This window comes from Pithys albifrons, chromosome 28 (assembly GCF_047495875.1).
Source record: "Pithys albifrons albifrons isolate INPA30051 chromosome 28, PitAlb_v1, whole genome shotgun sequence".
NCBI lineage: Eukaryota > Metazoa > Chordata > Aves > Passeriformes > Thamnophilidae > Pithys > Pithys albifrons.
The window spans coordinates 3006613-3075992 of NC_092485.1; the positions used below are offsets into that span (position 1 = coordinate 3006613).

The following is a 69380-nucleotide window of genomic DNA, read 5'->3' on the forward strand; positions in this document are numbered from 1 at the left end:
AACTGCTCTTGAGGCTGGAACAAAGGCAGTGAACTACTTTCAGTGAAACTAAGGGGCAGGAGAAGCCTAGCCTTGAGGGAGATAAAGCTGTGGTGTCTGAACAACCTTATCTTGGGTCCCACTTCAGCTTCACATTCTTGGAATTGCTGGAGTGCTTTCCTGGATGAATCCAGGGCCACAGCCCGCAGCACCTGAGGCACTGCCCACGCAACCTTTCATCTCCCCTGGGCGCTGCTGTAGGCAGAGGATCCTCTCCACAAACTGTCCTTGAGAGCTCTGTGCACAGCACTGGGCAAATCACAGGACTGCTTTGTCCCCTGTAGGATACAACCAGGAGTAAGGAAGTGTGTCACAAGTGGAACAAAGCTGAGGTAGGTGTTACAGTAAGAGGATGAGCAGAATAACCTTATCTGCTGTTTGTTTGCAGGGTGAGGTGCTTCGTTAGAGCTCTGTGCCTGTTCTTGTGATTTGGAAGTTCTCAGCCCTCCAGTTCCTGGTCTCTGTATCAGGGTGGGAGCATCTCCCATGGGTTTGAAGTGATACCACCCCTGCCTTAATAATGGAATTGTTAAGGTTGGAAAATACCTTTAAAATCAAGTCCAACCATCAACCCACCAATGTGTTCACCACCAAACCATGTCCTCAAGTGCCAATCCACACATTTTTGAGCACTTCCAGGGATGGTGACTCCACCACTTCCCAGCCTTCAAGCATCTGCCTTCACCAGGCACTAGCAGAAGTGAGACCACGAAAGAACAGACACAAATGGCTTTAAACAAAGACCAGTGTATTTGCACTAGACTAGTTGATACAGAGGATGCCTGAGGGACGAATGGTCAGTCTCAACAGCAAGTACAAATATATTTTATTTAGACAAAACTCACAAAGGATAGACACACTCATTTTGTGGTATTACTGTGCAAAACCTGAGGTGTAATGCACAGGCAGCCCCATCCCTTTTCCCAACCCCTTCCTTTGTGTATTTAAAAACAGGAAGACATGAACCAGTTTAAAAACCAGAACCTGCAAGGCGGCCCAGTGATAACAAGTGCAAACAAAAGCAAAGGGAGTTCACCAAAGGGGGTTCATTTTGCAGTGAATTCATGTTCTGAGCTCTGAGAAAGGCTGATGTCTCTTCAACCTCCCCTTCAGACAAACTGGTAGAACTGCTACTTTTGACGTTTTACAGGGAAAAGAAACACTAACATAGAGCAAGCATGTAGAAGAGATTCACACCAAAATCCCCTCTAAGTATGACAAGAAACTGGCCACAACTGAGACAAAAGGGAAAGGATTTTTTCTCTCACTTTGGTGCAAGTTTATTTATTTTGTACACTATCCATCCATACACCTGTGATACAAATCTATGAACCTGCCACAAAGCATTAAAGCACAACATACCTATTATTCTGTAGACATTTGCATTTTTAATCACTATGCAGCCCTGTGGATCAGAACTGAGTGAACACAGGAACCTGCAGCTCTGTAAAAATGCAAATGCCTGGTAACCGTACGTACATGAGGGAGGGGAGAGCAAAGATGTTCACTTTTAGGGAACACAGATCAAATATTCAGAGTAAAAAAGAAAACTTATGTCCCTGGAAGAGCTGGGTGAGTAGGGAGTTCTGTAAAGGATCCTGTAAACTCATTTTATACAGTAAAATCTAAGCCTGCAGGCTTTCTGCTTCATGGAGGTCAGGAATAGGGATAGAGGAGAACTCACTGTCTTGCCTTTACTGTGTCCTGCAGCGCCGGGAGCTGTTGGCAGGTTTGACAAACTCACTGGAGTACCTGGAGTGCTGTATACAGGTGAAGGGAACACTGCACCCTCCTCTGGGGTTACAATAGGGCTTTTCCAGCTAGGAAGTTTTCCAACCAGTGATTGAAAACAGCTATCCTTTGGAGCCATGACTGGCTGAATTAAAATGACCTATTCAATGCAGTCACAACAAGAAGTTTACGTGGCAGGAAACACAAAACACAAAGACAACGCTATTTGTTCCACACTTCCCTCTGAGGCTGGAAAACCTGTTAACTTTGAAAGCCCTAAAAAAATGCTGCTCTGGTTCAGAAACCATCTACTTGGCATAGGACCACATTTGTTTGTTTTGCACACCAACGCTCCCCCCCACCCTCGCTCCTGCATTAGGCATTCTGCATTTCTTTGCCAATCTTGTAGCTGAGGATTTTGTTCCAGTCGATCTTGGTGCGGGTGACGGGCAGCTGCCGGCGCAAGGCCTTGAACGTGGTGTCTGACATGGTCTGGTAGTTCTCACTGATTGCTGTCTGCAAGGGCAAGCACGTTTGGTCAGGGCAGTCATGAGATACTCTGAGAAAGCACAACGTGGTGTTAAAGCCACAAACCCCTTCCTAGAAGGTGAAGGCACACTATTAACTAAATTAATAATGCAGTGTGTGAAAGTGAAAGGGTTTCTAGTCATCCTCCCTGTGACTGTAGCAGCATCTCCTTAGGTGTGTGTTTCACTGACTTATCTTCATTGAGTCTCCTTGCACAAGCACTGGGACAATGGAAAAAGCTGTTGCATAAATTTCCTCTTCAGTATTTATAACTATCACATAGGAAAGTACTTTGACTCACCCACTCCCCTCCCATGCTTGTTCCAGGCATTGCTTGTAACCCTTTAAAATAACTCTAAAGCACATGTGATTCTTTAAACAAATACTATTGCCCTTTTCTAAGTAATTCTTAGTCAATACCAGATCCAGCCAGAAACAGATTTACAAGTTTGTTTTGCATTAACTGTAAATGGAGACTGATATTATTCTATGGTTTATTTCATTGATCTTACCTGGTACTCATTTTCTGCATTTTCTATTATCTTAATAAACTCCTTAGCAGTCTGGACATCACTCTGTAAAGGAGAAAAAAATATTTTTGTATGTTTAAGTGCAATCTACAAAAGCTACATAATAGATTTCTTCTCAAGTGATAGGCTGATAGACATGAAGTGGGTAACATCAGCAGCTTGTGCCTCTGTTTGTAGCTGAGTTTCTTTCACTCACTACCATACTGGGTAGAGCCTGTGCTCCAGACTGGAACAGGGCTGCACCCTAGTGAGCAAAAGGAAAGTGGATCTTCATGGTAAAATAGGGGATTTTGCAACTGTTGCTCCCTCTACTGTACTACAAAACTTTCTTAAATTTCTTTAGTTTGTCTCTTACTGTTCCTTTCCCTTTCACAGTGATAGAAAAGCATATTTTGTCTTCTTTAACCCAAACTCCTAAGAGAGCTTTCTAATATGGTCAAACTTCAACCAGTTGGGAATCTGGGATTCCCACGTGACTCTAAACACTACACTGACTACTCACTCTAAAATTACTTTCAAGTCATGAGAATGCAGTCACAGCAGTGTATGCTTTATGAGCTGTTTAAGGAATAAAATAGCTGCTTATCATAAAAAAAGAACTTTTAGCATACTTACTGACACCTGTACAGAGTCCTGGATGTCTTTATGACTAACCAGCTGGACGTTGCCATCTTCATAGTAATGGACCTGGACAAAGACACAGAATGCAGGTTATCATGACCACCCACTCCACAATCCCTGGAGCCCCAAATGCCACCAGCATGGCACAACAGAGTGGTGTGCCAGCCTTCTCTGCTTATGTGGACACTAAAAGCAGGATGGATTTTCTAAAAGGCTCATTCTTTGTCAAGACTGTTCAAGATTATGTTAATGCAGGAAACACACAGAGTTAAGAGCAAATATAAAAGATTCAAGGTAGAGGTTTTAGCCCTATAAAGTGAAGGCCTATGGGGTGATGCTACATAATAAACCACAGGCCAGACTGTAGAGTATGTGTGAAACATTAGATTTAAGAATTAATTTCTTTAATTGAATAGTTTCATAGCATTCTGACTTGAGAAGGACATCTCTGCTGCATTTCAGTGTCTCTTTCTGAGCTGAATGTATTTGTGTGAGATGAACACAATGCAGCTTCTCCTGTTACTGCCAGAAGAGCAGCTCACCTGGATTTTGAGCACTGCAGCCACCTGAGCTGTTGGTGGTGTGATGGTGAACTTCCATTCCGACCTCCAGCGCCCGTTCCTAAAAACAATCAAAGCATGAGAATTATCTCCACAAACCTCTAACAACAAAGAGAACCAAACTAACAAGAGCAAGTTGTTTCTGATGTTGTCTTATGACCAATATTACAGTGCTCTACATGGCACTGAGTTGGATTTGTGAAGGACAGCTGAACACAGAGCAGCTTCAGTACAGAGCAGCTCCAGCGTGCCCGTGCTCTGCAACATCTAAAGGGGTATCTATCCAGCTCTGCCAATGCTTCTCCCTCTGGATAGGTCACATAAAGGGTTTTGGGAAGTGCCAAGGAAAACAGACCACAGAAGAACTTCTCGGGAAGCCCAGGAATACCTGCCCTTCAGACTGTCAGCCCTAGGGGATGGGCTGGTTTGAGGACTAGCAAGGAAGAAAACACACTATGTTGAAATTGTCTTACCAGAAGTTTTTGGGCTGGAACTGGTGGCTCTCAATACAGGCAATAATTGTCTGCTGCCCATCTATAGATTTGCCATACACCTGTATTTAGAAAAAGAGTTAAAAAGGTCCAAGAGCTGAGGAAAGCCAGTGCTAACCTCTGTTCTTGGCAGTGTGGTGGAGGCTGCTGTTGTGGTACCTCCTACCACTAATTACACTGTCCAACACCTCCACTGGCAGGTATTTCATGACCTGCAGGTGTGAAGGTGCTTGGCAACCATGAGCATGAAAAAGCAGCTCTAACCCATCTTGACCACCCTGTGCACACCAAGATATTTGCACCCTCTTTGGAACTTGTCATTCCAAAGTCAGGGAGGATGGAGAATTCCAACAGCTCTGCCCAGCACAGAGTCCACCCAAGGACTGACTGACACAGAGAAAGAAACTTTGAGGGAAACAAGATGGATACTCAACAGTACAGAAGCCATTGGGGTAATGATCCTTCACGTAGGCTCTCAGTGCACTGTCACAGGCATCTCGCCACTGCTTCAGCCCCGACTCAGAGTCCTCAGGCTGGGGGTCACTTGCTTCTTTCCTTAAATGATCAAACTTAAAAGAAAGTTTGTTTCTTGGGTCTAAAAATCTGCCATTGCCCAGGTCACCATGTTCTGTGATTAGGACCTGTAAAATAAGAGAAATGAAGAGAAATTTAGGCTGCTATCAATGTGTTATTTTGTGTTTTCCCCTGACTATTCTGATAGCAATGTTTCAATATGATTTCACTAAACTGTAATATCTCATAAAGAAAGAGAGATTTTCAGTAATAATTGCAATTAACAGTAGTAGTGAGGCTGAAGGTAACTCTCTGCTCTGCACACTAACACAGCCAGTTCTGGAACAGAAGACTAAGTGCAGTATTATAATAATGAAAATATTTAGCTTAAAGTTGGGCATCCTTGCAATATAAGCAGGGTGGGGTTTTTGGTCTGTTTTTAGTTTTTTGCAGGTTGTACTCTAACTTTCTCTTGTCAAAGCTATTTCTGTGAACAGCCCTCTTAAAAATATCTGCTTCCCATGAATATCTGGGACAGCAGAAAAGCTGGGTCAGGGCTTGGCTCAGAGAACAGAACAGATGGCCAGGCAGTTTTCTGGCTCCTCCATGCCTTGCTGCTTCTTCCCAAAAAAAGATTAATGAAAGAAAATTGTTTTGCTGGTATAGATTGGATGGTATTAGATATAATCATTACACCAAATCAATGACTTGGTATTACCAAAGATACAGCTTGTTTTTCAGGGTAGCTGGAAATGGATTGAAAATGCAGAAAATGAAACAAACTATTAAGAATTTGCTATCAACTGTCAGTGGGAACTGCAAGTAGCAACACAAGGATCTGTAAGTTAAACAGACAGTAATCTTTAATCATTCATACTCTAAGTAGAATCTCAGTGACTTCAGCATGGAGCTTAAAGGAACAATGAGTTGCAGTTACTGAGTAGTATCAGACAGCACTTTAAGAGAACATTTCACTTATGCTTTGTTCTTACAGAAGAAAGTTTGGTAATATAATGATGTGTGTGGGAAGGAGGAGAGGTGGGAACTTGTGAGTCAGCTGCTGATGATGTTGACTTGTGAGTCAACCTCTTAATGAAACAACATTTTTATTGCTTTTGCTCAGTGCAGGAATAGAAACCTCAGGTGGACAAAGTTTTCCCTTACCTGATCTTCGTACCCTTCTATCTTCACAGGAGTGAACTGATCCATGTTGTACTGTGCAAATGCACTGTTGAGGGTTAAAAAACATGAACTTTAGCTGTACATGCAGTTATTTTGACTCAAGAACTTTGTGTGATTATGTAACAGAAAATTTCAGCTTAATTGGGCAAATAATACACACCAACACTCTTGAAGGATTTTCAACACCTTTTATTGTTGATGGCTATAAAAAAGCCCAGGTCTAAAGGCAGGTTTGTTTAGTGATGACCAGGAAAGTACAGAGTTCACAAGTAGAACAGCAGGCAGCCTGGGGGAATGTGAGCAAGCCAAGGCAAAACAGGAACACCCCAGCTACAATTCAGACAGCACCAAGGTAAACACACAAGGAGACTACTATTTACCACAATTTTCTTATGTAAAGACCTGCTGACTGACATGTCACCCAGCTTGAAGTAAAATCTTAGCATCTAAAAGCTGGATGTGTAATCTCTAAGCACCTTCTGATGAGGCTGTGGAAGTAAACATGGTCTTTTGAAAGCCTTTTATTGAGGGCAGCTCTTTCTCTAAATTTAGGCTACAGATTACTCAGTATTTCAGGCTTCACTTGCTTTACAAATCATTCTTCACCACAGGCAGACATTTCTGCTGCTGCAGAGTTAAACTTTTTGGCAGGGTGCCTTCCTGTCAGTTTTATCCAGCACAAACTCCAATTTAGGGCTTTTAAAAAGAATCACCCACACCTTTCATTAAGTATTTTGTTGGGGGGGATAAGGAATTCCAGAGGATTGCTCTCAGTACAGCAAATGACCTTTTTATGTCAGGGTGTAAGAAAACATCAGAATATCTGTAATTTGACTTGTGTTTGAAATTTTAGGACTTACTGTGCTGCTCCTTCCCTGAGAAGATTGTCATTGTTAAGCAATAACCGGACATCTGGAGGAGAGAGGGATCAGGTGGGTTATTGGATTTTTTGGTCAAATGTTTCTCTTTGTGCATGTCATTTTCAACTGTACAAACACAAACATTGCAATGATTAAATCATTTATTTCATTAAGCAGAGGTAGCCCAGAATGACACCATGCTTTTCCTAACCACTTCTTAGCCTTAAAAGTAGTGCCTGTGACACAGCCCCAGATTTTTATAATAGATAAAATGCAAAGAAAACACCACAGATATTTTTTCCTTCTTTACTTACCATTGAACACTTCATTGAACTCTCCAGGGGGTGCATGAGTGATGAATTTTGCAGCTATACGCACCTGCAATGGAGCAGAAAAGTAATTAAAGACAAGGTAATTTACTGAGTTCATACAGACTGAAGCAATTCACCAACAGAACCAGCTTTGACAGTGAGAAAAAGTGCCAGATTTAGGGAGAAATCTGGGCATGCACTGTCAAAATAGAAACAGTCCCATAAGACTATTCAAGGCCAGGCTGGACAGGGCTTGGAGCAACCTGGGCTGGTGGGAGGTGTCCCTGCCCAGGGCAGGGGGTGGCACTGGGTGATATTTAAGGTCCCTTCCAACCCAAACCATTCTGTGCCTCTGTGAAGATCAGATTTTTTAGTGTAACAATAATTCCAAATGTACTCAGGAAGTGCAAACTTCACAGGGGCACCTGTAAAAGTGTGAATTGTCCAACCTGCACAATCCTCACCTGTTTGAGGACTATAAATGCTGGCCAGCCACTCTTTCTGCTGACATTCCTAACCAATGTTTCTTCCTGACCTGCAATCAGACAGGTCAATACCAGGGCTTAAGAAACCACTGTACTAAAAGTGAAACTGTAACTCGGTGTGACTGCAGCACCACAGAGGAGTGTCTGACAGACTGCAGGTCATTGACACAACCTGGTTTTGCTGAGCCCTGCCTGAAGAAGCCACAGCTCCTCAGGGAGCAGAGTGTGAAGGAGGAGAAGATCCCTCTGGAAATGGAGCATCCTCTCATTTTATTGCAGTTCAGCCATGAAGTGCCAGGACTTGGGGAGAATTCAGGCCTGTGGAACTCTGAGGGATACAATAAATAACTGAAAAAGCCAACTTTGAATGTGTAGAAACTTTCAAGCTGGGAAGGAAAAACCCATTTTCTCCTAAAAAAGGTTTAAAACCTGCATTGTGTTTGGAAATCTGATCTACATGACTTGCACTGTCAGAATTTTGGTGGTCCTGGTATTGATTCTGTTGGAATTAGTAAGAGTTTATGGCTTTCATTACTAAATCTTTTATGGCTTTTACAGCACCAAAGGGAATAGAAACATCTTGGAAGAAATGAAACAGGAAATGTCACAAAATTAAACCTCCCCCTTAGAATAATAAAAATGTCACATTTCCTCTGATAAGCCCAGCTTACAAAGCTGAGCAATGAGCCTCTCCTACCCAGAGAGGAACGTTCTGAAAGTGACTGCAGAGCTGCTCCTTACCACTCAGATTACATCCTACTTCAGCAGCAAAACAAAGGATTCTCCCTGTACATCCAGTTGCTTCAGCTGAGTTATTGCTAGAGCTGGAAATAACTTCCCTCTCTCCACAGTCCTCCCTTGTTTTAATTAGAAATGGTTGTTTGTATTGTTTGTCACATAATGATCTACAGCAAGTTGTGGAGGGAAATAAACACCTTTCCAAACAAAGGGTAATTGCCTTATTCCAACAGATCAAGTAACAACTCTGCCTTAACTGGAGTGAGCTTCAGATAAAAATAGATCATCTTCCAAATCAGCATCTATTTCAAAAAATAAATATACATTCTTCGTGCCTGAAGTAATTAAGCAATACAAAGAAAAGATTAAAAAAACAGTAACTTGTGTAATTGATATAACAAGGAATGCCAAACCATTTTATCTTCATTTACTGCTTGTGGGTTGGTAAGCACAGAACAATCCTAAAAATGGAGCTCTTACTGTTTGAAAACTTGCACTATTTAAAGAGCTGTAAAGAGGACACGTTGCTGCCATAATATTGTCAAATTTCAGTCAGAAATTGGGGTGGTGGAGAATTGAGCCTGGCAGTAATTAAGAAGCTCCCACTGCTCTGTATCCTCTGTGGACTTTGCTCAGAGCCAGCCCCAAAAGGCTGCAAGATTTCTGAAATGACCCCCTGTGCTTTTCTGAGCAAGTGCAAGTGTAAGCACAGCACAGGGTCTGACTGTGCCCTGAACACACCTGCAAATTCACTCCCTGCATGCACAGATTCCCTTTTATAAGGGAACAGAAGGAAAAACGAGGCTTCTAAAAAGTAATAAAATTTAACATCTTATAAATCTGTGCAGTAATGCTGTGGTTGTAGAACAGGCACTCAACAATAGGACAAGGGGGCTCAAGGTCTGCCAGGGGAAATGGAAGTTGGAGATCAGAAGGGAATCCTTTGCAGAGAGAGTGCTCAGGGATTGGAATGGGCTGCCCAGAGAGGGGGTGGATTCCCCATCCCTGGAGGTTTTTCAACCGAGCTTGGCCGTGGCACTGAGTGCCATGATCTGGTAAAGGGATTGGAGTTGGCCCAAGGGTTGGACTTGATGATCTCTGAGGTCTTTTCCAACCCAATCCATTCTATGATTGACCTTAAAGAAAACCCCAAAACAGTCTCTTAATTTCTATCTGCATTAACTAAGTAGTTAATTACAAGACTAGCAAAACACAGCTGAAGCTGCTGGGTTGTTTAATTCAAAAGATCAGCAGTCTAAGATTTATATAAGTATTTTTACCTCTAAATGTCAGTAATGCCTGTACCTCTTATCTGCACTCTTTTGCTTCTCTATCATGTGTCCAAAATCAGGGAAATGTTCTGTAATGAAAGTCTTGATGTTTAAATATTACACATATTTTTTATCCTCTTCCAGGGGAAATTTAAGTTGGAGATCAGGCAGAAATTCTTTGCAGAGAGAGTGCTCAGGGATTGGAATGGGCTGCCCAGAGAGGGGGTGGATTCCCCATCCCTGGAGGTTTTTCAGCTGAGCTTGGCCGTGGCACTGAGTGCCATGATCTGGTAAAGGGACTGGAGTTGGCCCAAGGGTTGGACTTGATGATCTTGGAGGTCTTTTCCAACCCAATCCATTCTGTGGATGTGGCACTGAGTGAGAATCCACCACATCTTGATCCAACCCCACTGTGATCACCAGCCCAGGGCACTCCGTGCCCTGGGCTGGTGATCACAGTAGGGTTGGATCAAGGGTTGGACTTGCTGATCTCGGAGGTCTTTTCCCACCCAATCCATTCTATGATTCTATAAAACCCTTATAAAAGGGGTCATTGTTTTAACAGGTTGAATTTGATGTTAATGGTTCTCATAAGAAAATCCTTGTAGGTGAAAAAGAAACAACAAACAGAAAAAAACCCAAGTGTTACATGAGAGATTTTTACAGTCTTGGAAGGATGAACAAAATTAAGTCAACACAGAAAGGCCTCTGCACTTCAATCAGATGTAACAAACCTAGTTCTGAACAAAGCAAAGGTTGCAAATGTTCTCTTGGATAATTATCCCTTGCCCTGCCTCTCTCACAGAGCAAGAAAATGCAAATCATTTCAGTCCAGCTATTGAAATCAGGAGTGGGGTGCAAGAAACAGGCTGGGGAGTGATTAATTGGAGATGTCAAGCCCTTGCCTGGCTGTTGGTTTCCAGGGAGGTGTCAGGATCTTCCTCTGCAGAAACACCAAACTAAGACTTTCTGCAACCTGCCCCATTTCCTGCCCCAGGGCTGTGTCAGGTGCCATTTCAGTCTGAAACAGGAACTTCCTGCTTCTAAAATGGGGAAAGTGTCTGAGGGGAGGGGAGGGAAGTTGCTCTGCCATTAGTTCAAACTGTCAAAAGGGCAGTGGGGTGAACTCCAGCAGAGAGCAGGACCTTAAACTAAAATTATGGAATCCTGGAATGGTTTGAGTTGGAAGGAACCTCAAAGATCACCCAGTCCCACCCCCTGCCATGGGCAGGGACACCTCCCACCAGCCCAGGTTGCTCCAAGCCCTGTCCAACCTGGCCTTGGACACTCCCAGGGATGGAGCAGCCACAGCTTCTCTGGGAAATTCATTCCAGTGCCTTGGTATCCTCAAAGCCAAGAATTCCTTCCCAATATCCCATCTAATCCTCCCTCTGGCAGTGGGAAGCCATTCCCCTTGTCCTGTCACTCCATCCCTTATCCAAAGTCCCTCTCCAGCTCTCCTGGAGCCCCTTTGGCCCTGGAAGGGGCTTTCAGGTCTCCCTGGAGCTTCTCTTCTCCAAGCTGGACACCCCCAGCTCTCCCAGCCTGTCTGAAAAGTGAATCTCTTACCTAAAATACACCCACAGAGAATAAAGAAATAAGGCTTGAAGAACAAAACAAATTAATTCTGTTGCTGTACTGATTTTTTGTTTGTTTTGGTTTTGTCTGCAGGTAAGTGGAGTGTTACCCACAGAAAATGTGACCTCTTCGTTTGTTACACAAAGCTCAGCGCTGTTTGCAGGCTGTAATTTCCTCACATTTCTACACAAGAGGAACAATCTACTCATTTCCCCCTTTCCTAAAATAATTACTGCTCTCTTTGGTTCTGCTCAGCCCTTTCCATCCACCGTAATTTGCAGGATCTACATCAGAGTTCCTGTCGGCACTGGGGGAGCACAAAACACCCTCTGAGGGTGTTCAGGAAGGGAAGGGGTTTGCACAGCACCTCAGGCACAATGGGAACTTCGCTGATTTGGGAAATGAAACTCAGAAAAATGTATTTTCACACAATCACTGAGGTTGGAAAAGACCCTCAGGATCTCCGAGTCCAACCTGTGCCCAATGCCCACCTTGTCCCCCAGCCCAGAGTGCCACATCCAGGTGTTCCTTGGGTTCCCTGAGGGGTGGGGACTCCAAACCTCCTTCCAAGGCCTGACCACCTTTTCCACGAGGAAATTCCTCCTGATGTCCAACCTGCCCCTCCCCCGGCACAGCTGCGGCCGTGCCCGTTTCCAAGCACAAACCCGCGGCAATGAGGGCACGGCCAGCACAGCGCCGGGCCGGGCAATGAGGGCACGGCCAGCACAGCGCGGGGCCGGGCAATGAGGGCACGGCCAGCACAGCGCCGGGCCGGGCAATGAGGGCACGGCCAGCACAGCGCCGGGCCGGGCAATGAGGGCACGGCCAGCACAGCGCCGGGCCGGGCAATGAGGGCACGGCCAGCACAGCGCTGGGCCGGGCAATGAGGGCACGGCCAGCACAGCGCCGGGCCGGGCAATGAGGACACGGCCAGCACAGCGCCGGGCTGGGCAATGAGGGCACGGCCAGCACAGCGCCGGGCTGGGCACACACACCCACCCCGCGGCCGCTCCCTCAGCGGGACAGCGGCGGCCCGGCCGCCTCGGGGACCCGCCCCGCGGCCGCCACTGCGCGGCCTGCCGGCCCCGGGGGACCCTCCTCGGCACTGCCCACCCGCTGCCACCCCGCGGGCGGCAGTGCCGGCCCACAGCGCCCGCGATGTACCTTCTCCTCATCCGACACCCGCTCCTCCAGGTCCGCCATCTCGGCAGCTCGGCCCGGCCCGGCCCCGCGCGGTGCGTGCCGGGAGCGCCGGGGCGCGGCCCTGCCGCCATCTTGGCTGAGGGCAGACGCCGTAAGCCCGCCATCATAAGAGCGGGCAGGCTAGCCCATAACGGGGAGCGCCCAGCAGGGAGGCGCCATCTTGGCTGAGGGCAGACGCCGCGCGGCCGCCATGGTGGAAATGGGCGAGTTCACTCCGTACCGGCAGCTCGGCGGTGGCGGAGTTGCTCCATCACGGAGCCTCCAGAGCTCACGCTCCTCGTGTGGGGGATGCTCTGACAGAACAGTCTTGGCAAACAGGCTGGCGGAGCACTACTCGGTGATCCCGCTGGCGGCAGCGTCTGAGGGCGGTGGGGGGCGCCATCTTAGCTAAGGGCAGACGCCGCGCGACCGCCATGGTGGAAATGGGCGGGTTCACGCTGTACCGGCAGCGCGGCGGTGGCAGAGCCGCCGCATCCCGGAGCCTCCGAGGCTCCTGCTCGTAGTGTGTGGGATGCTCTGATGGCGCAGCGGGTGCGCTTTGCGGACAGGCTAGTGGAGCATCACCCAGTGATGCTGAGAGCGGTGAGCCGGAAGCGTGGGGCGGCGCCATCTTATGTGCGGGCAGACGCCGCGCGGCCGCCATCACGAGAACGGGCAGCCCGCCCCGTACCGGCAGCGCGGCCGTGGTGGAGCCGCCGCGTCCCGGAGCCTCGGGGCGCTGTCGCTGCCGTGCGGGGACAGTGCGGGGACAGCGCAGAGCATAGCCCGGGTGCTGCCGAGCTCTGCGGCCCCACAGCCTGGGCCGTAACCCCGCCCCGGAGCGCGCCCCGCCCCTGTCCCGGCGTGCCCGGCCGCCATGGCGGAGAGCGGCGGCCCCGGGCGCTGGGAGCTGGTGCGGCGGAGAGCGGCGGCGCCCTGGGCCCGAGCGCTGCTGGCCGTGGCCGCGGGGCTCGGGCTGCTCTACGCGGGGCTGCGGCTGCCGCTGCGGCTGCGGGACGGGCTGGCCGCCGGTGAGGGACCCCCGGGGGCCGCGGGTGACGGGGCGGTTGTGCCCCCAGGGCTGCGTGCGGGGATGGCCTCGGGCGGCGGGGACAGGGAGGGGCTGGAGCGTGTCCAAGGAAGGAATGGAGCTGGGAAGGGGCTGGAGCGTGCCCAGGGAAGGGAACAGAGCTGGGGAAGGGGCTGGAGCCTGTCCAGGGAAGGAAATGGAGCTGGGAAGGGGCTGGAGCAGCAGGAGCGGCCCAGGGAGCTGGCGGAGGGGCTCAACCTGGAGAAAAGAAGGCTCAGGGGGGACCTTCTCGCTCTCTGTAACTTCCTGACAGAAATGGTGAGACAAGTGGGGGTCGGACTCTGCTAACAAGGAATAAGGGATAGGATGAGAGGAGGTGGCCTTAGGCTGTGTTAAGGGAGGGTCAGGTTGGACATCAGGAGGAATTTCCTCATGGAGAGGGTGGTCAGGCTTTGGAAGGGGCTGCCCATGGAGGTTTGGAGTCCCCATCCCTGGAGGTGTCTAAGGAATTACTGGATGTGGCACTCAGTGCTCTGGGCTGGGGGACAAGGTGGGCACTGGGCACAGGTTGGATTTGGAGTTCCTGGGGATCTTTTCCAATCTCAGTGATTTTGTGAAAATGTATTTTCTGAGCTCCATTTCCCAAGTCAGCAAAGTTCTCAGCGTACCAGAGATCCTGTGCAACCCCTTTGCTTCCTTATCACCTCAAGGTGGGGATGGGGCACAGGGTGGACTTGGTGATCCTGGGGGTCTTTTCCAGCCTCAGTGATTCCGTGATTCTGTCCTGGCAGTGCCCACGGGCCAGTTGCACACCCTGACCTGCAGTGACACACTGGGCACATCACACACCCTGGGGACATGGTGGGATCTGGGAATGGGCAGCCCCAGGGCAGCTGGAATGAGCCAGGGCTCTGCCAGGCTGGAGCCCTGCCCTGGTCACCCCTGTCCTTCCCTCCTTCCCAGGGGGTGGTGGAGGTGACAAGGCTGATGTGCAGTTTGAGTCCAGAGCAGCACTAGATAATTGCATTCCCTGCCCTGTGCTGTCAATAGCAGGAGGGAGAGCTCTGTGGGAAATGCATATTTGTAGCACTGAATCAAAACAATATGATTTTGTCTTAGATTAAAGTGAAATAATACATTAAATTGGCTTGTTGTGCTCCACCACCATGATATGGGTGAGACCATGAGCTGCTTTGTCTAGAAATGTTCAATGATTTTTTTTTGGATTGGGTATAACACCTGATGGACTGGCAGAGCTGGTTACAAACAATATAATACATGGCAAGGATTCTCTTACAAAGTAGCATTATGAAGTTACTAGGGCTGTACTATGTTATATCTGTAATAAACAGCTATTCCTCATTTTCAGTTCTGCTTGATAAGTTGTTGCTTTTGTTTCTCTTCACAGTGACTGTGTTTTTAAGCACTTTGACTCCGAAATTCTACTTTGCTCTCACAGTGACTTCGTCTTTTATATCTGGACTGATATTTGTAAGTGGTTCTCTTTTTTTTTCAAAACACCTTCAGCACCTCTCAGATGATTTTGTGAGAGGTAAAAGGAATGAGGATCAGACTCTAGAGGGTGCCTTTGGGCTGGGAAGAAACTTGTTTAGTGTCTTCTTTGGTGTATTGTAACTATTCTTTGTGAATCTGAGGAAATAACTTGTATGGAATCGCAGGCTGGTTTGAGTTGGAAGGAACCTTAAAGCTCATCTCATTCCAACCCCTGCCTGTGGACAGGGACACCAGAATCATCTGACCCTCATGCAGACCATGACACTACATGTAAATCTTTCTGGTTAATCTTTATTTTCAGTATTAAAAGGCAAAGAAAATGTCATTTCTTGTCAATTAAACATATTTACCTGAATGTGCAAAGTCTGTTTTAATGGATTTCTGAGCAACCTGGTCTGGTGGAAGGTGTCCCTGCCTATGGCAGGGGGTTGGAATGAGGTGAGTTTAAGGTCCTTTCCAACACAACCATTCTGTGATTTATTCTTTGAGATTATTTTTGTCAAATTAAAAAACTCCACCTCTTGAGTACTACAAATTTGGTATTACAGGTGTGGCTGCAACTTGATAAATCCTCAGCAGACAGAGTATATAAAGTTTTTTGCTCTATTCCCAGTTTCCCTATGCAGGCACTGCTGAAAGGGTTTATGAGTTACCCTGATGACCTGGGGAGGGAGGAACATGATGTGTTTGACTCAAATTTGAATGTTTTTTTTCAATCTCTTTCCTGTTCTGTGGGTGATCCTGCATGCCAGGACAGGCCAAACCAGCTGCTTTGTGTGGAGACGAGTTCCATCTCCAGTCAATTTGCAAGGGGATTTACTCACTGTGAACACTCTTCACCTCTCATGTTTGCTGGAGGGGCATCCCCTGAGGAAATTTCTGGTGCTTTTGTCTCCTGTGACAGGTGTTTGAGTGGTGGCACTTCCGAAAATACGGCACGTCCTTCATCGAGCAGGTTTCTGTGAGCCATCTGAGGCCCCTCATTGGGGGGGCAGAGAACAGCCCCCCACCCCCAGCAGCCTTCTCAGCAGGGGACAGTGAGAGCAGCAGGCAGAACATGCCAGGTGATGATTCCTGATGGATCCCAGCAGCTTTCCTTAGGCTTCAAGGTGGCTGGTCACCTGAACTGGCTTTCAATGGCTTTGGCTCTGCATTGGTGTTGTAAGGAATGGAGGACACCTACAGTTCATAAAGTGTTTTATTAATGGTGGTAAAAATCCCCCTAAATAATAAAGTATCTTTGCTGTAAACCATTCATTGTTAAAAATATGATTTAGAAAATGTTACACATTTAGCTAAACCTGTTTTAGTAATAATTATTTACTGCTCTAAATACGTGTAAGGCAAACATTGCATGAGTGTACCTGGCAGTGTTTAATTTTCCTACCAGGTATTTGTGTACCCCAGCAATGTTGCTGGTCAAAAATATAGAGTATTTATATATAATTTGTATGTATATTTATATATTTAATAACAGAAGTTTATGAAGAAGATTCTATGATCATGCCTAACTTGTGTAACAATCACAGTAAAGCAGCTTTTGAAAGCAAAACTGCATTTGCTTCACTGCATTTCAAAGTCAAGATAATATTTCCTCTGTTCTTCATTTAAAAATGACTTTCTTTTTTCCCCTCTCCAGAGTGCAAAGTGTGGCGAAATCCTCTCAATCTTTTCCGAGGAGCAGAGTATAGCAGGTATTAATTATCTTACTTTCCATTGCATATTTTTAAAATTAATTGGGGCCATACTCATGACTTGTTCACAGAACTTGCACTGGTAATGTCAGGAGACAGCTGGAGACCTGCAGGATTGTAGGGGTGATTGATGCCAGTCCTGTGTTTAAAAGGCACCAAGCCAAGCTTAGGCAGTTTCAATGGTAAGAATGCAAATATTACTGTAACATTATTTTTCATGAGAGTAAAGTAGGAGAAAAGCTTTATTCTCAGGTTGAGATTCTGCTTCTCAATTCTCTTTTATTAAACTGGCATGGCTGTATTGTAAGCCTTTGTTATTTCATAGGGAAAGCTGCTTCCTGGGAATCCAGTTCCATAGTTACTTAGACCTTTACAACTTGTGCACCTTTACAATCTGCCTCTTACTGAAATCTCTCCTATTGAAGGTACATGTGGGTGACTGGGAAGGAGCCTCTTACTTACTATGACATGAATTTGTCTGCTCAAGATCATCAGAACTTTTTCACCTGTGACACAGACGCCCTTCGGCCCTCGGATACAGGTACCAATGTCGTGTGTGCTGGAGAGTGTAAAGAGGGTATTCTTAATGAGCTTGAATGTAGATCAAGCTGTCATGTCAAACACTTTGTGAAGCTGCAGCCCTTCTCAACTGTTAAGGAGCTTTAGTAGATGTATAGAATGGTTTAGGTTAGAAGGGAATTTAAAAGGTGATCAAGTTTCACCTCCTGCCAGGGCAGGGACACCTTCCACTAGATCAAATTGCTCCAAGCCCTGTCCAACCTGGCCTTGAAATTTAGTGAATTTAGTGAAATTTAGTGAAAAGAGGTCTTTCTACCCTGTGCAATCTGTGCAGCTTTAAGGCTGTCAGGATCCTGACATGTTTTAACATCTCACACATTTCAAATAATTAACACAAAACTGCAAACCTGGATTGTATTCTCAACAGCCAAAATATGGTCTCATTTAAACTTTAGTAACAAATAGTGCAGTCTCCAGGATTTTTTTTCCCTCGTGTTCCACATGTTTAGTGCAGCAAATGTTCTTTACCTGGTTATTGTCAGTGTGGGTGTGAATTATTGTCAATTTGTCACATTCCGGAAGTGTTCCTTGTCAGTTGGCTGTGACATGCCTGATATGAACGATGTGTTTTTATTTCACAAAAGGGAGTGGATTGTCTCGCTTGCTAAGCCAAGACTAATATTTTGTTTCCAAATGAAAACTCAAACATTTTTCCACGTTATTCTTGCTGGACAGCAGAAGGTTTTGTTCCAAAAGAAACATGTATAGATTCTTCAGTTTTCTTATCATCCTTGAGATAGGCCAGATATGGAACTCCATGAATATAAGATTTTGGAGGTTTTTCAGTGTGAAAATTATATAGTTCTGCATAGAAAAGGGTAGCTCTGAGAGTGTTGTTCTTCTTCTTCTAGAAGTTGGTTTTCAGTTTGTTTTCAATCTTTCCCAAATGGAAACATAGTGGGGAGGGGTTTAGAGTCATTGCATTGAAACAATTTTGAATTCAAGTTGTAAATCAAATTATACTTTTGAATAAATTTCAGCCTTTTTAATTGTTTCCTAGAATGCTTTCTAATGAGGTGATAAATTGTTATCGTTTCAATTGGCTTTGCTGTGGGATTCCACCCAAGTGTGCTTTGTAAATTTAAAAAGAAATTGTTTAACCCTTTATGATCTGACAGTTTGCTGAGTATAATCCCAATATAGTTGGGTTGGAAGGGACCTTAAAGCTCATCCAGTTCCACCCCCTGCCGTGGGCAGGGGCACCTTCCATAGCCCAGGTTGCTCCAAGCCCTGTCCAGCCTGGCCTGGGACACTTCCAGAGATGGAACCCATAACAGGCAGCCACAGCTTCTCTGGACAACTTAACATTTAAATATGAAGCCCTACCTGTGCAAGACACAACTTACTCCATCACTTGTTTTCTTTGAAGTTCTGTTTGAAAGCTTAAATTAAAATTCTGTGCAGGTCTGTGCAAGAACCTGTGTTTAACAATTGCTCCTGCCAAGCTTTCAACAAGCCTTGGGAAATGTTTCCAAAAATCTGTAGCAATTTAGAAATTGTACATCTGCCTGGTTATGTAAGCTGTCTTTGTGCTCTGTGTAGGAGTTCTGAAATGGTCAGTGCAGAATCTTCCTGGTGGTGTTGCTTTCTTAAACTAAATGTGGGGCGTAACGAGCTGTTGCAAGAGTTTGATGCTTGTGGTAGAAACAGGCTGGAATTAAACCACTTGTCTGCTTTTCCTTGTAACAATCATAGAGCAGATGATTGCAGAATGGAAGTGAATGTTAACTAGAGCTGCCTCTGAGCAGCCAGCATTGCCTCCACTGGCTCCCAGGTGTGTCTGTCCCTCACAGCCTTTCCATGTTTTTCCAACAGTTATGCAGAAAGCGTGGCGAGAGAGGAACCCTCAGGCCCGGATTAAAGCAGCATATCAAGCTCTGGAGCTGAACAATGAGTAAGTTTATAGGTTGAGTTGCTGTATTTCTAGTGGGAAAGACTAAGTGGAGGGATACTGAGCACATGATCAGCTCCTTCAGCTGAGGGACTGGGGTTGTTTAACGTGGAGAAGAGGAGGCTCAGGGGAGACCTTATCATTCCACAATTCCCTGAAAGGATGTTGTACCCAGGGGGGGATTGGTCTCTTCTCTCAGGCAACCAACAGTAGAACAAGAGGGCACAGCTTGAGCTCTGCCTGGGGAGGTTTAGGTTGGATATGAGAAAGAAATTCTTTGCAGAGAGAGTGCTCAGGCACTGGAATGGGCTGCCCAGAGAGGGGGTGGATTCCCCATCCCTGGAGACTTTTAAGATGAGACTGGACGTGGCACTGAGTGCCATGATCTGGTAATCACAGTGAGGTTGGACCAAGGGTTGGACTCGATGATCTTGGAGGTCTTTTCCATCCCAGCTGATTCTATGATTAATAACTCACTTTTAGCAAAGTTCTGGATACCTTAAGAGCAAGTCCTGTGCCTGAGAATTGCACAGGGACTGTCAGTTGCACTGAAGTATTGAACTGTTGTATTAAAAATAGCTTTTTGTGCTCCCTTGCTCTTGGGAAATATTTTTTAAAAATCTTTGTGTCAGTAGCAATATAAAGTGAGAAACTTTATTCAGATGTGGAACAGTCCAAATTAAAACATGTGATCTCATATTCAGAGATGGCACTGTGGTAGAACTGTGTTTGGAGTTCACAGATGCCACTCCTGCAAGGGATTTAGAATATTCTTGTAACACAAACCAGTTTCACCCAGTACTCTGATCCATTTTGTTATGTTGTCTTGTTGGTTTTGAAAAAGCAAACCAAATAAAAAACACATTTTCAGATAATTTCAGATAATTTTTATGATTTCAAGGAAAATAATTTAAGTTGCTTTTCTCCAGGTGTGTGTGATTTTTTTCTGTAAAATGGAAAAGGTTTCTGTTTTCCTGATGCCCAGCCTTTGAACTGAAGTCAGTATTTTGGTAATTCAATATTGTAAATACTTAGATCTTAAACATGAGTGAAACCTCCCCTTTTCTAATGCTTCTAACACTAAAAATACTAAACTTCATTCCTCATAATAATTAGTAGATTTTCTCTTATTTCAGTTGTGCTACTGCATACGTCCTCCTGGCTGAGGAAGAGGCCACAACTATTGTGGATGCTGAGAAGTATTTCAAGCAGGCTCTGAAAGCAGGAGAAATGATCTACAGAAAGTCCCAGAACTGCCATTCCCAGAGCCCCCAGCACGAAGCACAGCTGAGTAAGGACTTTGAATCACATAAACTCTTGAGTTTGTGTGAGCAGAAATGGAAAACTAAAGTAAAACTAGTAAGGATTGAAACTGATAGACTCATATTTTTTTTGTGTTTGTCATCAGGAAGAGACACCAATGTGCTGGTATATGTGAAGAGGAGACTAGCAATGTGTGCCAGGAAACTTGGGAGAATAAGAGAAGCAGTAAAAATGATGAGAGATGTAAGTAAAAGTAAAACAAAAAGAGAACAACTGTTGTTTTTAGTCACATTGTCCAAATTGATGGATTTAAGTTCCTTTCTTGGCATCATAATTAATCTAATTGAATTTTCCAGTGAGACTTTCACATCATGATTGGACGCAGCCTGGTCTAGTGAAAGGTGTCCCTTGGCAGGGGGTGGAACAAGATGAGCCTTAAGGTTCCTTCCAACCCAAACCATTCCATGATTCTATGAAGTGATGCAATTCTCTTCATGCTGCTTCCCTGCCAGTTTCCAGCACTGTGAAAGAGCAGAACACTGAAAAATCCTGCATTGTTGTACTGATTTCTATGAACTATTTCAGGGGCTCAACTGCAATTCTGTATGTAATTTATTTCTCTTTTCTGATTTGCAGTTGATGAAAGAGTTTCCACTTCTCAGCATGCTGAATATCCATGAAAACCTTCTGGAGGCACTGCTGGAGTTACAGGCTTATGCAGATGTCCAGGCAGTTCTAGCCAAGTATGATGGTAAGGGGAGGCTGTTGGGAAATGTGGGTGATTTTGAGTAAGAGTGTGAGTGAGGTGGGCAGATTGTGTCTGTCCAAGGGCAGCTGTTTGCTCATGATCTCAGCTGGGTGACCACCTTCCCTTCATCAGTAACAAACAGGTGCTTCCTCAGTGCAGGTCAAGTGTTTCATTTGACTGCTGGGGACAAATTTAAGCAAGCTAAATGACATATAAATTATTTTTCATGTTTTTTAAGTTCCTTTTAATCTGTAAAGAAACCTTTCCTTTGGTTCAAGGATTATTTTAATTAATCTCTTTTGCATCCCTGGTTATGCCTAAATTCCTCAGCCTTTTTCAGCCAGCACATAGGCCTGTAAGTAATTGATGTAAATAAGCTGGAAAAGATAGTTTTCCTTTCTGTAATCTTCCAGTCTTGGCCTCGTGCTGCTGTAACACTGAGGTTGCTCCTCAGAGATTAGCAGTGTGCAGATGTGCTGCTTGCCAGAGATTAGTGGTGGGCATTAAACAGTGCAGTTTGCTTTCACTTGCCATCTCAACTAATACATTTCAGTTGTTGTGCAAGTCTAGCTAAAGGTTAATAAAATATATACTTATTTTTTATTGTCTTCAGAGTTTGCCACCTAGAGAGTGCCCACATCATGAGGGTGCAAAGTGCTGCTGTCAAAGCTGCCCTTAGAATCATAGAATGGATTGGGTTGGAAAAGACCTCCGAGATCATCAAGTCCAACCCTTGGGCCAACTCCGGTCCCTTTACCAGATCATGGCACTCAGTGCCACGGCCAAGCTCAGCTGAAAAACCTCCAGGGATGGTGAATCCACCCCCTCTCTGGGCAGCCCATTCCAATGCCTGAGCACTCTCCCTGTAAAGAATTTCTACCTGATCTCCAACTTCAATTTCCCCTGGCAGAGCTTGAGCCCATTGTGCCCCCTTGTCCTATTGCTGAGTGCCTGGGAGAAAAGACCAACCCCCACCTGGCCAGAACTTCCCTTCAGGTAGTTCCTGACAGTGCTGAGGTCACCTCTGAGCCTCCTCTTCTCCAGGCTGAACAACCCCAGCTCCCTCAGCCTCTCCCCATAGGACTTGTGCTCCAGTCCCTTAAATCCCTTAAATCACCTTCAGAGTGGAGGGACACAGCAGCAGTGTTTTATGACAGCCATTCCCAGGAGTTGTTGTGTTGTGTTCTCTCTTGTGTCTGTTTTTTATTGCCTCAGGGGATCAAAAGTATTATGTTTTCCCCCAGTTCCTGTGCCCTTTCTGCTTAGCCAGACTAACACCCTGCTCCTGTTCCTGATCATCCACATTCTTCTGTGTGGATCCTCCTTAATTTATCAAAACCATTTGCACTTTTCCCCGTGCTTCTGTTAACATCAGGAATTGTGACACTTAAGGGTTGCTGATTTTTTTCTTTTTCCTAAGCATCTGGAAAAGTGAGTTTGAGCTTCAAACTCTGTGCAGCACCCCTGTGTTTTGCTTGACACGACAGCCAGACTTGTACTAAGTGATGGACAAGCCCAGGATGGGATTTACAAAAAAAGCAAGAGCCATCTGACTATACACAACATGGTACTTGGGAATTACACCCCAGACTTTGTCTGCTTTTAAAGTAAACTTGTACTGTGGAGTGCTTACCTTCTAATCTGTAATTGTCAGCTCAAACTTGGCTTCAGATATTCTACAAAGCTACAACTAATAGAATTTTTCCCCATGGAACTGGAAAAGAACGGAAATTGCATTTTTGTTAAAATTTGTCTACCTGTCTGTAATGTAATTTTTTTGGTCAGCTTCTAGTCAGTCTCTCTGTATTGTGTAAAACTCTGTGTTAATGTACACTTGCAAAATTAGGTGAAGGTTAGAAGCTTGTTTTAATTATTTGTGGGTTAATACAGGAAATATATCCTGGTTTTAGGTGTGTTTTTATGTATGTATTTCTCTTCTGATTGTTTCAGTATCTTGGTACATTTAGAAGGAAAAAAATCACTCTTTACCCCCTAAATATTGAGTTTTCAATCTGACACTGACTGTGCAAAGAAATTCAAAGTTTCTAATCACAGCTGAAATGTTCCAGATGTTACATGGCATTGTCTCATGTAGCTGAGTAAAAATCTTTAAGCTCAGAGGGTGTGGGTTTCAAATGTTTGTCTTCCTTTGGAATCTTGCAGCTTAATTATTTTTTTTTATCATAGATATCAGTCTTCCAAAATCAGCAGCAATATGTTACACAGCAGCCCTGCTAAAAGCCAGAGCTGTTTCAGAAAGGTAAGCAAGGACATGTGTAAAACCAGTGCTTTGTTGCTAATCTTCTGTAAAACAGAAAGTAAAAAGGTCTAAATCTTCTGTTTTAAAGTTACTTGTAATCTGCAAAGAAATCTTTGCTTCCATTCAAGGTTTATTTTTTTAATCTCTTCTACATCCCTGGTTAGGCCTAAATATGTAGCAGTTACATTTCTAAGAGGAGGTTCAGTGTATTTATATATACACATAGATGTGTGTGTAACTAAACATGATTTAAAGTTCCCTTCAAGCATCCACAAAGTTAAAACAAGTGAAGAACTTTCTCAAGAGCCCATGAATTGGCCAAGTACTTTTGTGTGAATTCTTTTCTCAGCACCTTTCTTGGGATTTTCCCCAGTTCTTTGTGGGTTTGGGGTGGGTGCAGGAGATTTTGCTGTTGGCACTTCTCTTTGGGGCTGCTCTGTGCAAATCTGGCTCCAGCTTTGCCTCCCAGCAGGTGATGCTGTAACAGTGAGGTGAAAATCTGGGCACTCACCTGCCAGGACTGACATCAAATTTCAAACATACCTGTGTCATCTGGGCATGGAGAACAGTCAGGAGACCTAAAGGAACATGAACATTTTTCTCCTAGAAGGATTTGTTTATCTTTCTTGATAAATCAGCCAATTTTTAACGAACTCCAAGCTCACTATGCAAATAAACACCTGGTTAGGGTTTATTATTTATTACTTTTGTTCAGTGTGGGGTTTTTCCCTTCAGGTTCTCCCCAGAAACTGCTTCCAAAAGAGGGCTTAGTACAGCAGAAATTAATGCTGTGGAAGCAATTCACAGAGCTGTGGAATTTAACCCTCATGTTCCAAAGGTGAGAGTATTTTATTTCCTATTGGACCACTTTTATTGTATTCTGAAAAGTACCATGTTATAATATCATTTTGGTATTGCAGCCTTTCTAGCCCCATGTTTTCTGGAAACTGATTACAGCTCCAGCCATGGAGTTGTTAAATGGTTTTATATCATAAGTACTTGGCCAGAATTAGGGGTTTGTGGGTTTTTTTGTTTGTTTGTTTTTGTTTGGTTGGAGGGGGGGGGTTGGAGGGTTTTTTTGTGTTTTTTTTTCTGATTTTTTGGGGTTTTTTTGCAGTAGATGATGTTCAGACAGGGATTTTTGCACAAAAATTTAACCTTGGAATTTCCTAACTTGTTGAAAAATCCAGTGAGATACTACTGAAGCCCTTTCATTCTGAGTAAGTGTAATCATTAATAAATGTAGATATTTAAAGTCATAGAATCACAGAGTGGTTTGGGTTGGAAGGAACCTTAAAGGTAATCTCATTCCAACCCCCTTCTTCAAATCCCTGAAGCCAAATTAAGTTCTCCAAACAATAACCACTGTAGTATTCCCAAAACCTTTATTCTTCTGTGCTTCCCATCATGGCTCCATGGATATTGAAAGATCTACAGTCACTGATTTTCTTCATCCACATGTAAACAAGATTAAGAGTCTACATCACCACAGGCTGTAATTTAATGTCTGACATTCCTCGAAGTGGCCAAAGCACAGATTGCAGGTGTGAAAGTAAAACCTTCCATGGCTTTTCACTGTCCCAGTGCTGGGGATGGATTCAGGGTAAGACCTTGAATGCAGGAGGTTGGTCAGTGCTGGGCCTAATCCCCTGCAAATGATGCTGGAGCCCCAGTGGCTGGAGCTGGGAGGGCTGGAATGATGGGACTGCTCCCTTCTGTCTGCCTGTCCAATCCAATAGAATGTGCACTGGCAGAGCTAATTGCTGGGAGAAATTGCTGCTTGTTTGCATGACTGATCAAGAGCAGAGCAAGTTCATTTCAGACAGTCTCAGACAGATTTTTCTTTAGCCTCTGCCTTTAGGGGCAGAAGATTATAACGCATTATCATTATCTAAAAGTCCTTTTATTTTGGGTGTCCTCCAGTTGTTTCAGGAGCCTCATGTACCTTTTTAAAGAAGTTAAGGATCATTTCAAACAGGCTGTTAACAAAATATGGTCTGGGTTCTGCAGACAATCATGGAAACTGATTCCAGGTTTCAGTAATTTGATATTCTCTAATTGTGTATCTACCCAGTCTTCTTTTTTTTAAAAAAATTGCAATATTGCCTTGAAAAACCAATTTATTAAATGGCAGAGCAGAATTTTATTGGTCCAGGCTGTCTGGAGCTCTGAAATGCTCATAGTCAAAGCAAACAAGTGAACAAGGGCACAGAAAATGAAGTAACTCCCCAACAGGTTACAGTGGGGAAGAAAATCTGATTTTTGAACTTGCACTCTGTTCTGTCCTGTGGACTAAAAAGAAATGAATGTGTAAAGTAGAAATCCCTTTGTTCTTGCATCTGATGGAAGGGGTTGTCTTTGCACATAACATCATTTTGCATGAGGAAAATAAAATAAGGTTTGTTTCTCTTTGTTCCCAGTTCTGCTTTTACAAGGCTGGGGTTTGTTTGGAAAGTTAGAACCAGCTAGAAAACTGGTCCTCTTAAGCCATTTCCAGTTAGAGATCTGAACCTACATTCTGGTACTGAATGAAACAACCTTTTCCAATCATATTTTGAATATCTTGGAGATTTTTATTACGTATAAAGCATTCAAACCCCCAGATATTCTCAGTACTGACACGTTGCCTGTTTTATGCTTAAACATCGACATGAAAACCTGCCAGACTCTGGAATTTCTCTGTTTATGTGGTGACACGGGCTCAGGGAGAGCCAAAGCCTGCAGCTGAGCATTGGTGTGTTGTGGCAATACTTGCACTGGGGCTTCCTCACCACTGGTGGGTTTATATTCCCAGTTAGCACAGTGGGAAAGTGGGCACTGTGGAGAGCATGAGGAGTCAGGTCAGGGGTCAGATATTTGAGACCATTTTCCCACAGCAGCCCTGTGTGAGTGATCCTTTACTGTGTTAAAAAAAAAAAATTAAAAAAAAAATTGAAGAGGATTAGAGGGGATTAGCAAGAATATTACCCTCCAGAGTGCAGGCCCAAGGCACTGAGAGAAGAACCTAGCCAGGCAGTAAATGTGCTTTATTTGGCTGGGGCACAACCCCTCCTACATTCCTTGAAGAATCTGAATGGGAAAAGTTAAGTCCTCAAACTGGATTAGTAAATAATCTCATAGTTTGTGGCATCTGCTGAAATAAATCGGTGAGTTTGCTGCATTCTTACTCTTTGGGGGACACCCCAAGGAATTGGCAGCTACATTGATCAAAGATGTGGATTAACTGTGGCTGTTATTGAATGAGACACTGTGTGGTAGGAGAGAACAACCCACAGGTAAATACTGGAGCTGAAACTGTCATTTCATTCTTGTAAAAATTACTCATCTGTTTTTCAAACCTTGGTTCAAATGAATACCTGTCTTTTTTTTAATGTACCATAAGAAAACATGCTGCATTAAAAAAATTGCATGTCCTGTGTTGCAAAGGAAATGGGAAATGATTAAACCTTGTGTTCTTTGACCCTTCTGAGCATCACATATTCTGCTGATGGAGGGAGAAGGCTGAAATTGAAAAAACCTGAATTCAGAGATACTTTGTGGTAGCCCAGTAAAACCACATTAAAAGAAATTTTTTTCCCCTGGTTTTGGTTTGTTGTTCTTCCTTTGGTTTAGCACACTGGCTCTTTGGGTTTGCTGCTCATACTTGAGGGCTAACAAATCCTCAGCCTCCTACACTGAAACTCTCAGTGGTGAAATGATGAGCAAAAATACCATTGGTTTGGGGGTTTTTATCAGTCTAAATTTGTCACTCATTGGCATTGCACCTGCAGCATTATCCTTATGTCTGTTCCACAAAAATGTGTTTTATTTTGCCTTACTGAAGATGTAGTTTTTTCTTGATTTTTTCAATGTGTGAAAGCCCTAATTTAAGAGTCTTGCAGACAGGAGTGTGTTTTGCTGCTTTTCCCTTCCCACACAGTGGCTGCTCGGGGTCAGGATTGGGCTGTTCCCTCCACAGGTGGCCCCTGTGATACTCTCAGTTGTGCCTCAAACAATCATTTAGATTTCACAATGAAAGGTTTTTGGAATATTCCATGTAACCAAGTGTGCTTTCCATTTGTCCTTGCAGTATTTACTAGAGATGAAAAGCTTAGTGCTGCCTCCAGAGCACATTCTGAAGAGAGGGGACAGCGAGGCTGTAGCTTATGCTTTTTTCCACCTCCAGCACTGGAAGAGGATAGAAGGAGCTCTAAATCTGCTGCACTGCACATGGGAAGGCAGTAAGCACCTCTCCTTTTATTTTTTTCTGTACAGTAGACTAATCTCTGTGTCTTTATTCCCCTCAAACATGATTGGTTCTCATTGTGAGAAGCTGGTTAGATACAGATCTAATGTCACCACTCTTTTTGCAGCATTTAGGATGATCCCATACCCATTAGAGAAAGGACATCTTTTCTATCCCTACCCGAGCTGCACAGAAACTGCAGACAGAGAACTGTTGCCAAGTAAGTGGTTTCTAAGCAGTAATGATAATAAAACACAAGCTAAGGACATGTTCAGTTTGTGGTATTCTGTATTTACCTTACTGTGATTTTTTTAGTTTGGGCTTCCTGGGAAGGGGATTCAGCTATTTGTTGATGTCCCTCCCAGAAGATCCTGAAGCACTTGATGTGTGTGTGTGTGGTAAATGTCAGCTTGATGCTGTAATGGCTGAAGTCCTTCAGAGATGAAATTTGTGTGGGGGACATTCAGCCTGAGACTGGCCAGTTTTGAGAACAACAAAATGGACTTTTTTTAAAAAATGTTTTTTTAAAAAAGTCATTAATTCAATTACTGTTGTAGCAAAGAATCCATCCACGGTTCCCATCCTGCTTTTGGGTATCCATCAGAACCTGTTTTTGCAGAGAATCCTTGGTTAATCTGTAATTTCATAGAACATGTGTTTCTTTCTGTCATTGATTCATTGGTCCATATTTGTCTGCTGGATGCCTCCACAGGAACTTTTTATCCATGTGGATTTACACTAAGCTTTGATGCTGAAAAGTGAGTCTTCTCCAGCTGCTCATTGCTGCAAGGTTACTTTGTGCAATTATGAGCCTACATGGTTTGGGTTTTTATTTGAGTAAGGAAAATAAACTAAATCACTACAGCCTATGCTCCTCATATTTAAGAAAATACCATCAATTTAGATTAGAATTGGACTGTTAATTGTACAACTTGATAGAATTCCTTTGGGGCTGAACTTCTGTATCTTGAAGAAACACAGTTCCCCTGGGATTGGAAAGAGCTACTGCAAGAGCCCCAGCAGAGCCACAGAGACCACAGCTGTGGACAGGAAAACTACCCATACGTGTTTCTATTTAAGCCTGAAGTTATATTTAAAATGTGTAATTTAAATTTGCCCCCAGACTGCTTTAAATTACTCATTTCTCACTTATGCAGGATATTGCACAAGGAATTCCTTGGTTAGCAACTAACCCTAAATTGTAGACTTCCCAGCATAATTAAACACCAACACATGCAGATATTTCAACACAATCATTCACGCATTCCTGTTATGTTTTAAATATAAAACTACCCATAAATAAAAGCATCTTAACACTTTTATTGCAGCACTTCCTCAAAAAATCTTGACACTTAATTTTTTAAAATTTATCTATTTAAAATAATGTTGGCCAAATCAATGATTCAAAAACCCAGGATTGGTCTAGGGGTAACAACTCTCAAATGTGTGGAATTATCTTTACTTGTCCTTACCTATTTTGGATTTGGTTTAAATTTTCCAGTGTAGGAAAATCTAGTGCAAAAAAAAATTAATCCTTTTTTTTTTTAAACACTTTCCTAACTTAGGTTAGGACTTTTCCTAAATGAGATGAATTCTTAGGCAGTTTGAATCTCTGGGTAATGTTAACATCTCTGATGGGTGTTAGACATGGATCTCCAAGAGTTCTGCTTAGTTGTGCTCTAAAATCATATAATTAAAATAAAGCCCAAGCACTTTGCCATTAATGAGTTGCAAAAGCACAAAGTACTTTTGCTGGGTGTGCTTTTTAATCATGTTTTCACATACCAGCATTCAAAACCAGAAACTGAGAGGATAAAGTGTCTCTTTCCTCTTCAAACTTCAGTTTGAAAAGAATACAATTGTACTTTCTTCTGGTTTAAAAATCGAGGGGTTTGTTAGATTTTAAAAACAGCTTGTCAAGAAATTCAGCCCTTTCATAATTACTTATAGAACCTGGTTTTTTCTTTCCCTTCATTTAAAAACCCTTTCAAATCATTGGATAGAAGTCAGAGCTGCAGGTATTGAGGCAGTAATTGCAAATTCACCAAGCAGGTCCTCAGCTGGTGACCAGTAGTAGTGTTGTGAGTGCTGAAAGCTCCACATGCCACCCTTAGCCTGGCTAATCACCTGCTTTGGGTTTGGTTACCACAGATTGGAAATTGCAAGGAGCTGCTATGTACAGAATTTATAACCCAGTCCTGGTCCTGTTTTCTTTGGGGTCTGCTCTGTCAGCTGCTCTGAACAAATTTACTGTGGTCTACAACCAGGAATCTTGGAGGGGTATTAAGAAGCTCCCTTGTGTGTGTAGAGAACATGCTGGTGGGTTTGTACTTGCTCAGATTCCTTTAGGGTGGGAGATGTGCTGTTCCCTTCAGGTGAGAGCATCAGTGCTCCAGAATTGTTTTAATTGGTCTGGGTAATTTTGACAGCTTGTTAATTTTAATTCTCTCTGTTCTGATAGAACAGTAGGTACCAAAAATTGAGCCTGAAGAAATGCTGCAGAAATAAAGCCTATGCAAGTGAAAAAGAAGATTGGGAGGGGAATATTAATAATTAAGATAAAGATGTAATAACTTAATAATGAAGAGAAGCATGTACTGGAGGGGAAATATTTTTGAGAAGTTTGTTAGTACTGGAACCTAAGATGTGCTGCACAAGTCTTGAGTCCCCACTTACTCCTTCTGAAAGTGCAGAACTGAGTCAAAAGACTATAAATAATTCAGAAAACAATCCTGGATTATCAAACACCAACACGTGTCATTTTTTCCTTTTAGCATTTCACGAAGTCTCCGTTTACCCCCAGAAGGAACTTCCCTTTTTCATCCATTTCACAGCAGGCCTGTGCTCCTTTTCAGCCATGCTGGCCCTCCTCACCCACCAGTTCCCTGAGCTGACAGTCATTTTTGCTAAAGCTGTAAGTACTGTCTCTACCATGGCACTTGCTTAAGTACCTTGTGGGATTTTGGGGAATCTTGATGTCCAGGGTGAAGTACCCTCTAGTCACCCTTGTGCTTGTGGGGCATGAATTATTTTATCTGCTTCAATAAGAGTCTTGGTAGTGACACATGTTGAAATTTGGGCAAAATGTCTGTTTTGACAAGAAGCTGAACTGTCCCTAGGACATACCATGGCTTTAATTTGTTATGCTGAGAGAGCAGCATTTCAGCACCAGAGAAATTTTGCCACAGAGCACTGTGTTGAGTATGGATTTTATCCTCATACAAGTGGAAGACTGCAGTGGGAGAACCTCAAAAATAAATTTGCTGACTGGAGATCTTGAGAAGTGAGTGATAAGCAGGCTGGGCTGCAGGAAAAACAGGTCTCTTGTGAGCATTGGAAACCCACAGCATGGTGTGAGTGGAACAGATGAGAACAGGTAAAGTAACTGTGAACTTCAAACCAGGTTCAGAAGTGAGTTGAGCTGTCACTTACCTTTCAGTATTTTTAGATCTCATCTGTTTCCAGTTACTAGAAGGAGAACGTGTTCAGTGACCACAGTTCTGTCATTTGAGTACCTGTTCAAGGATCGAAATTGGACTTGATGATGGCAATAATCTGTGATGCTTTAAATATGTCAGTTGTTGGTCTTGTATTTTAAATATGTCATCTCTTAAATATGTATCTTAAATGGGCCATATCTTAAATATGTACATTTCAGTGAGTGTCTTCTGTGCCCTTCTCCTTTCTCTCTCTGCCTTGCTCTTTTTAGGGCTTCTTTTCCTTATCTGTTAACACCTGCTGGCTCTAACCTTGTCATCTCTCCCTGGACTGTGGAAGCTGAGGGATGCATAGGCAGCTTCCCACCCCAGGCTCTCCAAGTTATCCACACAGTAGGTTTGGCCTTGATTGACCTGCAGGTCTCGTGCAGTAGAGCAGAGTGGCAAATAAAGAGCTCTGAACTCTCAGTGAATCATCTACTGTAGCTTTGCTAGTCAAAATAGAGGGTGAAAGGCATTTGCTTCCTGGCTGGTTTAATGCAGCAGGTAATGGAGACCCAGGGGGAAAGCCCTTTATTTTGCCAATACTTTGCTCCTAAAAAGCCTTGGCTTTGCTAGTGAGCCAGTCCAGTGTCCAAGTCATGCAAATCTCAGAGTGGGGCCTCATTTCCACACAGTTCTGTTGATCTTTATGTTGGAAAATGTAGTTGGACATGCCAGTGACAAATTTCAGTGCTGCTCATAATTGGCTGGGTTCATAGTAACTAGGGGTTAACTATCTGCTTGATTAATTCTGTAAGGGCTGCATTAGCAAAGTTGTGTGATTTCCAAAGAGATACAAGGTCAAATGTTATGCTAACAAAGAATTGCTTGGTGAAGTTCTCTCTGCTGGGTTTCTTGAACCAAAAAAAAAAAGACTTTGTATGATAGAGCTGGCTTTGCACAATGGCAGTTTGGATGTCAAGTGACATGTCCAAGTTGTGGGGAAAAAACTCCCAGAGTTTGGTCATTTGGCAGTGTGTTTGTTTTCTGTAGGAAGGGATGGATAGTGTCTGTTCAAGTGATCAAGTAACACATTGTCACATCATCCCCCAGCCAAGTCACAGAGGTGGCAGGCACAGACAAAGGGGTTCTTGCCACTCTCAGTACCAGATTAATATTGGCAAAAGTGGAAATTGTGTACTGAGGTCATTAGGCAAGAGGTGAATTCTGTATTAGTCTCTTGAGATTGACAGCTGAGAAGGAAATACCAACTTCCAGCATTCTGCTGTTTTAGCTGAAATTAATGTTAACTCCCAATCATACTCTAATGACTCTAATGACTACAATTCTTCCTTACTCTAATTATTGCATGATTGTACTCTTGATCCCATTCCTGATGTTTTCAGAAGGACTTAGAAAACTTGCAAGAAACAGTGACATCCAACATCAAACTAATACTTCTGATTTCATTGCCCACAGGGCAATAAAAACCAAAATGGGACTGGGACAAAATGATCTCTAAGATCCCTTTCAACCAAAACCATTCTGTGATTCCATGATTCAATTAATAACTTTCTTCAATATTTTAACTCTAGATAATGCTGTGAGGGCTGGTAACACTTTATGTATTATCTCTTGTGTTCTGGAGCTCTGTAGCAGTAGCATCTAGTTGAATTTTCATATAAAAAATGGAATATTGTCTTCTATTTAATGACACCAGTTGTTATGTTAATAAAGCAGTTATTATTTGCTGTATCTAGTGTTACATCTTCAAGTAATTCCAGTGCTTTTAGCTTTTAAAATTATTTTTTCCCCTGTATATTTCATTATTTCAAGTATTTTTCACCTTAAGGTGCTTTAACTTACTAAATATAGTAATTTGAGATAATGAAGTTCTAGATGGTTTATCTGGAGTGCTTTGGCCCTAAGAAAAAGCAATATACAAAATGTATCTCCAACAAATTCTTGAATTTCCAAGAAATCAAGAACAGAATTTTTAGGCAATTGGAAAGTATCATATCTGTGGCATTTTTCACTGCAGAGCTCCAAGCTGTGACTCCTTAGATTACATTTCAGTTGCTTCTTAATCCAACTGTTTTTCCAGCAGTTGAATCCACCACATGCCTCGGAAGGGCTTTAAGGAGTCGAATACCTTCCTATTGACTTGAAAAGTCTGAGTTTACATATTTTCATTTGTTAGTGCTTGAGTTTGTTTCCTCCATAATAAATCACAGGGTAAGCCTTGGCAAATTGCTAAAAATATTCCAAGTGGCCAAAAATCACAACGAAGCATTTACTGGTTCCAATGTATACAGTGTGATCCAGCAGGAGCAGGGCCTGGAGCGCTGGCACCGGCTCCGCGTCGCTCCCTCCGGAGCGGGAAGTGATCCTGCCCCCGCGCTCCTGGCACTGGGAGCTGGCACCACAGGGGTGTGCAGTGTGTCCTGCACTTGTGGGAGGGCCCACAGGTGTTGGGGGCTGCTGCTGGAAGTGTTTAGTGTTCACTGAGCCAGTTATAGCCCATGAAGATGCCCAGAGAGGTCGTGGACTCTCCCTCCCTGGAAGTGTTCAATGCCAGGTTGGACAAGGCTTGGAGCAACCTGGGCTAGTGGAAGGTGTCCCTGCCTATGGCAGGAGGTTGGAATTTGATGAGCTTTAAAGTCCCTTCCAACCCATTCTGTAATTCCATGATAAGTAAAGAAGGACTGTGTGAGTTGGTGCTGGTGAGGAGAGTGGGACAGGCAGTGGTGGAGGATCCACCTGAGCTGCAGTGCCAGTGCAAGTTCTCCCAGAGGGCAAGAACTCAGCCTTGCTGTTTGTTTCATCTGGATTTGTGATCTCTTGGAGAACCACGCTGTCCTTGGTCATCAGACAGCTCTGTTTCTCAAGCAGTTGCTGCTTAAATTCATCTCACTAAGTGACAGAAAGGAGGAGGTACACAAAAAGGATGACAATTATCTGCACAGCTCACTGAACAAGCTGAAAAGCTACATCAAACAACCTCTGTTGTAACTGCAGACAAAAGGGTCTGATTATTTTTTCATTCAGTATGAATTTTTATTTTGTAGTAATTACATGGGTGGAGAATTGAGGGGCTGTACATCATCTTGCAGAAATGAGGTTGCACAATTCCTTCTGCAATACAGAGACACTGAGAAGCTGCTTTCAAGGACACCAGTGATGCAGAGTGGCAGCAGGCACTGGAAATAGTCTTCCCAGAAATTCCTGAAAACACCCAACATATCTTCATAGAATCATGGAATGGTTTGGCTTGGAAGGGACCTTAAAGACCATCCAGTCCCATCCCCTGCCATGGGCAGGGACACCTCCCACTATCCCAGGTTGCTCCAAGCCCTGTCCAGCCTGGCCTTGGACACTTCCAGGGATGGGGCAGCCACAGCTTCTCTGTGCATTTTCAAGCAGATCAATCCAATTTCTTAAATCTGAACCTTATGCTACAGGAATAGACCAGTATTAGTTAATATTAAATTATTGAAAAAATAGTGTTGCAGTGTTCCTGCTGAATCCTACTGAAAGCAACTTCCTTCTTCAGGGAACTGGACAAAATCCTGAGACAGTCCATGTTCCAAAGTGGTTTGATATGGATCGCTTGGTATTTTCACAAGAAAGAAAGAAGTCATGGGACTTAAATGAAAAATTGGCTAATTTTTATGATTGCAAGATCAGGAGAAAGCATTTCCCATTGTGAATATTCCCTAGCTCCCCATTAGAGCATTCTGTGCCATTTTGTCCATAGCAGCCATCTAAGGACAGAAAATAGGACAAAGCAGAGCCGTGTCTGGCAAGTCCTGCTTTCTGTGACACTCTGCTTTACTTTCTGAACAAATCCCCCTACCACTTTCCCCAAAGCTCATTAAGTGAGACTGGAGAATTAAGTTTTTAGCCAGCTGCTGAACTTTTCATATTTATAAACACTTGAGTCTTTTGCTTATCTAAGAGAAAATGTGTATAGTTTGGAGATGTGCACTTCCCTGCCAATGTGTAATGAGTGGTTCTACACTTGATAGGAAAAAAAAAGCCTGAAGTTTCCTGTCAGAGCTGAGTGTCGATGCCAAGGGCAAAGGTTTCTTGCCTTGCTAATCTACATCTTAACTCATGCACTTAATGGGAAGGTGCCACACGCAAACAGGCAGGGAAGAGCTGGCTGCAAGGGAAAGCTCCTGCACTGCTGTGAATGTTATGCTTTAAAAGCCTTTTTAATGTAATATTTGAGGTTATGATAGAAGCCAGGAGGGCCAAAGTAAAACCTTCAAAGTAAATGAGTCCCATCGTTGCTGCCTCATGAAACGAGGGTTTGTGTGAGGATAACTCACATCCCAGTGGAAGACTTGGGGGATGGGTTGGAAAGGTGCAGGGGAGCTTGCACCATTTGTTTTAGCCTAATCTTTATTTCTGGAGCTGTTTAGATGGCATCTAGAATATGGATCCTGTCTGGTCTTGGTGGAAGGGCTGTTCAGTTTGCACATGTTTGAATTGATGACCTATAAATCAAGACATGAGATGAACTTTAAGGTCCATTCAAAACCCAAACCATTCTGTGATGGTATGATACACTGCCCTGCTCTCCTCAGTCTGGTCAGCCCTGAAGGCACAGTGCTGAGCAGCTGGCAGTGTTTACCCTGGAGAAATGCCACCCTAACCCTCCTGCTCCTGCCCAGGTGCTGCGGGTGCTGTGGCCGGTGAGTGCTCCCAGTGTCCTGGCCTCCAGCTGAGTGGACCACACCAGGGGTGAGTGGACAAGGCTGGAGCTGTGGCTTCCAGAGGTATTTCTTCTTTTGTGTGTCTTCATTAATACTTAATGTTTGCAACAAGCCTGTTTTGTGGCACCAGCAGTGAACAGATGTAGTTCTGTTGCCTTGAGAGAAAGACACAGGGTGGGTTTTGTTCATACCTTGAGCCTGCGGGAGGAAGTTGGTTTGGAAGCTGAGCTGATTTATTGTTTTGTTCTGTTTCTTTCAGTGCTTTGGGACTCTTCTTTCACCCTTCAGCTTCACTGTGGAGCACATTGAGGTCCTGCTGCTGTCCAGCCTGTGGCATCAGCCCGTTCAGTGTGACTGGAGTGTGTTTTCCATCATAGTTTGGTTTTATTCTCACAAGCCTCACCCTGGTGGTTGGCTGACCCCCAGTTGTGGGGGGCAAGGAAGAAATCTGGGCTCTTCAAACGGATATCTTTGACAGGTTTCCATGTTGATGGTGCTTAACATATGAATTTCTTCTTTGGCCTTAGTCTGTAATCATCTAAGAAAATAATTTTTGTTGAGCAATAGTTTATTGCTCTCTAAATCACTCAGACAACTGGAAGCTCATACTTCCTCTGTAAGAAAGGAGAGTACACAAACTGAGCAGGTGTTTGGAGTATTGATACTTCCTTCTCAGCTGCAGATGCACCAGATACTTGGCTTAGATTTAATTTTATAAGCCTTTTTCAAAATATTTGTTAACAGCAAAGTATGGTTCTGCTTTCTTTATTAAAAGGTTGCTTCTTAACACATTGAATTTGTTGACTTCTTAAGCGTCTGTTTAATATAGATTATAGTGTGCAAACAAAGATGTGTTTCTTCTCTATCCTTAAAGGGTAGTTGCTGCATAACTCAAGGAGATGGTTGTATAAACTCCTCTCTCTCTTGTTATTCCTCCTTTAGATTTAATTGTGCATCTTTTACTCTTCAAGGCTATGCATTTGGAAAGACAGGATGGTTTCTGAGACTGCCCAGAGGGGTTGTGATATCTGCTTGGGAGTCTTTTTGGGAGACCTGAACTTTCAAGTGTTAGTCCAAAGTACTGTCGTTGTTGATATCAGGACTTGAGGAGAATGGAGATGTGGAGAACTCTTCAAAGGAGTTGCTTCTTATCCTGACCAGCCCCAAGGGTTTGTTTACTGCAGAGGTGCAAAGATGGCTGTGGCAGCCAAGTGGTTTGGGCTAATTGGTGTGACCTCATTTCCACTTTCCCACTAGAGAAAATGTCTCATTTTTCCCATTCAGGTTTTCTGTTCAGCATTGAGGGGGCAGAGTCATTTTAGCCCAGGCTTCTTAAAAGGGGAAGTGATAATAATAGCACAGGTTTGTGGATAAATGCTAATTCTGAGCTCATGAAAACCCATCATCTTACAGATAAACACATATACTTACCCCTAATCACTGGGGAGATCCTACAAGTTTGATCTCCACTATCTTTGTGAGGGTTTGTGACATTGATGGTTTCTTTCAAAGGTCATGTAAATTATTCCAGTTCCTGAACCCTGGATGGAGGAATCTTCTACCCTACTCTGTTCCCTGAAACAATTCCTAAAGGAATCAATTACTTTACAAGGTCAATATGAGTTAACCTGGAATCTGTCTTGACACAGAAGACCAAGAATTTTTTTTCTTTTTTCTTATTTTCAAATCTTTCTTTACCTTGTAATCCAAGTACTATGAAGCTGAGAGTCACCTCTGCATCTCATGTAAGTACAGTTTATTTGTAACTCTGGCTGAGAGGAAACACACATGTTTGGGTAGAAATGCCATTGTTGCTCTCCACTGTATATTTCTATTGACTGACTTTAATCCAAGTTAAATATTTGAATTTATTGAGGAGTCAAAAGGGGAGCCCTACAGAAAGGTACTACCTCGTGCTTTTTGGAGTTACCTAACCACTAGTAGGTAATATTCTCAACTTTCTTTCCAGTTGGATGTGTGTCACTGGGGCTGTTTCTCACTTTGGAATCATTGTGGTGATTAATAGACCTGTTGTGTTCATGTGATTTCACTTCTTGGTCCGCAGGGGCCCATAAGGTAACCAACCTAATGCTTTTTAAAGTTGAACCTTTTCCAGCAGTTGTGTGGGGTTATAAATGAAGCTCTGCCTCCCATGTATCATCCCAAGAGCTGCTTTCTCTCACTGTCCTCCCCTGACATAACAGTAACAGAAAGGGGATGGGCTTGTGCTGAAAGGAGAGCTGGCAGCAGGCTATGTAATGAAAATCTTCCTGTCTCTAGAAGTGCCAGCAATTCCTGAGGAAGGAGGAGTGCTCTGTATGATTTCCTAGCAGGATTGTCCCTGGGTTTTAGGAGTGTTCTATGCCACATGGGAGCAGGGACTTAGACCTGACCCATACCTTAGTAATACCATCTCAATTAAGTTGTGTGTATATATATTTTAAAAATTACAGTTATGACTCGGGACAGATAAGCATTGATGTAATTTCCCTGAAACATTCACTGAGATGACCTTACAGCCACTGGGATGGAAAAAGCCTTTCCTTGAGGCACTATGTGGCTTTAACAGACTTCTCAGATTTTCAGTTCATTGAGTAGCCAGTGAAAGCCAATCTTGAAGATCAGCATTTATTTCTATTCCTAATGCTAATGTGTGTTTGTAAACCAGGATGATTATAGTCTCTTTGGTCATATAGGCAGGGTTTGAGTTTGGGGTGGGTTTGGTTTGTTGGTGGGGTTTGATACTCAGTGTCTCACCATGTCATTACAGATCAGTTCATGATCAGGATGTCCAGGAAGAGGATCAGGATGTCCAGGAAGAGGAATGCTGCATTTCCTCCTACCAACCTCTTACTACTCCAGAAGTAATTTCCAAAAAAGATAAGGAAGGGAAGGGGCAAGTGTTACCACAGATAGTAAAACTACAATTTGTGAGGCAATTGGGCAACTGAATTTTTGTGTGAATTTGTCTCACCACTGATTTTAATGACAAGTGTGTAAAGATCTTTGTGGATCAGGACTTTATTGTGTGTTCATCTGGAAAGACACAAACATGATTTAACACATTGCATGAAGTGTTTGGAGGTTGTTGTTGACATGCTGTTGGGTATTTGATGGAGTATTTCAGTTGGTGTCTCATGATAGTACAGTGGGTGCTGCTGGAGGGTGCTACCTGCTTTCCAGGGACACAACTTTCCACTGGCTATTGGTGCTACTAAAATAAAACTCTTAAAGCAAAGGTGAAGCAGTGTAGACTAAATATTTCTGGGTAGCAGGGTCTGTTCGAGGCAACTCTAGTTCATGTAGGCTCATGAACCACATCAGAATTCTGGAGAATGAGCTCTCTGGCAGGTATTTACCATGCTGTGAGTCCTTCATTCTTGCAATTTGGGATAGATCCATGTGTTAGTAGCTTTTATGCATGTATGTGTATGGCAAAAGGCCTTTCCATGGTGTCAGACACCCTGGTCACAGGTTATGGGGACAGATTCGTATGGAGTGGTCCATAACAGTTTGTCACAGGCCAATCCTTTCCTGCATTTCTCCAACATTGGCCAGGCATGTTTATTCCCTGCTCCTCATCCTGGAATTGTTGTGAGGGTGCCAAGGCTCGTAGATCCATGACTCTGAGCAAGGCAGGGTGTAAAGGTCATAGTCAAGACCATTAATAACAAGGTGCAAACGGCTGGTTTATATGTAATGTGAAGCTTTTTACTTATTTCATTTTTGCACTTTGGGGGCTCTGTTTGCTTATGGAGCACTTGGTGTCTGGTACCTATTTAGGCTGAGAGCAGGCAATTGGGTTCCTTCAGGCCTTCAGAGGAATGCAGAAAATTGTTCTCTGGTGTTGTAATTCTGCTGGGATAACTGGAGCTTATTTGTCTCACTGCTTATTAAATGCATACTTGTCTTGAGGTCCTCTTTTTTTTTTTCTGAGAAACATTGGGTGAATCCCAAGGACCACAAGTGAGAGGAAGATTCCAGGGGGAGGGGGAGAATGAAGTGCCTGCACCTCTCCACAAGCTGCATCATCCACCTCCAGTGCCAGCAGAATGAAGAGGTTAAATATGAGAGCAGACTCCCTTAGGGAAGGGAGACAAACGTACGGGGCTCAGCCAGACATAAATTAATTTTGCCCTTCCCCCTGCTCAGGGATGAGACACTGAGGGGAGCTGCACCTCCCAAACACTAATGGATGGAGTGTGTGGTTGGGAGCCACGTGAGGCTGAGCTGAGGTGTCGGAATGGGCCTGGCTGTGGCGCTTGGAGCAGATGTGAGTTGGTGCTCAGCTCTTCACAGGGGGCACTGTGGGCAGCAAGGGCAGAGGGGTCATGGAATCACAGAAAATCCTGAGCAGGAAGGGACCCACAAGGATCATCCAGTTCAACTCCTGGCCCTGTACAGGACACTCCAAAATCCCACCATGTGCCTGAGAGTGTTGTCCAAACACTCCTGGAGCTCTGGCAGCCTTGGGGCTGTGCCCACTGCCCTGGGGAGCCTGTTCAGTGCCCACCACCCTCTGGGGGAAGAACCTTTTCCCAATATCCAGCCTAAACCTCCCCTCCACCATTCATGCTCCACCAGCCTCTGAGCAGTGTCCAGCTTGTTTTGTTTTGCTGTTGAAAGTGACAGACAGGCTCCTCCCATCCCTCTCCAGCAGTTAATTAGGATGGTGCACTCTACACTTCAGTCAGGGTGACAGTAGCAGTCACAGGACGCTGCTGTGTACGGTCCTCTGTGCTCTGAATTCACCCAAGTTGTAACAAAGGTGGATAAAAAGTAAAAGGCAGTTTCATTTTCCAGCTCTGTCCTGGCTCCCTCCTCCCTCCTGGAGCCTCCTCAGCGGGGTGTGCTCTGCACGCCCCAGCCCTTAACACTGGAGGGAGAAGATGGTGATGCTGCTCATGTGCTTGGAATTTTGCTCCTTTCCAGCCTGCACTGCTGTACTCTGCTCTTTGGTGGGATCTTGGGTGAGCGTGGTCACTGGGGAGAGCGAGGCAACACACCCACACTTACGGCATCGCTGAGGGTGCCTCCACCACGATGAGTGTGCTCCTCCGTGGGGATCTGCCTCCTCTTGGTTATTCCTGGCCAGTGACATTTCCCTTTCCCTCTGCATGCATCGAATTGTGCAATCACAGCGTGGCCTCATCAGCTCAGACCCTTCTCTTAACAGCCTCTTGATTCCTTTTCTAATTTGGCTGTGGCCTTTCATCAGTTATAAAACAGAGTGACACAGTATGTGACTGTTGCATTCTCGTGCCTTGACTCACTGGCTGCGATTCCAGAGCAGTGACCCCCTGCTGCTTGCTGGAGCAGCCCTCTGTGACTCTCCATCGGGAATATGGGATGTGAAACTCCCACATGGATCTTGACAGGCTATGCAAATATTAGTCAGAATGCTCCAATAAATCTGTCCCTGCCAGCTGAGCCTCTAAGGGCAGGTGACCCCCCGTGATCACACTGATCACAGGTACCTGAGCAAAGCCTTCTGCAGTTCTGTGAGCCCCATGGAGAACAGGAAAGGCCGAGGAGGAGACAGGGGGTGTTGGGATTGGGATTGCCAGGCACTGTTTTTACTCTGCATTGCTGGGCTCAAAAACTTACAGATCTTACCACTACATCTATCCAAGAAAATGGTGGGGTCACCTGGGTTAAGGTTGTTCTCACTCGTGTGATTTACAGAAAATCAGAATTGTAGAATCTCCTGAGCTGGAGGGGATCCACAAGCAACATCAAGGTCCAACTCCTGCCCTTCATGTGATCCTGTGTTCCCAATGCCTTCTACCTGTGTGTCCTGTCCAGCTTCTTCAGAGAAGGTAATTTATTCAGAAGCTCATTAAGCAATTAATTCTGCATCTTGTCCTTAAGTCCAGACATGCTTTTGACTGGAGGATAATTAGAAGATGATCTTGCATAAAAGGCTCCATGCACATTTTAGGGAGATTACTTAAGGGGGCTTTTGAGAGGGACTGAGTGTTCCCTGACGAGACTGGAGCCTTCAGAAACGTTCTGAGATGGGAAACAGCTGCTGGCTGAGGGTGAGTGTGCTGAGTGAGGGCAGCTTTGGTGGGGCTCATCTGCAGGAAGGCACCAGCCTGAGTTTCCTTCAGCCCACACTGGGACAGCATCTTGCACGAGCACTGGGAATTTGCTCTGGCTGATCAGTGTGTTCCAGTTCCCAGCCATTCTACTGGGGTTTTTTTCCTAATGGCTCATTAATAAATAAGCAAGTGTAGCCTTGCATAGCCCTTTGCAGAAGAAACTCTTCTACTGTCAGGTGGACTCAAGCTCGTGTCCATGGCTGCTTCTCCAGATGCTTCTGGAGCACTGGTACCCCCTTCCAAGTATTTTTACTCCTGCTTTACTGCTGTGACCAGGGAAGGCAGGCAGGCAGGCAGGGGGGTCCCACCATGCTGGTGGACATGACAGGACTACAGAGGGTTCCTGTCTCAGCTGTGGTTATTCCACAGAGCACTGAAGGCATCCAGTTTCAGCCTCTCAGTGATGACACAGGAAAGGGAGTAGCCAATAAACCCAAGACAATCTGTCCTCATGAGTTTTCCTCTTTAAGATATGAATATCTGCAGTCAGAGGGAAGAGATATTTTGGCAGCCTCCGTTGATTAAGGTGCCATTCATCAGGTGGGCACATAGATCTGCTACAGACACTTCTCAGGGGTCCTCTAGAGAGGAAGAAGTGGTTGCTGATAGCTGGCCCTGGGTCCCCCAGGCAGTCTCCCTCCCAGCCCATGGAGTGTGTCCTGCTCTGGGAGGGGGGGCCGGATTGATGGCTGAGGGGTCAGCATTTCTTCCCAAGTCTGTCATAAATTGATGGTAGGTGAAGCAGTAATGAAGATAAATGAGGGGCTCTTCCAGGTCGATCAGCCTGATGGCTGTGGCAGGTTTGGGATGCCTTTGGGCTGGCTCAGACCTCCTGCTCACCTGCCAGCATTCCTCTGAGTTTCCAGAGGGTTTGGAAGAGCCTGGGGGGAGACCAGGAGCCTCCTGGGTAAACACCAGTTTAAGTGCAGGCTGTGCAAGATCACTGAAGGTGCTGCCCAGCCCTCTCATGCTCTCAGGGTCAGATTCAGAAGGGAGAGAGTTTAATTCTAAGAAACAGGTTAGGCAGTGGGGAGGTGAGATCCCTGTGACTCTTTTTAGAATTCTGTTAAAACATTCACCTTTTTGCTTGTCTGTGGCTCTGCAGCAGCTCTGCTGAAGGTCCCTTTTCTGCATGAGCACTCTTGGTGGCCCAGCACAGAGGAAGGTGCTCTAATCTGGCCCATGGCAGGCTCTTTAAATTCTTTGGGCAGTTCCCATCAAAGCAGTTTTCAAAGTGGTTTTCTCTCCCCACTTAAACTAATATTTCCTAGGGCCATTGAGTAAAATCCCTGTTCAGAGATGTTCTCGGTGCAGTAGCTGATGGGTGGCTTAGGACCAGCATAATCTTCTTTGCCTTAATCCCATCCTGCTCCTTTGACCTTCCTTCAGACTTGGCTGTTGCAGCCTGCTCAGCTCCCTCTGCCCACACATCTCGCTGTTGATGTGAACACCTCAGCTCCTCAGAGAGCTCCAACAGCCCCTCTGGCAGCAGTAAAGCAGACCCCAACCAAAAAAATACTTACAGGTGAATGTTGGCTTGGCCTTTCCCATTGTTGTAAGCTGAAAATGAAAACTTTCTCTGAGTGTGTGAAACATCCTTACCTGCCCATGAGCACAATTTTGAGCAATTAGGAAAACAAATCCCATTTTTCCTGGGTCAGGAAGGAGGCATAGCCTGCCTGGGGAAATGGGCAGCCCAGCCCTAGGGAGAAAAGTGCCAGAAGCACCCTCGGTCTCAGGATCTGCAATGATGAAGGTCATTTTTCTTTTTCACCTGTGTGTCAATTTAGTTTGCAGGTTCAACTGTTGTACATTACATTTGTTTGTGTAGACTGGGACGTTTTGACCAAACTATAAAATATTGGACATTAAATAAGACATTTTTGTAATCCTGAAATTGGGGGAAAAGAATTGAGGACATTTCTGGAGATCAGAGGGGTGGATCCCTGTAGCATTCCTACTGACAGCTCTGCAGCTGCCTGCCCCTCCCCTCATCAGCTTCAGTTTTAGTTAGTTGTTTGGAGTGGTTGGCTTGGAGTTATTTTAATTTCAAATGTTTGAAAGTTTATCTAGTATCTCCTGTTCATCCCAGTACTAGAGCCATGGAATAGTTTGGGTTGGAAGGGACCTCAAAGCTCATCTCATTCCACCCCTTGCCATGGCAGGGACACCTTCCACCAGCCCAGGTTGCTCCAAGCCCTGTCCAACCTGGCCTTGGACACTCTCAGGATGGGCCATCCACATGTCCTACAGTGTGCTGCTGCTGAAGGATTCCCCTGAGGCTTTGGATGCTGGATGCTGTCCAAAGCTTTGTGGGAAGCTACAGATAACTCCTGGAAGGGACATCTATGCTTTGGGATGGTGGGTGCAGCAGGGAAAAGATAATGCTGCAGGCTGGTTCCTGCTCTGGGAAAGTACCCAGATGGGTGTGTAGGAATTCAAAAAGCAAAGAACATCTTTTTCTTATATAGGTTTATAATGAATTTTGACTTGAAATAATAAGCAGTATACACAACATACACGTGAGTTTTACAGAGATGCTGTTGTATTGTTGATTTCAGAACCTACCAGTAAGTTCACAGGTTTCATTTGCTCTCTCAAGCCCTCTGTGCCTGCCAGCATTTAGGGGTGACCCTTGTCTCTGTGCATTCCTTCGGAGTTCAGTCCCAATTTACAGCTCCACTTGTCCCCTGTACTGGGGACAAGCCTCGTGCAGAGGTGGCTCTTGCTTAGTGGGGTCAGTGCTGGGTCTGCTTGAGGGAAACGCAGAAATCACAGAACTGTCTCATGGATTCTCAACACCCTTCCTCTGGCCTTGTTAAAAAAAGGAAAAGCAAGAATGCTTTTGCAAGACTGGATTATTCTGAACTAGTGTTTTTTTGCTGGTGAAGCTTTACTGCAATGTAGATTCTCCAGGGAGGTGCAGGATTCCTCAGCCATCACATCCTGGTGGTCAGTCCTCCGAGCCCACATCGGTTGCACCGTCCCTTTGCAAAGAGAACCTTTTGCAGGTTCACAGTTTAAGCAAGGATTGCAGCCTCCTCCTAGGTCGGGGATTAGTTTTGCCGAGCAAATAGAAGGGCCCACAGTACCTCCTGGGAAATGTAATCCTTTCCTTAGTGCTTTGCAGAATTAATTAAATAAAAGCCATGCAGCTGAACTACAGCTCCCAGAACGTCACAGCCCTCAGGGCACAGGGGTTTAAAAAAAATCGCAAGGGTGGGTGGCAGTGGATTCTTCCCTCGGTGCTCCCGTCTGTCTGCTCAGGTCTGGTCCAACCACTCGGCCCGTTTGGGGGCTTTACACGTGTGCACGTCCACAGTGTCCTCGCACTCCTTGCAGCGCACAGCGCAGCACCAGTGGAACTTGCACTCGCACTTGGTGACGCGGGTGACGCGCGTGGTGTCGTAGCCCCGCCCGCAGCACATCACCTCGCAGCCGTCCGTGCCGCGGGACAGCTTGTTGCACACGCGGCCCGCCGTGCCCAGGGAGCCTGGGGAAGGAAGCGCGAGAGGGTCAGGGGGCTCCTTCTCCATCCTGTCCCGATGCTTCCTCCGCCGCCCCCCCCAACCCCCCCCGCCGTCTGCCTGCAGGTGGTGTTGGTAAAAACGGGCACCTCCACCTGCAATGGGCACCTCTGGTGCGAGTGCCTTAGTGGTGAATTCCTGTTTTTAATGGCACAGCGGGGGATCCAAAGGCAACACACTGGAGCCTGTGGAGCCTGCACTTGCTTTAAGGACTTGGGTTGCAGCAATCCCACCCAGGGATGCAGCTGCAGTGTTCCTGTGGCAGGAGGTTGGAATCAGATGATCTTTCAGGTCCCTTCCAACCTGCACCATTCTGGGATTCCATGACCCTCTGCACAGCCCCTCCCCATTGCCCACTGCTGGAGCCTGTGACAGCCGCTGCCAGAGCATAAGAGCTGTGGGGGACAGGGAGGGCTCTGCACAGCCCCTCAGTCTGTGCCCGCTCAACGGGGCTTTGCAGCTGGCAAAGCTAGGAATGCCCCCTCTGCTCAGGCTGAGGGTGGTGGGAGCATGTGCTGCCTTCCCCACCGAGCCCCCGTGGCTGCTGCGAACCCCTGACCCAGGGCAGCTCCAGGCTGGGAAACCATTGATCATCTCTGCAGGAGCCCACCAGCCCTGACGCCCCTTCCCATCTCTCATTCCGCCTCGGGCTGTGTTCTGAGCAGCAGCCAGCACGGAACAGGCTCTTTATTGCCTGTTCAAGGGAGCTTTGCTCTGCGGGAGACCAGCTCTGAGGAAACGCTGTGCTACTGTCATTTTACAAGAGGCCTGAGGGGCTGGGGCTTTGGTGTAAAGCCTGGGGATTTTAGATAAACACAGTTCTGCCTGTGCAGGTGTGAGGTGCTGTGGATGGTCCCCTCTCTAAGGTCTGGGGTTCAGTGGGGAAGCTGAGATCCCAAAGCAGCCCTGCCAGGCTGGGCTAGCTGGGAGCTGCTGACCTGTCAGGAGGGGAGGAAAAGCTACTTTTGGGCAAAAACTGGAGCTTTGGGTTTTACCTGCTGACTTGTCCATCACGCAGTAATCAGGTGAGTTCTCAAAATACACCAGATCTGTTTTTGTGGGCTTCCTGAAGTTCTTGTTGGCCACTGTGAAGCCAGTGCCGTCCTGGTTCATGGTCACCTGGATGGCCCCATTGTATTTCTTCCGTAGGTAATCCCCTGTTTTTCGAAAATCTGACATTGCCAGCCAACAAGTCCTTAGTGTGCAGGATCCGCTGACCCCGTGGCATTTGCACTCCAGCTTCAGGAAGCGCTTCACAGCCTGTGGGAAGAGGGATGTGTGAGGACTGGTGGTCACTCTGGGTGTCAAACATTGCACCAGTGTCTGTTCATCCCTGGTGCAGCGTATCAGCCCTTGGCTGTGCAAGATGGGGCTCCTAAAGGGAGAGGGGGACTGTATGGAGGTCACTGATGGAACATCAGCAGGGACACATGTTGGGGGAAAAGGTAAGTAAGGTTCTGCCATCCTTATAGGGCCATTCCCAGGGCAGAGTGTGCAGGGAAGCACTGGAAAGGCAGGGCAGTACCCAGCCCTCACTCACAGCAGGACCTGACCTGCACAGACACTCAAGTCCTGCTTCTATGCTCAAGCTGTTTCCATTGCCCAGTCCCGTAGGGAAGGTCCCTGGGGGAAATCTGGCCCAGCACTGGGCTCAGCTGACAGGGGCTGCACTCACCATCCTCCCACAGCGGTTGTTGTGCAGGTTCATCAGTGCCCGGGCATCCTTCACTTTCTTCTCCTTGGCGTCCACAAAGGCTTTGGCAAAGCGGATGCCGTAGTTGATGTTGTCGCTGCAGCCGCCCCAGTCGAACTCCCCGCGCTCGTCCTTGGCGCGGCCCCTCTTGAGCGGGTCACAGCTGCACACCTTGAGGTCCCCTTGGCTGCAGGCCCGTGTGATGGCATAGACCACCCCGGCCGAGGAGATGGCGTAGACGAAGGCGGCCTCCCTGCTGCCTGCCACGGGGAGAGAAACAGGGCGGGGAAGTGAGCATGCCAGGCTGTGCCAGGCACAAGGAGCAGGGCATCGGGAGCAAGACCCTCCTGTGCATGGATAAGCCAAACTCAGCCATGTCTGCTGGCTAATCCTGGCTTGCCTGGCACCCTTCTGACTAAGGGGAATTATCAGGAGCCATGCCCATGGAGGCTGAGTCTGCAAGACCAGCCAGCACCCTTCAGCCAAGGCCGCTCACTCCCTGCTGGGGTGATGCAGAATGTGGAGCCGGCGCCAACTCCGGCCGGGCTCAGCTCTCCCCGCGTGGCACAGCTTGGGCCTGCTATTTTATGTCTCTGGTTCAAGTTTGCAGCTGTTTTTATAATGCTGTAAAAGAAGCTGCAAATCAAAACCATGTTCATCTTCATTTTGAGAGCCTTTGAAAGCAACTTCAAAGGAGGCAGAGCTCTCTTTGGGCCTCGCAGGATGGGGCTGTGGCAAGGAGCTTTCATCATTTCCCATCCTCTGCCAGAAGAGGATGCGAGGAGGAGAAAAAGGTGCTGTGGTGGGGATGGAAAGACTGAGAGCTGGCAGGCTGCAGCATGGCAGGATGAGTGCTACATCCTGGCGTTCCAGTCCTCTTCTTTCCAGCCAGGTCCTTGCCAGGGGTCTGGCTTGTGGCTCTGCTGCTTGTCTGCCCCATGGACAGCTGCCCCATCCCCCCGCCAGCTGGGAGCAAGCCCCCTGCTCCCTCTGTGGTGCTCACATGTCCTCCATATGAGCTGTGAGTGGGGAGGCTCTTCCAGCCGCCTTTGATTTGGAGGCTGCATGGCTGGATGCTCCTGGCACGTCATAGGATGCAGCAGCATCTGTCCCACAGTGCCTGTGCCAGTGCTCCTGCCGGCTCCTGGGGCCGTTCCCTGCCGGAGCTCTCCCAGGGCAGCTGGAGCCCATGCTGCTGCTGCTGCTCTGGAACTGCCCCATCCCTGTCCCTATCACACCCTTCCTCTTTGTACCTTGGGTACATCCCTGCTTGTGTTGTATCCAGACCTCACCTGGAGTGGGAAGGTCACTCTTGGGCAGGGCCTGAGCCCAGCCCTTCGTGCAGGGCTGGCACCTGTCCCATATCCACAGTCCTCCTCCACCTTGGAGCCCGAAGCGAGGATTGGAGCCGTGGCTCTGCCTTGCCTCCCTTGCCATGCAAGGGAACAGCCAGTTCCCACGTGAATTGCTGAGTCCTGGCCAACCCTGCTCTCCAAATATTTATATATCCCATTACTGTTTACATATGAGCCTGTTCTCCAGAGGTGTCTCCTCCTTCCCCCTTCTCCCCCAGTGCTCCCCCTGCTCCATCTCATCTGGTGCAGCTACTCCAAATGCAGTGCTCTGCTCCCATTACTGCTTGATTAATTTACAAGGAAAGGCAAAGCTGTCCTGAGGGAGTAATCCAAGCCACCGGGCACGGCAACCCAGTGAGGGAAGAGAGTCCTGGGAAGACAAGACACTCTGTGGTAGGAAGAGGATGGGGCAGAACTTACTTCGCAGCATGACCCGTCCGAAGACAGTGTGGTCCCGGTCCAGGGTGCTGCAGTTCCAGCGGTGGTGCCGGAATTGGTGCTGGCACTCCCGGATCCACTCCTTGGCTCCCTCCCCAACCGACTGCATGATATCGGGGTACCTCTGGCACAGCTGCCGCTGCTTGTTCACCAGCCCGGGGATGTTGTCGCAGATCACCCTCGCGCCCAGCGCCCCGATGTACCTGCGGGAGAGAGCGGTGTCACGTTACTGCCCTGCCTGCAGAGAGGAGCTATGGAACCTTAGAAAGTCCTGAGCTGGAAGGGAACCACAAGGATCAAGTCCAACTCCTGCTCCTGCCCCAGACAATGCAAGATGCCACCCTGTGCCTGAGAGCACTGTCCAAACATTCCTTGAGCTCTGGCAGGTTTGAGGCTATGACCACTGCCCTGAGCAGCCTGTTCAGTGCCCAACTACCCTCTGGGGGAAGAACCTTTTCCTGTTATCCAGCCCAAACCCCCACGACACAGCTCTTGCCATTCCCTTGGGTGCTGCCACTGTCACACAGAGCCGAGATCGGAGCTGTCCCTCCACGGTGTTTCATGAGGAAACAGCAGACTCCAATGAGGTCTGACCTCAGTCTCCTCTTCTCCAGGCTGAACAAACCAAGTGATCCCAGGTTCTCACCCTGCTTGAGGGGTCTTATACTGAAGCCCACCCTTCTGTCTTTCCTTCCTATCTATGTCACAGCTGCTTTGGGCTCTGCCCAGGGTTTCCCCCCACAGCAGTGTGCCCCCCTTGCAGCATCCCAGGCTGTGGAGCACATGGTGAGATCTGCCCGGGGCTGTGGTTCAGACAGGCAGGACACAGGGAAGGGCACTGCTGAGCCATCACAGCCACTGGCCTTTGGTCTTTGTGTTTAATATAATGGGGCAGACAGAGCTCTGCTCTGCGCATGCATCTCTGTGGCAAGGAGCAGGGGGGCTGTGCAGCCCATCTCCCCCAGCTCTGGGTGCTGCAAGTGCCCCATGAGCCTGGGCTCTGTCAGCTCTGAGGTGGCAGCAGAGAACTTGCTGATGTGCAAAACCTCCCTACCACCCTCTTCCCTACATCCCAGCCCTGCCTGGCCCTGCTGAGCACAGCAGGATGGAGCCCAGCTGAGCCCTGCATGGCTGGCACAGGCTCTGGCTGGCCTGTCTCCTGCTTGCACCCTATGTCCATGGCACAGGCATTTGTGCCATGTGCAGGTAGGGGAGTACGAGGAAGAGGAGCAGGCTTCACCTGTTCTTGCTACAGTCCTCACTCACACAGTTATCCCCCAGCTGTCTGTTCCTCTCTGTGCACCTCCTGCACTGGTGAACATCCATGATCATGCCATGAAGTTGCATAACTGAGGGAACTGTGTCTCCTGTCCTGCCTGTATCCCACCTGCATCCCTGTCCCCTCCCTGCAGCGGCAGGGAGAGAGCAGGAGCTCAGAGCAGAAAGACAATGCACAAACAACAGTCTGGCACAGCCTGGCTGAGCCCCATGGGCAGCTTTTCATGGGCACAGGGGAGGGCCCCTGAGCTCTGCCCCACACTCTCACACCATCCCAGACAATGGCAGCAACATGGAATTTTCCATCCCGGTCCGCTCCCATCTGCGCCACCCGCTCGTGCTGCTTGTGCTGGAGGATGATGTTTGCTGCAGAGCACGGAGCTGAGATTCTGGCTGGAAGGGATGAGGTTTGGGTGGGATTCAGATTTTTTCTAGCCCCCGGACTGGAAGTAAAAACCTTCCTTTAATAATAATAAAAAGCAATAAGCTCGGACAATATTTCATTGTCTCTCTCTGGCCATGTTCTATCACTTCTGTCTACCCCAGAGAGAGCTCCCAGGCTCAGGAAAGCCCTGTGAGCACAGAAAGCAATGGGATCTGTTCCCTTTTTAAAAATATTTTGTTTAAATGCTGGCAGAAGCACAAGGTCATCTGGGGCTGGAGCTGAGGATAATAAACCCAGCTCCCCATGGCTTTGTAAGCCCAGACTCCGAGGGGCAGTGAGCACTATTGTCACGGGCATGCTCACCAGCCTTTCATCCTGCAGCAGAGGGACAGGGAGATGGCAGAAGCCTTTTGGGAAAGAAAAGCTAACAGGAGCTCATCAAGCAATGCCAACTGTGGGCGTTTTGTTGCCTCACTCGTGCCAGGCTGGTTCCTTCCCATGGTGTTTGGACTGGGTGGAGGGTCCTCCTACCAGCTGAGCTGGATAATGGCACGGTGGTCTCAAGGAGGACAGCAGAGGTCCTGTGGGGAAGCATAGCCAGACATATGGCTCTGAATTCATTCTGCCCAGCAAGGGTGAGGGTGGCTGGTTTCTCCCTGCCTGTGCTGTCATGAGATGCTGGGAGGCAGCGTGTTGCAGGATGGAGCTTCAGCGGCAGCCAAAGCTCCCCTTTGCTGGGGAAGCTGGAAAAGGTAAAATGTTCTGTGATGGGCCACCTCACCAGGGACCTTGCAGGGACCCTGTCCCCTGTGCTGCTGAGCTGGGGCACCAGTCTCTGGGCTGGGACACAGCAGCTGGCAGAGGAGCTGCCTCCCGGATGGGAGAGTGACGGATAAAGCACTGACTAACACCATCCCCTGGGAGACCGAGATCAAGGGAAACCCTCCAGACAAGATAAACACCAGGCACTCCCTTTTTCACACTGGAAGCTAATTACTTCTCCTTAATTCTCCTGCCAAATACCCAGATCAGAGCAAACATTATCAGCAGGAGAAAGTGGAAGGAGAGCAGGGCGAAGGGCACCAACCACAGCGGGAGCACCTCGCCGTGTGGATCCCAGACCCACCAGAGTCTGCATCTCCCTTTGCCTCTGGCTGAGGACAAGCAATGTATTTACAGCAGTACCTATAGGATCCCATCAGAGGCTATGTACTGAAATCCATGGCACAAGAAGGGGGAAAGTACCATCCATGTCCTGGAAAGGCTGTGCTTATCTCAGCAAGGCTGAGATCTTCTACTTGGTGAGAAAAGCTGCAGTTGAGTTCAGTAACTCTAAATTGCAGCAAGACAGGGAACATCAGAAAATTCTGCCAAGCAGAGTTTTGGGAGGGAAAAAACCCAAACATTTGTTTTGGATGGATGAAAGCATCCCTTCCGATTTTATTTCTCAAAGTCTGTGACATTTTAAAAACACTGCAATAGAAAAGACAATGGGTGTTCTGAGAAGTCCCCAGCTGCCTTATCAGAACTTGGTTTTTAAAAGAATGAAGTTGTGCTGGAAGTGGCACGTTTCTATGCAGTGCTGTACTCTGGGGGAATCTGCATTTTTCCATCTGAAAAATAAAATAAAATAAAACAAAACCCAAGCCCTGAGTTCAGAAAAGTCTGTGAGAGGGAACTGCTCCTGATCCTGGTGACTGCTCAGGCCTGGACTTCATGGTTGGGAACAGAGAAGCAGAAGCAGGAGTCAGGCAGCCTGCAGTGAGAAGAAGCTGGGAGGGAGGGAGTGGATAATTAAGTGCATGTGGGGATAACGATCCTCCACCCTGTTCAACGGGGCTCCTTGGGCTGCTGCTGCCTCCTGGGAGCTTCTCGTGCTGGTCCATAAAGCCCTTGCATCGCCCCTTGCCAAGCGCAGAGCTGTTTGCCCAGCTCGGGTGAGGGGCTGGCACGACCCCTCCAGCTGCCTCTGCCTGCGTGCTGCTGCAGCGTTACCTCTTGCCGGTCAGCCTGCAATCCCAGGCTGGGTGTATTTCCCATTTTCCCCCCGAATTCCGCTGCCAGGAGCCGGGTGTGAGCCGCCGAGCTGCAGGACACGCTGTGCTGCACACACGGCACTGCATCCCCCGCCCTGCCTTCCTTGCTCCCTTCAAGGCAGCAACAACAGCACAGGATGGAGACTTCGCGTTCCAAAGGCAGGTGCTTTTGGAGCCTGCGAGGTCAAGCCCTCCTCTCTCCCTGCCAGCCTTCCTTCTCCCTGCAAGTTGCACGGATGCACATCCAGCTGCAGCGTGAGCCCTTCCCAACATCCCGCCAGCGCCCGATGCACGAGGGAACACGAGACGACCGTCAGTGCTGGCTCCCCGTTGTTGTTCTTGCGGAGAGTCTGCTGACTTCGGCTCTTGTAAACAAGGAGAAACCCAAATTGCTTCTAAGATAAACATGCAAATCAGAGGCAGACGCATCTATTTACTTGGCATCGTGCAGGCTGTGCTAACCCCCTTCCGCGGCTCGTCTCCGTGCTGGATTTGTCCTGCTCCTGTGCTTCCCACAGAGCCTGTCCAGCTTCCCAAGGGACTCACAGGCTCCTCGGGGTGCTGTCGTGTGGCCCATGTCATGTCTGTACCCTCTGCTCTGCTGACAGGAGGCACCTCTCAGAGCTTTCCATGGGTGCTCTGCTCCCTGTACATGCAGCATTAGGGAGTTCCACGTGGGCTGTGAGTTCTGTTGCATCTTGTCCCAAGGATCAGATCCCAGTAAGCCTCATTCCTTCTCCATTCCCTGTGCTGGAGCCTTTCTGGATCACTAAACTGTGCTTTTGGCCATGACATGGAGTATTCACCTTCCAGTTGCTCTGCTCTTGAATGGGAAAGACCAAAAGTCTCAGGAAAACTCCACAGGTGTAGCAGTGGGGAGAGGGAGAGCATGGACTGAGCCCAAGGGACCTTAGCAACAGGCAGATGGCAATTTCTGCTGCTGTGGCAGCCCAGCTGACCCCAAATGTGTTGGCATAAACTCAGCCAGGTGACCAAATCCACTGGGCAGGTGCTGAGGGAACTGTAACTCCAGAGATCAGAGCAGGAGGAGGGTGCCAAGGGGAATTTTGATTCCCTTTCCTTGGATATAAGCAACCCCCTGCAATACAGACCTGGGATACCTCCAGGACAGGCTGATCTGAGGTCATACCACTGTTCTGGACTCACTGGGAAATATCAGGTGGGAAATCTCTCCTGGAAAATGAGGTTTTGGAGAAAGGGATAAATTTCATGGGACTTGGTAAAATTACTTGAAATCAGAACTTGCTCTTGTTGCTCTTCCATTATGCCAAGGCATTCCTGAGAAATGTGAGTGCCTCAATTTAGCTTCTAATGAAATTTATACTACACACTGCTGTACTTAATATTTCATTTTTCACCATTTCATATGGCATTGGAAAACCTATTTGAGCATGACTTGATTTCCAAAGGGAAAGTTTTGGAATTGCCATTCTCAGGCAAATCTCAACATCTTTGTGCTCTGAATTAAAACAGCTGCTGAAACATCGAAGTTCCCACTATGAGGAAATCGGGATTGCACCAATACTATTAAAGGTACAGTCTTAAATTAGATTAAAAGAAGCTGAGCTTAACTAAAATCACTGTCCCAGCTTTGTGTGGGGGAAGGATGTCCATGCAGGCAGCTCTGGTGATGCACTGAGCCAGAATCCAGGTGCAGAGAAGCTCAGGGAGCTGCTCCCAGCACACAGAAAGCCACAGCACGAGGTTTCTTCACTGTCACTTGTTAACAGAGAGTTTGTGAGTGAAAACCAGAGGATCCCAAAACTTTGCCAGCTGTTTGTAGCTCCTTGTTTGGTGGCAGATCTGGGCAGGAAGAAGACCATGGGAGGATGAAGCACCCAGGGGCAGGAAAGGCTCTGGCCAGACACATCACTGTAAGCCCAGTCAGTGATGGCTTTGAAGTCATCAAGAGATGCTCCTCCAACCCAAAGGGTCTCAGCTCTGACATTCCAGGAAAGGGTTTTCAGCTGGAGAATTTGCCCTTCCTGGCACTGCTGCAAGTGCAGAATGTGCTTGGACACCTGAAATCCCTGGATTTCCAGTCATGTTGGCTGCCCCTGGGGTTCTGAACACTCTCTTCTGTTATAGCAATGCAGAAAGGCGGGGATAGAGGCAGAGCAGCACTCAGGGGCTCTGAACCTGACCAGGCCATGTTTAAAACAGCAAAGAAAACAAAACAAAAGAGCAAACAAAGCACCTGGGTGGTGTTCCTGCCATGCTCAGTGTATGTCCCAACTCGGTGTCCTCCAGGGGCCACCAACTGCCTGTCACGTGTCACTGTCCCACCTGATACGACTCAGGGAAATAATCTGAGCACCATTTGGAAGAAATGCTGAGATTGGAGCTCTTCCCCATTTCCCATCAGGACCATCAGCTGAGCTGGGCTCCAGAATCAGCACAGGCCATTCCCCTCAATACTGGTTCTGCTCTTGTCCCCAGTGTGCCATGCCATGGTCAGCTGTGAGTGCCACCTGCTCCCAGAAACATCCCTGGGAGGGGCACCTGGGGCTGGTTTAGGCACCCCAAGGCTGTTTTCAGCTTTGGGGATTTCTCTTAGTCTTTCTGAAAACTAAATGCTGCAAAACCCCTGGAGTTCCCCTTGCCTGTGACCGAGTGAAGTGCTGGTCTGGCCATGCCTCTTTGACCTGACCTGTGCCCACACACTGTTGTGGTGAGGACACCTCCAGCCTCCTCTCCTGCAGCAGTGCTGGGGGGGTGGCTCTGCTGTTGGGGGTCCCAGTTCCCATCCCCTCAGGCTCAGCTGGTTTTGCTCAGAGCCTCATTGCTGCCAACTTCTCCAAGAGCTCTGAGGCTGAGAAGAGAGCATGGTCTGGATTCTTGGTGGCTGTTGAAGTCCATCCCCTGGGAAAAGTGATTCACCTCTCCATTCCTCTGTAACAGCTTTGACAGTCCTCCACTTGGGAGCCAAACTATCTTGGCTTGTGTCCTCTTCCTATCCCATTGAGTGCACACAAAATCCATATTTTGGTGGGAGGCTGGAAAGCCCTAGGCAGCTATTGGAGGTGCAGATAGGATCAAATCCAACATCCCTGCCTCTTTGCCTGATAAAGAGCAAATTCCAACATACCTGGCAGCATTTCACCTCCTCGAGTTCTTTGCATACTTCCAAAGGATGCTGCACCTTCCTTCCTCTGCTCTCCCTGGCTGTGGCAGACAATTTACAGCCAGCTGCCAAGTACTTTGGGTTGCAAGGTGCTACAGACATCTGAGATATTATTTTAGTATTACAAACCCTGAGTATTTTATTAAGCCCCACTGGGAACAGGGCCATCCTGGCCTGCTGGAATTGTTAACACCTTGGAATGATTAATAGTCCTAATTTCCTCACTTAGAGCCACTACTCTGCATGTTGAGAACGTTAGTCTCACTTGAATAATTTTTAATATCATACTGTTGAGCCACTACCAGTGCCACTCAAGGGACCTATTTTTCATTTTCTGCCCCATTATCTTTCTGTTTCTTGTGCATCCCCCTTTTTCCAGCTGTCTGCCTTGGGATTCTGGTTGGAGTCCCCTCTCTGTGGTTTTCCTGCACCCCTGTGCAGTCAGTGGGATGTGGCTTCTGTGGGAAGGACTGAAATGCTGTGGTCTGGGGAGAAGGAGCAGATGGGTCCTGTGCTCCACTGTCCCCTGGGTGGATGTGAGAGAGTTTGTTGTTGGCATCTTGCATGAGAGTGACATGGAAACTGAGGTCTCAAGACTTCATTTAGCGCTGGGTGAAAGCTCTTCCTTGGCACATCACTGGTGATGCACGAATACAAAATAATTGCTCATCAAAAATACACTTTAAACATCAAATTTTTTTCTCCCCAAATCTCAAAGCCCTTTGCTAAGAGATGGGAAGGTAAGACAGTCTCTGGTGGTAAAGTTGGATGTACAATTCTCTTGTCCATGGCTGTGTTTCCATGAGATCTGGCCCAGCACAGAACTCCTCACAGCACTGCTGTATTTGGTATTAGGAACAGTAAGAGCTCATGAGTTTGGAAGAGCAGAAGGAATTTTCTCCTCCTGCATTTTCTTCTAAGAAAGATTTCCTATAGGTGAGAGTAACCCTAATGACAAATGGACTAAGCATCATGGTTAGGATTATCATAACGGTGCAGAGTGACTGAGGGAACCCATCTGTTCCAGCCCAGAACCCAGAACACCAGGGCTGCTGCAGAGGCCACAGGGTTCATTCCCCATCACTTTGACATTACTTTAAAACTTATTTTTCACGGCACTGCCTGGACAGCCAGAGCAGTGGAGTGCCCTCGGGATAAAGACTTCCCGGTCACTGACCTCCTGCTTTTATTGCCATGCAAAGTGCTCTGCAACAACAAACTGACAGCAGGGGCGAACCCCTGGAGATCCCCCGTGCCCTGAGTGCTGCACATCTTCTCCCCTTTGAGGTGGTACCTTATCCCCTGTCCCTGCTTGTAGCAGGGGGATTGGAACTAAATCATCTTGAAGGCCCCTTCCAACCCAAACGATTCCAGGATTCTGTGATTCTGTATCTTGCCCAAACTGAGTGGGTGATGAACTGCTCCACAGTGAGGGCACTGGCATGGAAGGGATGGTTCTTCCACAGCACAGGGTGGCATCGGAGCTACAGACATGCAGCCCCATATAGCATGTGAGACCCTCTGCTAGCAAAGCCCTCTGGGGGCTGCTGTGGGTCTGCCCTGCTGAGACTGGCACGGAGGGGAGGCAGCAGCACCCCCAAAGGGTTACAGGGCAGGCTGTGGAGCTCCTCCATGCAGCTGTCTTTCCCTTGGCTTAATTTCAAACATTCCTATTGATGCTATTTCCCCTCCCACACACCTCAGCGTGATGCCTGTTGAAATGAGCCCCTCTCTCCTACATCCTGTATCCACACAGAAGTGTGGCTCCATTTGGCCATCACTCCTTGTGCTCATCCACTGCACCTGGACCATGAACCAGCACTGGTGTCACAGTGGAAACACATGACCAACCTTGGCGAAGAACGGCACTGGGGACACTGCTCCTGCCAACCCATCATGGTGGGCATGTCCCCTTCTCCACCTGCAATGGGGTGTCCTTGCCAAACCGTTGGCCAGAGCCTCGCACCATGTTCAGAGGTTGTTCTGGCACAGAGGGAACCATGGGCACTCCTGCTTCACGATTTGCCCTGTGTGTGTTTTCCATGCCAATGAACACACTCCTCCTTCCCTGGCTGAGGAAGGGAGCTGGACCATGGTGGTTGCCTGACTCTCAAGTGGAGCATCCCTCAAAATTCTCAAGTGGGCATCACACTCTGGAGTGCAGCAGCTCCTTTGGAGCCCCCATACCCTGCTGATGCCATGGGCAGCCCTATGTGACCACCAGGCTCCCACGTGCTCCCCAACCCACAACCAAACTCATGCTCGTCTTCCCTCCACAGATTTGTTTTATCTCTTTGGGAGCCTGATGCCTCCCATCTGTTCCAATGCCAGATGAAATTAAATATTTGTAGTTTCCAAGGGCTGTGGTTAGCAATAAACAAGTTAGCTAACAAGGATTTGGTGCTCTGGGGGCTGGGGGGGCCCCTGTGGGTTGCCAGCCAGCGGGTGTGTGTGAGGGTGGGGTGCAGGGGGGTGCTCAGGGCTTTGTGTATATTTTTCTTTAACCAAACCTTCAAACTGAGAATGGTTTTCCACACCAAAGCAGCTCGCGGGGCTCTCAATAACGAGTAAACCCTACTTAGTTATTTACACCGAGTTTGTTTATTGCACAGTTTGTGTTTATAAGCAACATTTGTCTAATCTCCCAAATCTTTCTGAAGGAATTTTGGAGGCCGCTTTTGGGGCCCCATGGCCTCTTGCAGGGCTCAGGGCACAGCCCTGCCAGCCGCCATCCCCGGGACCACGCTGTGCTCCCCACGCAAGTGGAAACGGGATTTAGGGATTTCCCCCTTGCATTCCTTCTTAATTTCTGTCTGTGTTTCAGCTGGTATTTTGTTGCTAAGTAACACTTTGGAGTTTGGAAGCATTTGCACAAGGGTGCTGCTCCCCACAGCCACGGGCCATGCCGTTGTCACTGTTAGTCACGGTGGCCTCGGAGCGTGGCCACAACTGCCCTGGCCACAACCACAGTGTCCCCACCCTGTGCCCTCTGCCCATGTGACACTGGTCCCACCACGCCGTGCTCTGAGCACGTGCACAGGCACACACACGCACCCACAGCCACTTTTTTGGATGCCAAAGCTCACCAGTTCCTGGCGTTTCTGTGAGGCGGTTGAGCCGTGCCTGACGTCACTGAAAATTAATAATTTGCAGTTGTTTAGAAGAAACATTTGGTTGATATTTCCTTTCCATGTACTGTGATCAGAAGGGACCCGGTTTTTCCTATTAAACTACTTAAAAAGTTGACTCTGAAAATGAGAAGCATTTCCTCCAGTTCCACAAGTTTATTGTGTGTGAATCCCTAGAAGAATTTGGCAATAATAATTAAAATAAGGAACGATGATGCACCACCAAATGTATTTACTGTAATATCAGTGGTGCTAAAGATGTGTTTGGAAACCTATGCAAATCACTGAATAACTTTTTCCCAAACCACAGCTGGTTGAAACCATTTTCAGTAAAACCCAATTTCATCCAAACACGCTATTTTATCAGAACTGACACGTCCAGCACAACAGTGCTCAGTTCAGTTTAGGCTTTTCTTTGGAATGTTCTGCTCTACAGAAGAGAAAGTTCAACTGAAAGCGTGAATTTTAAGAGTTTAATATATTTAGGTTTTGGTTTGGTTTTGGTTTTAAAAGGCAGGTATTTAAGGTCCTTGGGACAAATTCTACTTGCTGAAAATGCCCAAGGGCATCATGCCTGGCTGCACCACAGCAGAGGGACTGCACTGGGGGGCTACCCACTCCCTGCCCCAGCACCCCAGGGCTGCCCTGCTCTCCTCTCCTGTGCCAAGCAGGGATTGTCTGCAAGCTGAGAACACAAACTGCTGTGGGAGCTAAATCCAGCTTCCTCCAAACAAGCCACAGCTACCGAGGCTTAAAGCGTGGCTGGTTTTCCTCCCGCTTGCTGGGAAGCGACATGTGCTTGGAATGAGGGCAGACCGCGGCGGAGAAGTGGCGCTCGACAGCAAAGGAAATAGGTGGTATTTACACTCCTCCTAAAGAAAGAATTCTCACCCTTCAGGCAGCATCCACGTGTGTTACCAGAACTGCCCAGCTCAGATGATGCCCTGACTACTCCATACCTCCTCTTTTTCCAGACACATTACCCCATGCACCCACTCCTCAGCACTAAGAAGCCTTTCCTTCTCCTGTCTCCTCGATAATGGAAACAATCCAACTTCTCTACTGTCCCTTCCTTCTTTCCTCAGCTTTTAGGATTTTAGCAGCCTCACCTTGCCCGCAGAAACCATCCTGCCTTCACCTGCCCTGCTGGGTGGGGGCAGAGCTGGCTCTGGAAGCCAGGCCAGTGCTTGTATCAACCTGAGACTCCCCAGAAGTGACTCATTTTCTCTACCGATGGTTCCAGTGCCCTGCGGCTGATCAGGCTGCAGGATGTCTCCTCTGGGCATAGCTGAGAACGGCACGGCTCTTGCCCGTTTGCTCAGTATATGCCTCTCAAAGCCTGTCCTGCACTCTGGAAGAAGCTGCTCCTCATGCCTTCCACCTTTTGTGCCTGGTTACCGCCGGCTGCCTGAGCGGCACGTCCCCTGAGCTCTCCTCTCCCTCTCAGCCCCACAGCTTTTCCATCTGCCTTGCTCGCCCTGGAATCGCTCTTCCAGGGATGCCAGCCCGGCCACGATTGCCACACGCCCAGACGTGCTCTCAAACACCGGGAATACTTGTGCTATCGGCATGACTATTGAGTGCTCCCGAGCCCTCACAGAGTGCTCCACGGTAGCTGAGGAATTCCAGAAACCACCGTTCTCTTGCAGTGGCAGATGGGTTGAATTTGATTAAGTTCTGCCTCATCCACCGCGATCTGCTAATGATGATGAGATTGGCGTGGAAAACAGTGTTTTCCACAAGGTTAGAGAGGACTTTTACAGGGTGGGGGACACTGAGAACTTTTCTGCAGCCAACTATTTTTTTCTCCAGTGTTGCTGAACTACCGAAACAGCACGAGGTCGCTTGGAAAACTTTGCAATCCTTGTTTTCCTAATTACCCTCATTCTGCATACATAAATTTTCGTTGTTACAGGAACAGGGGCAGGAGGAGACTTAATTTCTAGAAGGCTCGTATTTTCTATGCCATCCTTTCTATCTGTTACAGAGCCTCATCTTATCCAAAGTAGGGGGAACAGCAACTTCTTCGCTTCCCAAGAGCTGTAATACAAGTGTGCAGGGCAACACCGCACCCCGTAGGGTTGGGGGAAGGTCCGGCGGGACCAGGGGAGCTGGGAGCTGATGCCGCCTACCAGTCTAAACCGTACCAAAGAGCTCATCCTGCTCCCCGCCGTGCCCGGGAAGGCACGGCTTTTAGGGGGGTCACGGCTCGAGGGGCTCGGCTGCCCGACAAGAACGGGGGGGCTCCCGCGGCAAGTCCCAGTCCCAGGAAAGGGTCAGTGGCGCTTTCGGGGAGCGAGGTGCCTGGGAACTGCACCCCGGGGAAAGACCCGGCACCGACACCGGCACCGGTACCGGCACCGGGGCAGTGCCGCCCCCGCCTCTCCTCTCCGGCCGCCGCGCTGCCCCGGGGCACCGGGACACCGCCGGAGCCGCGCAGGTGGAGCTGCGGAGAGCCGAGCCCCGCGATGCGCCCGGCGGTGCGGGGAGAGACGGGGAACACCCCACAGCCCCGGCTGGTCCCCATCGGCTCCCACGGCCGCACGTCGGGCTCCGGGCGCCGGTCCCGGCACGGCGGGGCTCGCTGCGCTCCGATCGCCGGTCGGTCTTCCCCGTCCCTATCCTCATTCAAGTCTCCATCCCCATCTGCATCCCCATCCCGTTCCCGTTCCCGTCTTCATCCGTATCTCCATCCCCATCTCCATCCCCGTCCTCTTCCCCGTCCCCATCCCCGTCCCTCGACCGCGCCCCGCGCAGCTCCCGCCGGCGGCGGCCCCGGGCCCGTCGGGGCGGCGGCGTCGCGGGGAACTCACCACCACGAGGAGTCGGCGCGGGGCGTCAGGGCGAGCAGGAGGAGGACGAGGGGGAGGCAAAGCCGGGGGGCCGCGCCCGCCGTCCGAGGGAAGGCTCCGCACTCCGTACGCCCGGGGGCCACGGCAATCCCAGGAGACGCTTCCAGGCGGTTTGGGCTGAGCATATCTCTCCGGGGCGGGGTCCAGACGGAGAAATGACCGGAGAGGGGGGTCCTGCCCGCGCTCCCCTCGGGGCACTGCCCGTCACGGCCCCGCGACGCGTCCGTCGGCTCCGCGCTGCTGAGCGAGCCCCGGCTGGGCCCCCGCGCCCAGGCTCATGCTGCTGCGGGGGGCGGCGGGGCCGGCCCGGCGGGGGGGGCTCCCCGCGGGGCTGTGGGGCGCTCAGCGGGGCCGGAGCCCCCCGAACGGCGCGGGGCGGGCGGCGGGGCCGGGCCGGGCCATGGAGGTCCTTGCGCGGAGGGCGAGGGCGCTCTGGGGATGGGAGCGCGGGGGCCGCGGCCAAATATTGCCGGCGCCCGCCGTGCTGCGGGCTCTCATTGGGCAGAGTCAGAGGCGCGGAGCCGCCGCTCCGGCCGGACCGACCCCCGCCTCCCCGAGGGCACGTCGGACAGCCCCCTCCGGGCTCCTGCCCCCGCCGCCGCGCCCGCACCGGGGCCGCTCCCACCGCCGCGCCCGCACCCGCGGGGATGCGGCGCGGAGTCCCCGGTCGTGGCCGCCCCGTCGGGCCCCGCCCGGGGAAGGGGCGCAGCGGCGCTGCGGGATGCGGGATGCGGGATACGGGGATGCGGGGCTGGCTCCGCCCGCGCTCGCCCCCGCCAGGTGTCACTGCAGGGTGGGAAACCGCAGGGTGGGCCGCACTCCGCGAGGCTCCGCGCCCCGTCGGGGAGATGTGCCCGCCTGTCCCAGTGCCCGCGGCTCTGGTGCGGGCGGGAGCGGGCAGTGCGCGGGGCTCGGGTTGCGCAGAGCTGGCGACCCCGGCTCAGAGCGGCCGTGAGGGTCCCAGGAAGGGGGTGAAGGCGGTGCAGAGCCCACAGGTGCCCCGGGGACGTGCGGGTAGCGGTCTGGGGGATGGTACACAGTGGACATGCACTCCCTGGAACGGTGATGGCTCGCTCCAGTGAGGGTCACCACCTGGCATCAGTGTCCAAGCCCCAGACACAGCCCTTTGTGCCACTTTGGCGAGGGCTCTAACAACTCCATGTGACTCTGTCACCTGTGACTTCGAAAGAGGGAGAGCTGGTGGATGAGCTGGGCTCTCCCTCCCTGATCATTCTGAAATTGTTGGCTGGCAGCTGTTGAAGCCCAGGCTTACCTGGAAGCTGCCTCTTCCCCATGTGGTCCCTGTGGGGCTGGTCCTTCAACACCATGGAGGTGAGCAGGCATTTGGGCAACCTCTCATTCCCAATATGCCTAATTATTTACTGGGATTGTAAAACTCATTATCCACCAAAGTCCTTTCTGCATTGCCGGAGCTCTCAGCCACCCCCTCCCTCCTGCCCAGCTCAGCTCATTCTGCTCTTTCCTTCCCATTCCTGTTCTTCAGATCAGAGAGAGACTTCCCCAGCCTGAGAGAAATGGGGACTAGAAGCTCACACTCGGTTATAATCCAATTATACCTCAGAAAACTGTAGTGACAGAAAGCTGGTGCTGGTGGGGTGCTGTCCTTTTGTCCGAGAGCCCAAATGGAATATTGCATTACAGCTTATCCCTGAAGTGGTGGCACTGAAAAGGCTGATATTTATAGACTGTGAAAGGCTGTGAATTTGTTTAGAAGACCCAACATAGCAGGCACCGTGCTGGGGGCTCTGCTGTGGCCATTTCATGGGCTTTTCTCTGTTCCTGTTCATGTGTTGTTTTCACACAAAGAGAGGAGACTGAGTTTTCTGTATCCTGCTCTGATGGGGAGGGAAGGGGAGGTGACAAGCACCAGGTTCATCTGGGTGTGCAGGTCTTGGCTGTGACATGGTGCTGGGCAAGAGAGGGTGAGACTCAGGATGAGGGCCAGCCCCGGGAGGGGAGGGTGATGGGTGATGGGTGTCTGCAGGGGGGATCACAGCTGAGTTTTAGCGTTGAAGTGAAATGCTCAGGCCGGGTTTCATGTCTTTGCACCCACCGTGCTGTATTTCCCTGTCAACCTGGTGGCTTATTTTGATGCTCCTCTCCATAAACCCCAACCGACAGCCCGTGGACTGTCCCCTGGGTTTGTGTCAGGCTCTCCCTACTCTGGGCAGTGAGGAGACCAGGGCAGCTCTTGCTCCTCTGACTGTGGTTCAGCTGGGCAGAGCCTCGTGTTTGATCTTCCATTCAAATTAGCAGCTCTCAGAGTGTCTGGGTGCTCCGTCCACATGAGCTGTGGTGAGTAAATAAACAAGGCTCTGCTTTCAAAGGCTTTCACGATTCATTAACTTCAAAGGAACGGGCTCTCTATTTTCTTAGCAGGTCGGTGGCTCCACAGACTCGATCTGGGTGCTGAAGGTGGTGGCTGGTCATGCTGGGAAGTTGGGGTAACCCCTGCAGGGTCTGTGTCACACACAGAACTATGGTGAGGAGCAGAGGGATAGTCCATGGCTGGCGTTATCCTTAGGGAGAAGCACAAGGCAAGGACGTGCATAGATGAGGATGATCTGTGGCATTCCCTACCCCAAAGAGATGCTCCAAAAATGGTATCCAGCCTACAGCATGCTCAGGGCACCATCAGGCAGGGTTTGCAAACCAGGGATGGGGTTCAGATCCCTCCCCACTCTGCACAAGCTTTCCCATCTTTCCATGGAGGTGAAGGCAGTGTGGTGTCACCTGCCCCCGCCAGTGCCCCGTGGGTGAGGGTGCTCTGCCCTGTGAGCCCAGCTCGCTCTGGCAGCATGAGCAGGAGGTAACTCTCCCTCTCCAGCTGTCCCTCCGACTGGATTCCTGCTTTGATTGTGCAGGCACAGGTGCTGGGGCTGTGCCAGGCGTGTGGAGCGAGCGGAGGTAGCAGAGGGATCGCTGCCATGCCCCCAGAATGCCCGTGCTGGGCATTGCTAGGAAGCTCACCTTTCACTTGGCAGTCCCAGGAATAACTCGAAGCCTTTGCATAATCACAGCTGCCTGGAACCCCAAGGGGAAAAATCAGTGTCCTGGGATAACCCTCAGCACCAGGCTGGCTGACCTCATGGGAAACCCATTTTCTGAGGCAACAAAGCCCTGTTATAAACGTATTTATTTGGAACTTATTTTGAGATGGATAGAGCAGCTCAATAAAGCTCCTGACCTTGTGCAAGAGGGACCTGAGAGGGGCTGTGTGCCACTGGGGGTGGCACAATGGGCACAGCCACTGTCAGGTTTGTTTCCTCTCCAGCCACAGCACAGCAGGGGACACAGTGCTGGACATTGGCACTGCCCAGCACAGTGGCACAATAGAGCCCCAGGAGAGAGCTGTGCTTGAGGCAGGATGTCCAGCTCCATGTTGGGGGCTCTACTGCTGGCAGAGCTGGCCCTGGACCTCCACATTCCCCAGCTTGTGCCAAGGAGGATGCTCAGGAGAAGTAGATCCAGCTGGATGGAGACAGATTAGGGGTTTCCTGCTGAAGGGCAGCACTGGGACACCATGAACCCCAGTGCTCTCTGCAAGCTGCAGCTTGTCCCAGCAAAGGTGAGTATGTGGTTAGTGCTGAGCCCTGACAACTCCAGCACTTGTCTATGAAAGGAAGGTCTTTTATCCCCCAAAAGAACACAGCTCCCAACGGCTGAGCAGTCCCCAGTTAGCCCCTGGCTATCTCCCCAAGGTCTGAGATGCTAAGAATACATTTTGGAGAGCTACAAATAACCAGGACGATGAACTGACCCTTCATTACGGCCCCCACCACCATAGAAACAGGAGCCAAACAAACAGGCACGAGCCAGCCCTGTTAGCAGAGCAAAGGCATGTGCTTTGTTAGTCTATCCCCTGGTTCCCCTGTTAATTGCTTTGTTCCTTCTCAGATGAATTGATGAATTGCTGTGTGGACATGCAATTCCTGGCCTTGCAGCCACGTGGTGTGTGTAATCCTTTGGCCTCCGTTGATACGTGGGACATCTCCCCTTCCATGTGTGCCTGGCAGCGCCCAGCTGGAGGTGGGCAGCTCCTGCCTGATGAACATGGGGAGGTTCAACTGGAGGCAGGAGTAAAGGTCAAACAGTGACATTAAAACCCTGATGTCAGACTCGTGTTTCCGCCCAGGAGTTTTTGTGCCTTCTTGGAGCTACACTGGCAAGAGCTGGTTTCACCAGACCCATCCTGCACCATGGCATCAGCTTAGACCTGGCTCCATCCCTCCTTTCCCTGCCCACCAGCCCGAAGGGCTCCTCCCAGAGCACCCCGATGTGCCCGAGCACCCAGACGCATTGCCACCAATCCAGCTGCGTTAGTCATAAAAGTCCCCGAAGGCCAGAGATGGTGCAATAACACCTAAAAATACCCACGCCGTGCCGAGCAGCGCCGGATTCCGTCATCCTGCAGAGGCATCTGTGCATTGTGTGTGCGGGAGAGCGGCGCGGGGAGAACGCGGCCATAAATCGTGCCGGGCTCGGCTCTGCCTCTCCCTCCCACCGACGGGGCCGGCCCGGTGCTGTCTGGCGGGCGAGAGCCGCGCCTGTCATCGGCACATCACACGGCGCTGAAACTCGGCAGGCCTGTGGAAAAACACGGCGTGACATCACGCAGAGACACCATCCCACTGATTAATCTCCGAGGTCGGCGGTTGCTTTATTTATAAGCGGGGAAAGGTTTGAGGTGGGTTTTTACGGGGGTGTCTGTCCCGCATCCCCGGTGGGCACAGCTCTGCCTCCGCTGGACACGGCTGGAGCAGCTGGAGCAGGGCTCAGGAGCACCGAAATCAAGCCTAAATCAGAGCCAGAGTACTAAAGAACAGTTGGAGGAACCAGTCCCATCGTGGTGCTGGTGCACCTTTGTCCAGATTCCAGGTGTTTTCTTTGCTCCTGGAGTTTCTCCTCGCCCTCCCCAGGCAGGAACAGCTCGTCTCTCCCTCAAACACAGCACATCACTCTTGAAATGTTTTGTGAAACCCTGTCAAGCTTTGGGGGAAAGGAAAGGTGGTCCCTAGGGCACAAAAAGGTTCTGTTTCTTCAAAACAACCTTTCCCATTTCCAATGACTTTTTGTCCTGTGGTTTTTAACATTTTCGTTCTTCTTTATAATGCAAACCAAAATTACAGTTAAAATAATGTATTTCAAATTTATCAGTTGTAGCATTTCAAGCCATCCATTTCTCCAGGTTTTCTTTTGCAGATAACCTGGAAAGCTCTGGGGTGGGTGATTCTGAATTGGAACAGAAACAGGTTTCAAAATGTTTTGGAAAGACAGAACTTCAACTCTGCCAAGTGGGAAGTGGCCAAGGGGGGAAAAAAACCCCTATCAGGTATATCTCTAGCATTGTTTCTAAGTGGAGAATTTTTCCTGTGATTAATGAAAATGGGGAAATAGGGCCAAATCCTGCACATGCTTTGACCACAAAGCTTGTACAAACACTCTGGTTGGGCTTTGGCTGGAAAGACCAGGTTTAATTAGCTCTCTCCTATCTAGGGATGTGGGTTGTCGCTGTCAGGGCAAGGAAGGATTTATGTTTCCTTTTCCTCAGGAATATGATGGGTGTCTGAGTATTAAGAGTAATCATTGCACCAATGTAAGGCAAATTTCTTATCCTGCAGCTCTGATAGTGAGGGGGATGCTGCTGAGCCACAGATGTGGGGCAGGCGAGTGCCTGACAGTGATGAGGATTTACTGCTGTTGTCATGAACCACACTCAGCTCCTGGACTCAGGGGTCACCTAATTCTGGGTGGAGGTGACCCACCTGGGCAAGGGTGACCCACTGTGCTTGTGCAGCCTCACCTCAAGTCCTGTGTGCAGTTTTGGGCATCACAGTATAAGAAAATGATAAAGCATCCAAAGAGAGCATCCAAAGGAGGGACATGAAGATGGTGAAGGGTCTAGAGGAGAAGTCATACAAGGAGTGGCTGAGGTCGGTTGGTCTGTTCAGCCTGGGGAGGAGGAAACTGAGGTCAGACTTCATCAGGGTCTGCAACTGCCTCATGAGGGGCAGCACCAGTCTCTGCTCTGGTGATCAGTGACAGGCCCTGAGGGAAAGGCTGGAGCTGTGTCAGGGGAGGTTTGGGTTGGATCTCAGGAAAAGGTCCTTCCCCCTGAGGGTGGTGGGCACTGAACAGGCTCTCCAGGGCAGTGGGCACAGTCTCAAACCTGCCAGAGCTCAAGGAGTGTTTGGACAATGCTCTCAGGGACATGGTGGGATTTTGGGGTGTCCTGTGCAGGATCAAGAATTGGATCCTTGTGTGTCCCTTCCAGCTGAGGATGTTCTTTGGTTCTATGGGTCTGTTCTATCCACTTGCCAGCTCAGCAGCTCTGAGTATCCTTTTCTTGTCTGTTGTGAGCCCATTCTGCAGCCATGTCAGACTGAGCCACCCCAGGACCACCTGCCAGATCCCAGGGTGAGTGAGGACCTGCTCCTGGGCTGGTGGCATCATCGCAGGAGCTTTCCTGATCAAAATTCCCACGTTTTTAATTCTGCCCTTTGAAGCAGGCGAGGCGGTGCCTCCCCAGACCTGATCCATCCTGGCTGCTCCCTGTTGCAGCCTCCCCAGACCTGATCCATCCTGGCTGCTCCCTGTTGCAGCCCCAGTGTGGTCACTGAGTCCCGGTGAATCTCCACTGAAATGCTTGAGGTTTTGCAGCTTGATGTGGCAGGGAATTTGGAAGGAGAAAGAAGGTGGAATAAGCGGGGAAATGCAGAGAGCCCAAGCCTAACTCCAAACTAGGGCAGGAAATGCACTGCACATAGCTCTAACCTTATCATCCAGGATGGATTTTAAGTGCTTCTTCAGTGACTCATCATCCCTGAATGGGTTTGAAGGACTGTCTGCCGGGAGAGGAAAGGCCAGAGAGCTCAGATCAGATAACAGGTTATTACAAAGCCCTCACGCTGCCGCGGGGCATCTCCCAGGGCAGCCGGGGCTCTGTGGTCATGGGGAGGGATAAAATACCGTCTCTCTCGTGTGATTCAGGTGGGCAGGCAGTAAAGGACAGGGCCTCTTTCTCCTCTCGTTGATAATAAAATCGTGGAATGCTTTGGGTTGAGAGAAACCTTAAGGATCATCTTGTCCTGGACCCCCTGCCATGGGCAGGAACACCTTCCCCTCATCCAGGTTGCTCCAAGCCCTGTCCAACCTTGCCTTGAACACGCCCAGGGATGGGGCAGCTGCTCCTTCTCTGGGCAACTTGAACCATGCTGTACCTTGGCTCCTGGAGTTAGGGGAGGATGGGGGCAAATAGAGTCTGAAATACACATTATTGAGCTAAACGTGCTGTAAAAAGCCCTCTGCATTGTGCCTTACATGAAAGATGCTGCTGTGGTTCAGAGGTTAACTTTTATCTTAAGCTCAGCTAGGAGCAGAAGAGTTTTAGCATTTTTTAAAATATCAGAAAAGTATAAAAAAGAGGACAAATTGTGATCTCTGCTACGTTGGT

The 69380-nt window shown here is 48.1% G+C and overlaps 3 protein-coding genes across 4 annotated transcripts; 1 reads left to right on the forward strand and 2 right to left on the reverse strand.

The window, feature by feature from the left end:
* Positions 1-836: 836 nt before the first annotated feature.
* Positions 837-12679, reverse strand: CAPZA1 (capping actin protein of muscle Z-line subunit alpha 1). Its single transcript, XM_071578743.1, has 10 exons — positions 12603-12679; positions 7370-7433; positions 7056-7107; positions 6178-6241; positions 4935-5141; positions 4483-4562; positions 3992-4070; positions 3444-3515; positions 2811-2873; positions 837-2286 (listed from the first exon to the last, which is right to left on the reverse strand). Exons 1-10 carry the CDS (start codon positions 12639-12641, stop codon positions 2146-2148), a joined length of 861 nt encoding a protein of 286 aa, XP_071434844.1. The 5' UTR covers positions 12642-12679; the 3' UTR covers positions 837-2145.
* Positions 12680-13306: 627 nt separating this feature from the next.
* ST7L (suppression of tumorigenicity 7 like) lies at positions 13307-36314 on the forward strand. 2 transcript variants are annotated; one of them, XR_011699785.1, is made up of 16 exons: positions 13307-13651; positions 15059-15141; positions 16070-16229; positions 16805-16859; positions 17285-17400; positions 19254-19332; positions 20466-20620; positions 20738-20835; positions 21229-21343; positions 23528-23600; positions 24336-24438; positions 27670-27820; positions 27953-28045; positions 30600-30739; positions 35924-36028; positions 36225-36311. XR_011699785.1 is itself a non-coding variant. In XM_071578632.1 (16 exons), exons 1-15 carry the CDS (start codon positions 13498-13500, stop codon positions 35975-35977), a joined length of 1629 nt encoding a protein of 542 aa, XP_071434733.1. In that variant the 5' UTR covers positions 13307-13497; the 3' UTR covers positions 35978-35993; positions 36225-36314. The 2 variants fall into 2 exon arrangements, 1 of the variants encoding a protein (XP_071434733.1); XM_071578632.1 differs by having other exon boundaries at positions 35924-35993; positions 36225-36314.
* Positions 36315-44535: 8221 nt separating this feature from the next.
* On the reverse strand, positions 44536-62614 carry WNT2B (Wnt family member 2B). Its single transcript, XM_071578488.1, has 5 exons — positions 61868-62614; positions 49065-49285; positions 47272-47549; positions 46592-46856; positions 44536-45562 (listed from the first exon to the last, which is right to left on the reverse strand). Exons 1-5 carry the CDS (start codon positions 62029-62031, stop codon positions 45333-45335), a joined length of 1158 nt encoding a protein of 385 aa, XP_071434589.1. The 5' UTR covers positions 62032-62614; the 3' UTR covers positions 44536-45332.
* Between the last annotated feature and the right edge of the window lie 6766 nt (positions 62615-69380).

Excerpts from the sequence above, each read along its gene's own strand:
- ST7L (XM_071578632.1), top strand. The coding sequence starts at position 13,498 with ATGGCGGAGAGCGGCGGCCCCGGGCGCTGGGAGCTGGTGCGGCGGAGA. Across the intron at positions 19,333-20,465 it reads GCTCTGGAGCTGAACAATGA|TTGTGCTACTGCATACGTCC; the intron begins GTAAGTTTATAG and ends CTCTTATTTCAG. Across the intron at positions 28,046-30,599 it reads AGACAGAGAACTGTTGCCAA|CATTTCACGAAGTCTCCGTT; the intron begins GTAAGTGGTTTC and ends TTTTCCTTTTAG.
- CAPZA1 (XM_071578743.1), bottom strand. The coding sequence starts at position 12,641 with ATGGCGGACCTGGAGGAGCGGGTGTCGGATGAGGAGAAG. Across the intron at positions 3,516-3,991 it reads CTGCAGTGCTCAAAATCCAG|GTCCATTACTATGAAGATGG; the intron begins GTGAGCTGCTCT and ends GTCTTTGTCCAG. Across the intron at positions 2,874-3,443 it reads AGGACTCTGTACAGGTGTCA|AGTGATGTCCAGACTGCTAA; the intron begins GTAAGTATGCTA and ends TCTCCTTTACAG.
- WNT2B (XM_071578488.1), bottom strand. The coding sequence starts at position 62,031 with ATGCTCAGCCCAAACCGCCTGGAAGCGTCTCCTGGGATTGCCGTGGCC. Across the intron at positions 49,286-61,867 it reads CGCGCCGACTCCTCGTGGTG|GTACATCGGGGCGCTGGGCG; the intron begins GTGAGTTCCCCG and ends TCTCTCCCGCAG. Across the intron at positions 45,563-46,591 it reads CGTGATGGACAAGTCAGCAG|GCTCCCTGGGCACGGCGGGC; the intron begins GTAAAACCCAAA and ends TTCCTTCCCCAG.